We start from the raw sequence: 60,948 nt of genomic DNA, 5'->3' as shown, positions 1-60,948 counted from the left end.
TTTTTGTAGTATTTGCCCTAAACAATATTGTATGAGTGGGTCAAATTAAATTGAATAATCGGGTTCATCCTTATCAAGACCTTCAAAGTCTAATGTGGACATATCGGATGTCTGCTTGATTAGGCGGCAATACTTTATTCGATTATGCTCAACTGATTCATCTCCCAGCGACCAATGGTTTTCTCATGCCACTCATGGTTTGGAGGCCAACTGTTTGTTTATGTGCCCGTTAGCGTAGGGGTCCCTTGAGAATCTTGCGTTTTGGTCGAGCAAGGTTATGATACAAAAGTAAAGAGGAAGCCTTTGACAAGTGTAAAGGGGAGGCAATGGATGAAGACTCAATAGAGATCTGGCAACTAAGCTAATATATCATTATGTTTTGGAGAGCAAGAGGAGCAAAATTTGAGCTGTTACTATCGACTATTTTCCCACTTAGCACTTAATCATGGAATGCGCTAACAGGAGATAATTTGAAGAAAGGCTATATTTTCCTCCATCTCTGATTGGAGGGAATAATGGATTATAAGTTAAGAATGCCATCTGCATGCAAACCTAAGTTATAAAACTAAAAGTAGGTGTCGCAACCCATTAGTCAAAGGCGTGGTTGGAGAAAACTTACTCCAGCTAAAGATAGAGGCAATATTGCCTTGAGAAATTTAGGTAGTTTGTTCAAGTTAGTTAACAAGTTTCATGATAACATTGATCGTAAAGAGGAGTTATAGTACATATCAAGTACACAAATACAATGTAAAATTTACCAGGATTACTAATAACGGTTTTAAAAGTTTGAATTTGTCCAAACCAATGGTCAAGTGGTGATGGCGTGTCCTAAACCAGAGTGGTGCACCCTTAAAACTGTTCAATGAGGTGGACCCATTGAAATATGCGAAAATTTATATAGATATTACCGAGTGCTTAAAAAGAAATCTAGGGCAATTGCAAGCTAACAATATACCAAGGGCTAAAATGAAGTGACATATCAAAATCTAATGAATAGAACAGAACATGATGACATAATAGAAGAGATTGAATTCACATCCTAACTATACAATACTATGCACTAAAGGTGCACTACGAATTTTCTAATGAATTAACATAACCCAAGAAACTTTTGTTCAACTATTATAAAAGAGAATAGAACAATTGTCCAACAAGTTCTAAAACTATTATACGGTAGTCATTCAGTCATAAATATTTCAATTATGTCAAATTAGTCACAAATCTTTTGACAATTTACCAAATCAATCATTTTAGCCAATTTTGATTAGAAATTATTGACGAAGCGGTCCAGTCAGAACCGACCGTCTTTTGTGGTGTGAATGGTACTAACATGGACAATCTTCTAAAAAAATTTGAATTTCTTTTTTTTTTACCTTTAGGCCGGTGGCTAGTCTTAGATGATAGCTAGCAACTCTCCACAAGAAAGAGTCGCCTCGCCTAGCGAGTCGCCTCACCAGTAGCCGGGGTCCGTGACCCTCGCCGATCGCAATAAAGAAAAATAAAATAAAGAATCTAAAAATTCAGAAACTTTTTTAAAAATTCAAAATTTATCCACATTAGCATCAATGATTCCATATATAACGACCCGGTGTCCACATTAGCATTTCCAGCCAATATTGATAAAAAAAAAAAAAAAAAAAAAAAAAAAAAAAGACCACATTAACATATTGTTAAAAACTTATGATTAAATTGGTAAAATTGAAAAGGTTAGTACTGAATTGACATTTGCACAATAGGTTTATTACCCCTTTTTTTGTAATTTTACCAAAAGAGAATAAAAAATTGGATTATAAAAATCACATAAAAGTCACTTGCATCAAAGGAGAATTATTGAATAGTACGAAGAGCATGTAAAATTAATATATCAAGTGATGTGATAGACTATAGCTTAATATAAAGTGGATTATAATCCAGCATAATGTCAAAATTAATCCGATCATTTTATTATCCAATCTATAAATTCGATTTTTTTTTTTTTATATTCTTTTGTACTATTCGCACAATGATATGGTCAGTACAACTTCCACTGATTTTAAAGCCTTATATTCCTACCAAATATTCCCGACCGGCGACCACCACTTTCCTTCCCTTTTATGGGCTTCACACACCTTTTATTTTCTTTTAATCCTTCTGGGACCATAACATACGCGTAGAGAATCATCAGCAGGCAAGCCACGCTCTTTTTTCTCTCTTTTGCTTTTTTTCTCATTTTTTGGATTAACAAAATTCATGTCCCACTCCAGCCAGCCTTTGCAATGCACCTACCACCTCTCGAATTTACTCTCTCGAACTCAATCTCGCCCTATAAAACGACCAACCCTTTCTCTTGTTTCATCCACCAATACCATATTGTATATAATACACTGAATATATAATCATCTCCACCTCGAGCCACCTTCGTCCATGACTAGCTCCAAGCTTGTGATTGCTTCCTTGCTCATCGTTGCCTCCCTTCTTCTCCTCCAAGTCGCTGCAGCTGATGTTCAGGACTCGGTAACACTGTAAAACCCTACTCGTTATCAGTCCACTACAACTTGATTGTTTTCTTTGATGGAGTTTTCGTATCTTGCTTATTATAGACTGACCAAATGGAGATGATGTTTCTTTAATTTCCTCGTGGGAACAAAGCAGGCAAAAGGAGATGTAGCGGAGAAAACGCTTGGGTCTCGCCACCTCAAGCGGCCCTCATCTGGGTCTCTTGCGACCTAGATGGCTGCCTAGGTCGTACGACCCTTGCCGAGGGTCGCCTAAGGTCATGCAAACCTTGCTTGAGTCACACGACCCTCAGCGAAGGTCAAGCAACCTCAACTAACGGCTGCTGGAGCCAAATGTGGCTCACCGGCTTGCATGGCCTTCCGCCAACTCCGGCAAAGGGCTTGAATTCTTTTAAATAAATTTAAAAAAAAAAAAAAAAAAAATATAGTCCAAGTCCATTGTAATTTTATTTTTTTCGCCTAACACTACTCGAATCTAAAGTCCACTTGTAAAGAGTTTTTACCAAATACAATTTGCATTTCTCCAAGGATTTTGGGTTTCAGCATTTACATTACACTTAAAACTCATTTGTAAAATTGAATCTAATCACCCTCAATCCAAGACTGCCTCCATCTGTCGCAAACCATTCTCGGGAATGGCCTGATTTCAATTGGGATTCCACGAGCACGTTCTATCTAAGATCAAAGCTCTTTTCATTTCCCGAGCACCGACGCAAAAGAGGACTCTATGTATAAATGCTTAAACTCGGCCGGCAGAGGGGACCTACAATCATCTATCCCAGAGTATATAAACCGTCTTTGATTGGTTTAGGGACTTGAATCTGAATTGTTAATGCAAAAGATAACTCAGCTAAATGACAATGCAAGACTTTCATGCACCTTCTGCTTTATTGCGTACAAAGTATTGACATCGCACAGCTGCCGCATCTTTCGCACACCTTTCTTATTTGTTCACACGGAGTGCAGAATTGCGTTACAACTTAGCTTCTGATTAAAGAATTTGCACTGTCCAATCTCTTCTTCTCCTATGAAAGGGACTCATGTCAACGCGTACCCTCAAAACCACGAGCTGCTTGTGCTTTGAGACCATAGCTATCTTCCACTAGCAAAGCAAAAAAAAATCAAAGCAATGGTCGAACAGAGTTTTGGCACGTCGGATGACTCCAGAGCGCTTCTCTTTAGCTTTTTCTCTCCACCAAATGTACCTGCACGTCTGATGCATCACCAAGTGTACCAATTAGAATTTTCGTTCTCTTGCTTCGTTGCTTATGCGCCGAATATCCCCGTCCTCGCATGAAACTCACCTAGAATTACAATCCTCAACTCGATTCAGGACTCCCTATATAAGACTCCTTTGCTCTCGACGTATTGCACCATCCTACAAGAGACAAGAAAAACATACTTGACACCCTCCATTGATCACAATCATTCAAGCAGTCATGTCTCTGTCCAAGGTTTTGGCTTGTTTGCTCCTTTCCCTCCTCGTTTTCCATCTGCTGGTTGAAGCAGCTGATGCTACGGTAAATGAAATCTCCTTCCTCTCCCTCTCTCTCTCTCTCTCTCTCTCTCTCTCTCTCTCTCTCTCTCTCTCTCTCTCTCTCTCTCTCTCTCTCTCTCTCTCAACGCGTGTAATAGTTGACGAAGTTTTGTATAGTTCATACCTTGGCTAATCCCGACCTACATATGTTGTGTAGCAGGAGGTGAGCACAGATTCAGTAGAGAGTTCTGCCGCCAAAAGATAGGTGAAATCTCAATTTAAATGCTTTTAGTTATGATGGTTTTGCATAGCTACTATGTAGATTGAGAATACAATCAGCTCGGTTGATTCGAGAATCAAGAATAAACCGAGCTCTGATTCGATAATCGAGAATAAACCAGAGCTCTCATATTGTATTTGACAAATTATTTTCCCACAAATTGAAATGGTTAAATTATGGATGAATGACGTACACACAACATATGTTTTTATAGTCAGTATGACATTTTCTTTTGTATCATTAGTCCATGTTATTAGCCGCGAGCTTCTCCTTTCCAGATTGCAGAGCGGCATGCGCCGCTAGGTGCCGGTTGGCATCAAGGCAGAAGATGTGCAAGAGGGCATGCGGAACCTGTTGTGCCCGTTGCAATTGTGTGCCGCCCGGGACCTCCGGTAACGAGGACGTGTGCCCTTGCTACGCCACCATGACCACTCATGGAGGCAGACACAAGTGCCCTTGATTTAGTTAAGCATCCACTGTGGATCTTGTATCATCTTGATGGATATATGCTGCTGCAAATAAAGAATGTAATTGATTAGCGTGCGTCTCCAGTAAAATAATAAGAATGTTCCTGTGTAAACCTCAATATAATATCGAAGTCTCTGTGTGTAGAGAAACAACAATAAAGAGTATTATGCTTTTCCGTGTACCCCTCTCTCTCTCTCTCTCTCTCTCTCTCTCTCTCTCTCTCGAGTTCAAATCATCGTTTCCATGTTCTTCACGAGGGCGAGTTTTTATATTTCTATGGTAATTCGGCACATATGAAATGGGTAAACTGTTAGATAACCGTTGCTAAAAAAAAAAAAAAAAAAAACTGTTAGATAAGCAGCTATTATATCTAGGGAGGACAAGGCGGATGCTTAAAGATTCTAAATACAAATTAATCGGATGAGAATCAATAACTCGGTCAAAATTCTTAAAAAAAGATGACAAACTGTTAGTCAATATTCTTAGTTAATCCGCCAGTCAATCCACCAATAGTTAGGCCTAGATCTCTTTTTGATCCTAGTTGGATCGCCACTTTCTAAATGATTTTGCATGAAGTCTGTTCCAGATTGTTCATACCCTGGTTGGCGATTCTTTTGATGACCGTGGTTGACCAGATAAATAGCTGATTCTGCAACTCTTATCCAGCTGTCTTAATCTTTGCTTGTGTGGAGGGTATGAATTCACTCGATCCTAGAGGGAACGCGGGCCGTGAAATTTTTCGAGAAAGTACAGAAATGTCAACCGAACTCGTAACCCGATTCCCAAGAATTATTTTATGATTTTCATGCGAACGACGAAATCCCGCATGCAATGCATGACGGCGGTGTCGTCAGCCAGTTGACTTGCGAGTTGGTAGTCTCACCAAATACATATCCGTAATATATATATTTTTAAAAATAAATTAAGTATATGTGAATCAGAAAATATAAAAGTTGCTTGGATAAACATTTATAATTTGCAAGTGTTGAAGGTTTGTTATCTTCATGATTATAAGATTGTGATATGATTTTGTATATATCTTCCGACCTACTCTATCCTAACATATATATAGTTAAACTTGAATTTGTCATACTTAATATTAAAAACTTGCTGCATGGCACTTTTATTTGCCTTTAGTGATTGCCCCGTGCCATAAGTTTGCCCCATGGCAAATGTTCGACCAATAACCATTAGCTTTTTTTTATTTGTGATACCTAAATTTTAATCTCTTATTTGATTAAAATTTTAAATAAAATGGATAAAGTGCATCTTCGTATACATTTTTTCAATTGAGTTTATTTTGAACATGGTTTCTTAAATATATATTTTAATCTTATGGTTTTTTTCCATCTTTCATTAAAACTTGTTTTTTTTAAAAGTTAATCACTTTGTGATCGAGATTGAATTAGAGAACAATGTTGTATGTATCTTCCAAATCGCTTGTTTATCAGATTTACCTTAAATCGATTTAAACTTAACAACACTACTTTTGAATTTGCTTTCTAACGAGATATATTCAAACAAAAACTTGGAGCATACGCGCATGCTGCAAAGAAAAGGAGGGAATTGTTGGTGGTTAGAAGAGAAATGACATAATCGAAAAACTGTGGGTACTTGAAAATGCTAATTACAATAATCGTACGTATTCAGTTTTCATAATAGACTTCAGTTGAATTTCTTCAAGAATTGAATGTTCTTTAAAGGGAATTGCGTGAAATTTCACCAGCAAAGTTGATAAACAAGAATCCCTTTTCAATTCTCTTTTAAGCATAGTTGTATACAAGTAGCAGAGATAAGCCGGAAAAGATTGAGCAAAATTGGATTTTAAAATCTACATTTAATCTTTTTAGGAGATATAGCTTCTTTTCTGCGAAACCTCAAAACCCCAGAAATTTGATTAATACTTTAAGCTTGTACACTGCACATATTGATAAATTTGCCATGTGCTATGATTAACCAATAGGGTTAATATCACAAAAAAAAAAAAAATTCAAATTATATCCATCATGACACAAATATCCTGAATTTTTTTTTGTCACTAAAAATCTTAAACTTACCAATTGCGACATAAATACCCCGAACTTTTTTTTTTTGTCATAAAAATCCCTGAACTTATACCAATGTAACAAATATATCTTGGATGGAACTGATAGAAGTTGTACATGTCACACATGTATACATTTGGGTTTCTTTCATGACACCCAAAAAAAAAAAAAAAAAAAAAAAAATGAGGGGTATTTGTGTCACAATGGGCAAACTTAGAGTTTTCTATGACACAAAAATAAGTTTGGAGTATTTATGCCACGATTCGAGATTTTTTTTTTTTTGTAGTAAACAATATTGTATGAGTGGGTCAAATTAAATCGAATAATCAGGTTCATCCTTATCAAGACCTTCAAAGTCTAATGTGGACATATCGGATGTCTGCTTGATTAGGCGGCAATACTTTATTCGATTATGCTCAAATGATTCATCTCCCAGCGACCAATGGTTTTCTCATGCTACTCATGGTTTGGGGGCCAACTGTTTGTTTATGTGCCCGTTAGCGTAGGGGTCCCTTGAGAATCTTGCGTTTTGGTCGAGCAAGGTTATGATACAAAAAGTAAAGAGGAAGCCTCTGACAAGTGTAAAGGGGAGGCAATGGATGAAGACTCAATAGAGATCTGGCAACTAACCTAATAAATCATTATGTTTTGGAGAGCGAGAGGAGCAAAATTTGAGCTGTTACCATCGACTATTTTTCCACTTAGCACTTAATCGTGGAATGCGCTAACAGGAGATAATTTGAAGAAAGGCTATATTTTCCTCCATCTCTGATTGGAGGGAATAATGGATTATAAGTTAAGAATGCCATCCACATGCAAACCTAAGTTATAAAACTAAAAGTAGGTGTTGCAATCCATTAGTAAAAGGCAAGGTTGGAGAAAACTTACTCCAGCTAAAGATAGAGGAAATATGGCCTTGAGATATTTAGGTAGTTTGTTCAAGTTAGTTAACAAGTTTCATGATAACATTGATCGTAAAGAGGAGTTATAGTACGATTACATTGTAAAATTTAGCAGGATTACTAATAACAGTTTTAAATTTTAAATTTGTCCAAACTAATGGTCATGTGGTGATGGCGTGTCCTTAACCAAAGTGGTGCACCCTTAAAATTGTTCAATGAGGTGACCCATTGAAATATGCGAAAATTTATATAGATATTACCGAGTGCTTAAAATAAACCTAGGGCAATTGCAAGCTAATAATATACTGAGGGCTAAAATGAAGTGACATATCAAAATTCAATGAATGGAACAGAGGACGATGACATAATAGAAGAGATTGAATTCACATCCTAGCTATACAATACTATGCACTAAAGGTGCGCTAAGAATTTTCTAATGAACTAACATAACCCAAGAAACTTTGGTTCAACTCTGATAAAAGAGAATGGAAAAATTGTCCAACAAGTTCTAAAACTATTATACAGTGGTCATTCAGTCATAAATCTTTTAATTGTACCAAGTTAGTCATAAGCCTTTTTCACAATTTGCCAAATCATTCATTCCAACCAATTTTGATCTGAAATTATTGATGAGGTGGTTCAGTCAGAACTAGATGTCTTATGTGGTGTTAATGGTACTAACATTGACAATCTTTTAAAAAAAAATTAATTTCATTTTTAGTTTTTGGCCAATGACTAGTCTTAGATGATAGCTAGCAACTCTACACAAGAAAGGGTCAGTCTCACCTAGTGAGAGTTGCCTCACCCGCAGTCGGTGTGGTCGCAATAAAGAAAAAAAAATCTACAAAATTTAGAATTTTTTTTTTAAAAAATCAAATTATCCACATTAGCATCAACGGTTCCACGTAGGACAACTAGCGTCCATGTCAGCATTTCCGACCAATATTGATAAAAAAAAAAAAAGACTACATTAACATATTATTAAAAATTTATGACTAAAGTGGTAAAATTGAAAATGTTAGTACTTGTTTATTACCCCTTTTTTTTGTAATTTTAACAAAGAGATTAAAAATTGGAAATTTATGAAAGTCACATAAAAGTTACTTGCGCCAGCGAGAATTATTGGATAGTACGAAGAGCGTGTAAAATTAATATATCAAATGATGTGATAGACAGTAGCTTACTATAAAGTGGATTATAATCAAGCATAATGTCAAAATTAATGCGATCATTTTATTATCCAATCAATAAATAAGATTTCTTTTTTATATTCTTTTGTATTATTCGCACAATGATATGGTCAGTACAACTTCCAGATGATTTTAAAGCCTTTTATTCCTACCAAATATTCCCGAGCGGCGACCACCGCTTTCCTTCCCTTTTCTGGGCTTCACACACCTTTTATTTTCTTTTAATCCTTCTGGGACCATAACATACGCGTAGAGAATCATCAGCAGGCAAGCCACGCTCTTTTTCTCTCTTTTGCTTTTTTTCTCATTTTTGGATTAACAAAATTCATGTCCCACTCCAGCCAGCCTTTGCAATGCACCTACCACCTCTCGAATTTACTCTCGAACTCAATCTCGCCCTATAAATACGACCAACCCTTTCTCTTGTTTCATGCACCAATACCATATTGTATATAATACACTGAAAATATCATCATCTCCACCTCAAGCCACCTTCGTCCATGGCTAGCTCCAAGCTTGCGATCGCTTCCTTGCTCATCGTTGCCTCCTTCTTCTCCTCCAAGTCGCTGCAGCTGATGTTCAGGACTCGGTAATACTGTAAACCCTACTCGTTATCAGTCCACTACAACTTGATTGTTTCCTTTGATGGAGTTTTTTGTATCTTGCTTATTATATACTGACCAAATGGAAATGATGTTTCTTTAATTTCCTCGTGGGAACAAAGCAGGCAAAAGGAGATGTAGCGGAGAAAACGCTTCCCAAAAAGATGGGTACGTAAGAAACCCTCACGAGTCTCGCCTGCTGATCTTGTAGCGTTATTTAATTTTACTCCACTCTCATTTCATGATCCTGAAGTATAATGTGATAGATTTGAAAAACCTTCAGATTGCGGCGGAGCGTGCGCTGCACGGTGCAGATTATCATCGAGGCCGAGGCTGTGCCAGAGGGCGTGCGGCACGTGCTGCGCCCGGTGCGACTGCGTACCACCAGGCACCTCGGGCAACCTCGACGCCTGCCCTTGCTACGCCAGCCTCACCACCCACCACAACAAGCGCAAGTGCCCTTAGAAGCTGCAAATCGTTTTGGTCCGAGGGTGGCGGGCGTGTGTGTACGTGTATTTTCCCAGTCAAGGTTGTGTCGTCGCTAATAAAACACCAACATTGTACCTTAGTCATTACCTATGAGCATGTTATGCGATCAGAAGAGTAAAATTTTCCCTTCTCTATTTCACTTTCCAAAGGAGTCCATGAGAACTGTTGTGAACGATATGCATGATGCCCCCTTATCGTCAATTCTTTCTCGTGCGTTGCTGTTCTCTTTTGGTCTCGAATGTACACAAATACTCAAAACTTTCTTATCATTTCTTCCACGCGATAAATATGTCATGACTGTAGACTTCAGTTAACACGTGCAACAAGTCCACTTCACCTACATCCCGACAGAAGTTTTAGTGTAAATTTTTATTTGATTCAGGCTCCATTTGTTTCATGAACAATAAATAATTTGGAAAAAAAAATATCTAGAAATGATAGTTTGTATCACTTGAAATAAATAGTCAATGGAAAATATTTTCATTACTAATAGCAATTTATATCTTAACATTGTCATGACAATGAAAATATTTTTACTTCATTTATTTTTGCAATCAACATAATCAATCATTTATAGGAAAAAAATTTCAAATCATTCATTTTCCACAAAATAAGTAATTTATTCCCATCTGTTGATGGTGCTTTTAGGATTTCCTTCTAGTTAATATGTTGTGGCAATATCTAAAAGTGCTAATGATGGGAAAAGTGTCAAAAAAGTCCTAAATTGCATTAATGCCAATTTAATATACTTGGTACCAATTTGATTATAAAACTTTTCAAGTAGTGTTAATTTAGTCATAATCTTTTAATTTGGTGCCAATTTAGTCCTTTAAGCTCATTTTGGTTGGATTTTATTGACGTGGATGTCGACCGGCTTACATGGCACTGTTGATAGTGATGTGGACAAATTTTAATAATATTTTAATAATTTATCAATTTTTATCATTTTTTATTATTTTTTCTTTTCTTTTGTTTCTTTTTTTTCCATCTCCTTCTCCTTCCTTCCTTCTTCATCTAGATGATGCCCGGCCAGCAGACGATGGCCATAATCATTTACTTCACTACTATAATCATTTTGAGAGACCCACCTCCAATTTTCAAAATAGCAAACAGTACCTCTTTTCTTCTTGAAAAATAAATGATTTTCCATATACAAGTGGTACTGAAATCGCTCTAAATCAAGTATACTCTTACAACATTACAAAATTGGATGCATCCTGATTTGTCTGTTGATCGATATGTGTGTGTGTGTGTGTGTTTGAGCGTGTCAAGTTGAATTCCGATACAAAATCCTTCAAACTCCTGTGATTTCCAAAACAAAGCAGTCAGGGTGTGAGCGCCGAAGCATCTTTATCATAAAGGTTTCGAGCTATGAAGATCTTCCGCTCCTGCATAATGATCCTACTATTTTCTGCGATTGTTATAACATACTCAGGCCAACCTTTCCGTAAGAGTCATGTTCTTTTGCTCCAAAATGAAAACTTAAGCCAGGGTTTCTTTTTCGGTTGGTTGAATCTTGGAGGGTCTACGGTTCTCACTTGAGTACCACATCCTTCTCTAATTCAGACTCGGGTTTTAAAATTTTCTCAGGTGACTGAATCGGATACGAGAGATTCATCAACTCCAATATCACATCACAAACTTACAGGTAACATTTTCCTATCCATCCATCGGTATGACCGGTTTTATTCTCTACAGGTGAAGTAATTACTCTATGTGGAATGAATCGATGGGAATTGCAGATTGTGATTCAGCGTGCGCTTATCGTTGTTCCCTATCATCACGACCGAATTTATGCAAAAGAGCTTGCAGGACATGCTGTACCCATTGCCGGCGCGTGCCTCCCGGAACAGACGGCTATGCCAACCAGACTACCTGCGGCGGCGCTCTCAAATGTCCTTAAGCTTTTCGAAACAGACAGCCAACCGTGTTTAAAAAAATAAAAATAAAAAAACTTATAATTGGAACAATGAGAATTAAGACTTTTGAGTGTATCGAGTTTTCCCACAGGAAGAGATGATATCTACAAGTCTTATACTCTCAAACTTATTTAATCGCGTTTGGACATTTCAAGGGATGCATGATCAATCTCATTCGAGAATTCGAGAAGAGCACCTATCCTCATCGGGCCTATCAGATCACATCGTACCTAAAGCGGTAGGCACTTTGGCAACCTGCTCTACCGCATTGCATGCCACGGCACTTTATAGCGATTTCAAGTTTATGGAACAAAGAAAGAAGCAAAGGTTAAACATGATCACAGTCTTGCACCTGTGAGGATAAAAGATGAATTACGTAACGTGTGGGCCTCTCTCCCATGAAGTTTGGAATTGAGCACGGATGACTCGTCAAATGATCCTCAAATGACAAGGATACACTTCCACAAAGTGCAATAACCGGAAGCAATCACGAATAGTATGCAAAGTAAATTTTGAATAGCATGTCTCGACAAACAATGTGGACAAAACCAATCACAGCACAATAGCACGTCTCTAGAAAAAAATAGCTACACCGAACTGCAGTGCACTGCAGTGCAACCAGGAGGAGGGAAGGGAGGCAGAATATCCAATTTCCCACTTCAAGATTTCTTTTAGATGGTAAGAGGACCATCACTCTAGCTTCTCAAGTTCCCCCAATCTCTCTATAATTGCCTGCAACTCACAAGAAGAATTGCTTCAGTGACCGTTGCTTATAATTGCAGGCACTAAATGGAAAAGCATATGCTTTGTATGAAAAGCTAAATGGACCCTGTTCATGGTCCATAGTTCTATTTCCCTGCATGATCTCCAGGTCCGTAGTGTATGCATGTGCATGTGTTAGCTTTTCATGGCTGCATGGACCTGGGAGAGATTCTTTTTTGTTTTTTCCTGCCTTTTTTTGTTTTGGGTTGACAGTAGCCTTCGTTTTCATATTATGTCTCTTAAAGGTAGTGCTGGAGTTAACCAATGTATGACCCCTAGAACTCTCACCACAACCGTTTCCTCCCCCGAAAACCAAGAAGAAAAGAGAAAAACAATGGAAACACGGAGCTGATCGGAGCAATCACAAAAAAGGAACATATCTTGCCACACGCTGAAGCAGGAATTTAATCTGACAACTAGCTGTTTAAAAAAAAATCTACATAAGATGTTTACCCTCTTGCTTGTTTCTTGGATTTCACCGGCAAGGATGAATTCATCAAGTATCAGATATACCTTCACAAGGGGGAAAAAGATGAGTTGATTTCTGAAAGAAAAGAAGTTCTACAACCATGATAAACATACTGTTTAAATAGGCATCATAATTTAGTCAAGAATGACGACGAAGAACATTGTTTGGATACTTCAACTTTTTATACAAACACAATGATGCAGAACCTCATGAACCACAAGTTGACACTACACACATGATAGAGAAAATAAGCAGCATCATGATTCCTTAGTTTGCTCAGTCTATTGCAATATCCAGGAAGTTTGGCAGACTACTGACGATTTCACCCTATAATTTGGATTAAGAGAGTTCTCAACTATCCATGGAACTTCCATTTCTAATCAACTTGTGCTTTTGAGACCTTATGTGTGCTTCTTTCAAGCTAAAACCTAAAACTATTATGCACAAATCCACCATCTTTTCATAGTTACCCATTTTCAAAGCAATAACTAGAACTTCGCTGAAAACAGAAATTGACAACAGCTGGACTTGCTCAACCTTAATAGTCCTAAATGAGTCGAAGTTTCTGGTAAAAGTAAAGCATAAATCCTCAGTAGAGACAGAGAAACAGAGAAAATTTGGTTGAGTACAACAAAATGGGATAAGTTCTACCCTCGATGGAATGAAGCATCTTGAGCTTCAAGATAAATTTTAGAGTCTAGAACCCATTCAAAGTAACAAGAAAGCAACAAGCACTGATTCTGTCAGCCCGTTCCCTAAAGTAGCTGAAAAAACATATTAAATGCCATTTCATAGCTTACATCCAAATGAACCGAGAAAAATTAGTCAATTTGAGCAGCCAAATACAGCCTTAAGACAGGGTGGATTCAACAACAGATGAGACTTTTGGTGTGAAGTCAAACATGAGATGATTATTTGAAACTAAAGAAAACTAAGAAAAATAGCTCATCCACTGGAGGTTTTCCAGAAAATCCAGAAACCGAGTTTATTAACAATCGGAGAAGAAAGATGTACGTAAACCCTATATGAGAGAGCATATTTCTAGTATCCAGCTCCACTCATATTAAGACAGCAGCACCAATGTAGTATGCACAAGAAAATAGACAGCCAGACAAGATCTGACAACTATTTGATATAATCATGTTGCATACAATTGTAAGATGTGATAAAAAGCAGGTTCAGATATAAGTAGAGCCGATGTTATGGACAAACCTTATGAAAGTTGAATACCAAGTCTAGTTCACAGACATTGCTGAAGAAGTGATCCAAAATCTCTACAAATAAGTGAATGCACTCCAAGTATGCAAGCTCATTATCCGTTATGTCAACACAGAGCGAGAAAAATAGTCCAGCATATCGCCTGTAAATAACCTTGTGTGTCCGAAACTGCAATTGAAAAATCTCAATTAGACCTTCTTGTGCAACTAGGAAACACGGAACCTTTGAGTACCCAAAAAGACACTTAAAGTGATACTATAAAATCACACAATGGAATCAGAAATGTAGTTCACTGAACAATCAGATATAAAGAAAATGGTCGGATATTTGGCTATCAAATGGTGAACGGATTCCTCCTCATGCATCCTAAAAGGGAACAGAGGTATATTCCTAAAGCTTACTGCATGTCCCATCTGGATTTGCTATTGATTCAACAATGTCATCAAGAAACTCTCACATTGAAGAGATGCAGCCAGGAAAAAAAAACATTTCTGATGACTTAAAAAGCAGGGATGACTAGAACTAGAGTGGCTGAACAAAGAAGCACTCTTTTTTTGCAAGCAAACCCTCTTTCAAGTGAGGGATCGCTTCAATTGCATTTTCATAAACCAATCAGTGATCGGGCATGCTCAATCTATAAGGACACCTTAATGACTATGATGGTTTCAGGAAAACCAAGTCGCTAGAAGTTCAGCGCTCAACTTTCTCTTGGCTCCTTTCATTTCTCGTCTTCCTCTTGTTTCTTTTCCTACTTCCCCATGATCCTCCTTTGGAGCTCTCAACCTCCTAAATTCTCTTCACCAATCACCGCGACCACAACAATCAAGGAAAACGATCTATACAACACGCGCGCTCCCGGCACATTTGCACAAAAGAGCCGAACAAATTCGAGGATAAAAAAGATCGAAGACTCCTAACCTCGACGAAATTGGTGAACTTGGGATCTCTGTTGACCACCAACCGATGAACCTACAAATCCATCAAATCACGCACACAAGGAGAAGACAAAGATTAGAGCCAAGAAAAACGCCAATTTCGGCCCCTGAAGAAACGAGGAGCGAGCGAAAAATCGAGCGAAAGGGCGGGGGGATACCTCGTACTCGACCTTGTGCTTCTCGGAGTCCTCGAGGGGGACGTAGTACTTGGCGAGGCGGGTCTTGCCCTGCCGGTTCTGCAACAGTATGAATCGGATCTGGCGGAATCGAAAAAGGCAAAAGCATCAGGGAACGCACGCGATCGGAGGGACGGAAATCCAACCCAAAGCCATTAAAATTCCCGAAAGATCGGGCGACGGATCATCACCATTTTTTGCACGACGGTCGCCGGAGGAGATTCGCGGAGCGGAGAGCAGCTCGCGACGAGGAAAGGCGAGGAGGAGCGAGCGGCAGCAGCTTCAGCTTCAGCTTCAGCTTCAGATAGGGATTTCGATGGGATTTGGATGGAGCAGAGCTCGATTTGAACGTTGAAATTTTCTTGCAAATACGGTCGTCGGGCTGCTTTGATTATCGCCGGTGGCAGATTGATAGCTTAATTTTGTTTTTCCATTCTTTTTTTTCTTTTTTTTTGGCTTTTTTCTTCCCCTTTATTGCGTTGTATAACTTATAACTTTTATATTTTGGTCGTCTCTCTGTCGTTTAATGGAAAATTTAGTGATTTCGAATTTGGTAGGCGCCGGTCTTTGAGCCAAATTTTACAGTGCTCTCTACGATCAAATTGTAAAAATTGCCATAGTTGCTTTTACAAATTTTCAATAAATTAAGAATTAAAATGTTTAAATTAGTCCTAGGTACATTTTCTTCCAAATGTGTTCTTCCCATAAAGGTGTTCTCATAAAGTTGTTTTCAATATGCTTTTCGATTACAGTTTACCAACTAATTTTTTATTTTATTTTATGAATCTCTTTAGACTAGTCTTTTATATTTACTGACTTTTCTCAAATGTTGAACCATATGTAATCAAATGAAATTATTTGTTTTGAGAACAAAGCAGTATCAAATTTGATGGTGTCGGTATCACTTATGAAAGGGGTAATAAGCATTTGTTTCACCAAACAAGAAAAATAGCCAAGATGGGTGTTCATTACACAGTTTATTAATACCCATCTTTACTCATATTTAGGGTGCATTTATTTCGTTAAAAATGAATAAGTTTTGAAATATTTTTTAAAAATAATTATTTTTATTACTGACAAAAATGAATGGATTAAAATTTTTATTATTATTTTAAAATGCTAAATATCACTTATTATTAATAATGAAAATATTTTTAATTGACTAAATTTTTCGAGTTACAAGTGACTTTTATTAGTAAAATATTTTTCAAATCATTTATTTTTATTTTTATTTTTTTTTAAATGAGCCTTAATAAATTGGCAAACTCAAGTCTTACTCAATCTCCAAAGCAGTGCTTTCTTGCCTCTGCATTATACTACACAATTCTCTACTGAAGCAGAGTCTCATTCTAAGTTCAGTTCCACTTATTCACTCCACCATATTATTATTCTTCATCCAGGCATTCGACCTACCAAAAATTCCCCGTTCCAAATTTCAGTCAACTACGAATGAACAAATGCTACAATGACAAGCCAAAGCGATCAGGCCGTCCAACTCTAGAAGTCGTGCTCATAATTTGAGTTTGCAGCAGCCAAGAGAGCAGCTCCGATGCCCGACCCGTCCTTTGAATGTTCTATCACCACGTTTCTTGATAGCTCGGTCCCTAGAAGTTCTGTGACAGCACCGTGCATGTATCCTCTGTATTTGGAATAGTTCTCATACAACCCTCCATCCATGGCCACGACCGTCCTCTTTCCAAATATGAGACCCTTCGAGTCTTCTTCCATCTTCTGCAGGATTCCCACGATTCCTGCACCAGCTAACCGGCCTCCTCGCTTGGCAATGGTGTCGCAGACTTCCACAACGACTTTCCTCGCACTGAGGTTGGACTCCACCTGGTTTCCAGATTGTGAGCAAGCAATTTTAAGATTATATTAAGCATCGACTTCCTGAAGTACATATATCATAGCAAAGATAAATCACAGTTTCACAGAGGAAAAAATTTATTGTAATCACGACATATGGACAGAAGTCATCAAAAGCCCACTCAGTAACACATCTCCCAAGCCTACAGTTCATGGTACAACAGAACAAGCGCCGGTAACCAAACTCAGTCAATCAGCCTCCCAATACCATGGTTTCCACAAATGAAATCCATACATCTGCCAAGTAAATTAAAGCGAGGAAGGATAAGAGGGACCTACTCCGGCTACATCATATAGGACTGACCCCACTTTCTGCAGATCATCAGACTCGTCTTTCTGCATTGCGGATAGATCTGGTGTCCTAAGAAGTTTGAAACACACTTCAGTAATGGTGCATCAATTAATTCATTGCAGCAAAGAGTCTCGCAAAGTTCACTTCATGCAACAGAGTTTGAGTGAACAATTCTCCAAGGACATTAGATTCTCAGCTATATACTATTGTAAGTTGCAAGTTTTCTCAATATGGTGCGGTGGGATATTGGTATAAATTTCTAGATACTAATGATATACAAATTATCTGTTTGTAGTAATGATTTTGTAGTTATGACCAGTTAAGAATGATCAGTGATTACAGTCAGTGGAATGTAAAACCGTTCATCATTAAGCAAAGTACCAACAGGGCATTGGGACCTTATTTTCTCGTTATGACTCAAGGAGGGTCACTAATGCTTATAACACCAGTCAGTTCATCACTTTTACACAATGAACATCTGAACTTACCTGAGAAGAAAAGGAGTCAATAGTTTATCCGGTATAGATTTTCCAAACAGAGCACCTTCTTCAGCCATCCTCACTAGAGCTCGCCTCACAATTTCACCAAGATACATCCCAGATATCATCTTCTCATATATCTGTCATGAGATTGAAATCAAGGTGCTTACATTCCACACATCAACAAATTGCTAAATGTGAAAATACAATTGACTATTAAATCTCTTACCTGCTCACCAGGGTTAATACTCACTGCATCCATTTCTCTATCAAACTCAGTCAAAGGAAGGCCATTTGAGAATGCTCCCCATTCAGTATTGATTATCTAAATCCCACACATAATTATCAAAGGCGACACTAAGCTTCATTAACCCATTACTTATGTACAGAGAAAAGAAGTGTTATTCATACTGTTTGCCCAGGAGTAGAAACATGGCCGTCTAGCTTGGGAATAGCATCCGTCCTTTCCACATAGCAAGCATTGGTACCGGTACCCAAGATAACAGCAACCATAACATCATTGTCCCAATATCTGGCTCCAGCTAATGTTGCAACCGTATCATTCACCTGGGATTCTTCAGTTATTGGCAATCGTTCTCTAATCAAACACAATTTAAGAGATGACATGAGAAGGAGAGAGAGAAATCACATACCAGGGCAGAGACCCGCATATTTAATCCTTGTCTCTCCATCGCTTCATTCAAGCATGCAACCACATCTTTCCCAGCCTAGAAAAGGTCAGATTGTCTAAATCAAAATGGCAACAAATAAGCAAAAAGTGGCATGTGAGTATCAGCAGAAATGGCTGAAAATCTGTAGAACAAATGCACTCAACAATATATGCTGCACCGCATGGACAACTGTAGGTGCTTTTTTCAGCTTTGCAATTTTTGACTTATTGATATAATAGGAAACGCCCGATTGGGAGAGCCATTGTAACTATAGGTCCCACTAAAGTGTGGCTGCTTGACTTAAGCCAATCAATGAATCTCCAGTCGACAAAGCTTGTTTCTTGTGTATACTAAGTACAAATCGTTTCCTCCCTCCTCTAAAGTTTGTGGTGATATTGAAGATTTTAATGAAACAGACCTCACATATATCCTCAGTTTTTCCCTATTCATGAGCACTTACTCCAAACTTCCTCCTTGCACACTGTGATTTGGAGGGCGAAATCAACATGTTTCTATCACTCTCGTATAGCAGCATTTGCTGACATGCACATTTTCAGTTAAGTTACCAGCTGTACTTCTGCATCAGACATTGCTGAGAAATTGCCATACTGGCAAATTACTCTCAAGACAGGAGAATGCCATGGGAGAGGCTTATATTCAAAATGACTTCCACGATAGGATCATAAAATTCACATCTTTTCTTTTATATATAATGTTAATAAAAGCCCCTGAAACTGCAAATGTAATGCCTAATAATTGAAAATTTGTGAGCACTGGACAAACCGTGCCCGAGACTGCAAACCCCTTTGTCCATTTGATTAGTATGCCGGAGTCAATTGAAATCTGCTTCACAGGGAACGAAAACGTGAACCCTATCTCCCTCTTTCTCCCAGGCAGCAAGTGAAATTTTCCACCTTCCTTGTCTGCGAACTTCGCGAGACCAGAAGCAATGAAGTCAAAGAGTTCCTGCGAAGCGGTGACTGCTGAGGATTAGAAAGGGGGGAGCATATCCACAGACAAAATTAACTTCTCTGGCACAGATTTGTTTAGCAAACCTCCGAGGTGCCAAACATGAGCTCTTGAGGGATGGTCACTTGGTCGAATTCAGTGGCAAGTACACGATCTTCCTTCCCACCTAACTGAACTCTCAACACTCGGAAGTTCGTCCCTCCGAGATCCAGAGCATAAAACAACCCCTTCTCATTCCTTCAAAGTGCATTTTTTCATCAGGGCATATATGGAGTATACAACAGACAAATTGCTTATTATATCCAAGGGTGCATGATTGAAGCCATCTAAAAACCACCTTAAACCCAGAAAAGAATGATTAGCCAAATTAAAACCTCATTATTTTAAACTGCCACCCTGTTCATGATACTCTCAGCAGGAGAAAAAACAAGTGAAAGAACATTTACACACTAAGACATCCTCAAACACGAGAAAAGAAGGAACCCCCGTGATTTCCCTACTCAAAAACTCCAGACAGGCTCTACATTGAAGACCAGTCACGGACCCAGAAACGACACCTCAACAACCGCAGAGAAACAGCCACAGCACACAAGAAGACACCCACAAGTCAAACTCTTCAAACATACACCCATACATACTTAAAAAAACCCTCACACACATACATACATACCCGCTGGGCAAGCTGTCAACGTAACTGAGTATCATCTTGAGATCGCTCCCGCCGTCGGCGGCGAGCCCCGCGCGCATGTCGGCGGCCATGGCGTCCGCCACGCGGCGGAGGACCGGCAGAGGGGTAGCGCACTCCTTCTGCAGCTTCTTCAAGATGGGAGCCACAGAGACCAGGGGGGCGGCGGATCGGGCGGCGGTCATCCCGAACCGGGCCCCGCCGCGGCGGCCGCCCCCCGGGGATCGGCGGAGGCACGGCGATCCGACGGCCGGCGAAGCTGATGCCACCAACATTGCCCACGGCAAGATCTACGCAAGGAAGGAGAGGGAAAGAGAGAGAGAGAGACAGTTGGGACGAGAACACGACGAAGCGACCCTGAAACTATCCGACGTTACGTTGGAGAGAAAGAGACAGGAGGACATGCTGGTGCGTGCAGGCATGAGCTCTGCCTCCTTTATTTCTTATTGGTAGGAATTAGGTTGCGTAATTAATTGCCAAAAATAAGATTTTGACAACAGGGTTACTGAATTATTTACATGATCTTCTTGTTTTTCGAAGGGGGCAAAGGTTGAATTTTTAAGACGGCCCGTTGGGAGTAGCCAACAACCAAACCGGTCGTTCGTTACCTGACAGTTCCTGATGAGCTCGCAGCCGAAATAAATAAATATTGAATCGAGGTGGGAGAGCGAAGTCCTGGGTCTTTTCTTATTTTACTTGGAAAATTAAGGAAAGGAAGGGTGGAGTCCAGAGGATCAGGACAAGGATTGGGGGAGGGAGGGAGGGAGCGGGGGCGGAGGAGACGATGATGATGTCCGGATGTGGACTCGGCGATCTCCGCTTTGTTTCTTGTTCGGTGGAAGCCGCCGGGGATATGCTAATGTGCGGTCCCGTGCACGGTTGGGTTCGCTGTGGTTCTATTGACCTCGATGCCTGAGGTTCTTTTCTACCATTTTCCTCTTTCCTTTTCGCCTTTCTTTCCTTTCGGTTGACAAGGAGTTTGGGATCGATCTCACATCGAGTGAGACACCGATCCATTTTGGGCTTGGATGCAATTCATGTGAAACCTCGGTAACCTAGGCCCAAGATTGAGATCGAAGTACATGTAGTCAATGTCAAGACGACATGATCAAAATCGGGCCAATGCCAAGTGACACGATGCCAAGGCATGTCGAACTTTAAATAACCCTTTACTGAAGTCATGTGACCCTAGTGATATTGAAAAACTTAAATGAGATCTGTTCCTTTTAAGACGATTGCAAAATTCAAAATAGTTGCTTAACTAGGATAGCTTCACTAGTGGTGAGAATGGAATAAAATCCAAAACTTAAGAATCGGACAAGTAATCATCGATATTATTCCGAGTTGAGTAGGTTTCAAGTTTCAAAAATTAGAGAACTTGTTCTAATTGATAAGTTTTTAGTTTCAATTGGAACCGAATACCTAAAACAAGTCTTTATGTTTTTTTGTTCTATATCTTCATATAATCTATGGCATTCAATAGCATGTAATATAAAACCGCTAGTCTAGTCTTTCATTTCCGACAATATCTATGATTAAAATTTTTACTTTATTAATATTTCATAATTTTCATGGGTCTAAATATAAATTATGATTGATAGATTATAACAAATGGTGATCATTAAAAATATTGATTCATTGCAATCGTTTTTTAATTAAGAGTTCACATGAAACTTAGGTAGACTATGAGGTTTCAAGTTCTTAGGTATGCAAGATAAGTTTCAGGTTCCAAAAATTATGGAACTTATTATGGCTGATGAATTCTAAATTCCAAAAGTTAAGAAACACATTCTAACAGGTAGGTTTCAAATATAAACCTGAACGAAATCTAGGACCACTCATCCCTAAGCTTCGCGAACCCTTCTCTCTATCTCTCTCTCATCATCATCTTTTCAAAATTAAAAAATGATAACCATAGGAAATTCAATAGCAACAAGCGAAAATCGTAGAATCTTGAGTTGGGTATAGATGAAGACTGAAGGATCCCCTCTCTTTTCCCAAATAAATATATTTTAGTCGGAGTGAGATCTATTCTTCGAGCTTCCACTGCAAACTCCCCCTGAAGTGGACGTGAAGAAAGGAAGCTGAAACCATGTTATACCTTGATATCTTTCCTTCCCTCCTCTTCACAGGCTTCCCACTTGTAACCATCACCGCCCCCCTAAAGCAAAAACATACAGGTCCTTCCAATTTCCTTCCAGCATCCTTTCTTCTTCTTTCCAAATCCAAGTCCCTCTTGATAGTTCTCTCGATCAGGAGATCATGGACGGATTGAATGTGATGACGAGGAGGGTCGAGATCGATCGGAGAGCACCATTCAAGTCTGTCAAAGAGGCCGTTTCGCTGTTCGGAGAGAAAGTCCTCGCCGGAGAGCTGGTTTGTACCAGCAAGCTCAAAGAGGTAAGAGTATGGCGGCGTTCTCTAGTTCTAATCCTTGATTTTTTGTCTGCTTTTATCAGCTCACTCATTGTCCATATTCATAAAGCTCCTCCAAATCCTTTTTGATTACTCTGTTGTGATCATTTGGGGACATGTGGTTCAATTTTATCGAAGTACATGCAAGAGTTTACACACACATTGTCACATAAGACTTCACAGGAGATCACACATACATTTGTGGGTACTTCAAAACGATGCATCCTCTCAGAACATCAGCCAAGTACCATCACATGTGCTCTGTGTAATATATGTAAAGATTTCAACTTGAAAACCGTGCAACGATTCGCATAATAGAAATAGCAAACACACCAAGATTAGTATATATAGTTGACAGATTAAGTGATGTCGCAAGCTATTATAAACCGTAGAATGAGATCCAGTTGTTTAAATCTTCATTTGGCGGTGCGACACATCACTTAGCTAACCAAGGTTGGGCATTCATCCAAAGTCTGTCACTTCTTCAGATCAGCCAAAAGGTCCTCTCAAGGGATTACTTGCTAAAGGAATGCTTGCTGGCAATAACAAGAACCGACACTATGTAATTAATCGGGTATTTCCATATGGAGACTCATTCATCTCTTAGGCTATAGCCAGATCTAATTCCTCGCTCGATCTCTCCCCCGGATGAACCATATAGCCAAGAGAAACCATGAACCAGAATAGAAGAGCTTGCCCCACCCATGAGTAAATATTTCATAGTAGCATTTCTTGGTGGATCAGCGAATTCTTGGGCCGAGCTGGATTTGAACCAACGTAGACATATTGCCAACGAATTTACAATCCGTCCCCATTAACCGCTCGGGCATCGACCTAGGAAGAATCAGTTCTAGGGTTATTGATAATCCATGATCAACTTCCTTTCGTAGTACCCTACCCACAGGGAAAGTCGAATCGGCAATTGGCATATGATTCATATCACCTTGAATAGTACCCTCGACAGTGTTGCCGTCGGCTAATTTCACGGGTTCAAGACCTTGCTTTACTAGAATATTTTGGTTTAGTCTTAAGCTTGTGAAAGTACAGATCCTAGAAGTAGAGTAGGATTATAGGGAAGAAAATCAAGCATTCTAAAACTATAGCTTAGGAACTACTAGCACTTCTACAAGCTCTATGCTAAAGTCTTGCCTCTATGCATTGCGAATAGAAAATGTCATTTTTTGAGATCTATAATATGTTCAATGACAATTAATGAGTAAATTATTAAGAAAGAAATTAAAAGGAGAAAATAAGAAAGACTTTGTAAGTTTATTTAATTAATAATTATTTTGTATCTCTCTAGTGTCATTGTTTTAAATTCTTTTCCTCCAACGAAAAGCATTCTTGTAGAAGCTAAGCTTGCGGGGAGATCAAGTCTTCTCTTAACGATGATTCTCGATCGTCACGTGTGAAGGAATAAAGGTGTTTCAGTTGCATTTGCTTTATACAATAAACCATTTGTTAATATATATATTGCTAAAATTCCCTAATATATTTTATAAAGATCAAAAGATATTAATTATATACCGAAGAAATTGCTTTTTGTCTCTCAGTTTAGCTTGTATAGGAAAAAGAAAAAGTTCTACTTTCCATTTTCGTATTAACACGCTTCTTCTAGTCTAACTCTTTATATTTGCGCAGATTTTCTATGCAAATTTTTCTTGCACCAAATCTAACCAAATTCAATTTATGGAACCGTTAAGCAACATCGAAATAAGATAATTTGCCTATGTGAACTTCCATGAATAATGAGATGGGTAAAAAAGTAAAAGAAGATCATAATAAATGAAATTGACGTGAAAGTGTAGGCATAGTTCATTGATTATCTTGAGTGGAATGCACATTAGTAGAATTTTATCTTTAACACTTCAAGGTCCTTCGACATTCATATCGACTAGAGTTAGCCGTATTTAGCATTGAAGGAACTTGATTATAAATTTTGTGTTAGTAAAAGAATTTGATCAGGCAGATTTAAAGTGTAGGGCTTATAATTAAGACTAAAAATAGAATTTTCCCATTTAGTAAAAGAGGGGTGGATTCCTATGTATATATACTGAGACACCAGAGTTTTGCTAGATGCATCAAAATGGAGTCAAACTGAAAAGGCATACGAATGGCGGCAACGGTGACGAAAGCCTCACGGAAGAGCTGAGAGAGACGAAGCAGAGCCTCCTAATGGCGAGAGAGGAAGGCCTGTCCATGGCCAAGTCCCTCTCTTCCCTCCAGGAAGAGCTCGCTCGGACCAAGCGCGAGCTCCACCATCTTAGGAGGCTGGAGCGCCACCGGGATCCCGACTTGGACACGAAACAGAAGCACCCCACTGAGGCCGTCGTTGGCGGCAGCAGCAGAGGTGGCCGTGGTGGTGGCGACGATGACAAAGAAGATGTAAAGTTCGTGGAGAAGACGACAACGGAGTTCCAGAAGAAGCGGTACGTGACGTTCTCCAACCCCGTGTCGGTGGCTCATCATGTGGCGGCGCCACTGGCCACGGCGGCGGTCGATGAGGCGGTGCTGCGGAGGCATCCCTCGTTGAGGAAGAAGAAGAAGAAGGCGCTGATTCCGCTTGGCCATCTCATCGGGGGGATCTTCTTGAGGAAGAGAGGGAACAGAGCTGAAGCTACGACGTCGGCGCAACATGCATGAGAATGCAACACAAGAAGCGCTCGAACACGATGTTTGGTCGAACAATGGTGAATCGATCTGTGTCTTCGTTTTCGTTACATGTTCGTTTTCCTCAGTATACTTGTCTGCCAAATCGGAGAAGACAGATGATAAGAATCGTCTGCACATTGAAGTTTCAACGGGCCAACTCTAGTGCTTGGTTCCGAGAAACGCGTATGTTTTTTTTTTTCCCGAATTAGTGGATTTTATAAACGATTGGATTAAAAAGAATATCAAAATTTTTAATCTTCTTTTTTAACAGCAAAGAAGGGTTGAAAGTGACGTTCAATTCAAGTCAAAACTATTGCTCATTTTGAACAAGTCTACCACCACCATCCTATCATAATACTAGTGAAAGTAAAATCAGGGTTATTTTATGCCACGATATAGTTGGATCTATACCATTGAGGAATCAAGGCTTCTTGAAGTCAAGGACAACTTCGAAATTTCAAACCTAATGCTCCAAACCACTTGGAGGTAAGCTCTACACCACTATGGATATCTTCCTACTTAATATGTGACTTCTCATGCATGAAATTTCATGATTAATTATGTGGTTTGATTCTCTCCTAACTCAATTCATCATATTAGTAGGGTATTTCACGACCTAGATTGTTAGCCGTTTGAGATGGTTCCTTGTTTCGAAAGAAAAAAATAGAAAAAGGAACTTGATATGGGCGGCCTAAGGAATATCGTGGCCTAAAGTTGTGATGGATTTTTTTAAGTGAAAAGCATTATGGAGAATAAAAAACCACTAGTAATCCTACGGCAAAAGGAAAAGGCACAAGTGGAAACCAATTAGGAGTAGGAGTTTCCCATCTTTACATTCCATTCACACTTCCCACTTCTCTTTCCTAAGAGAGGAGACATCATTAAGGCATAAAGGCCTCCCGGAAAGCTGGTGTGTTTTTCCCTTGGAATAGCTGTGTAGTTAGAGTATATTATTAATTGACAAGGCCAATGGGGACCTATCGACTGTGATCGTGAATCCAGACTTTCATTGACAAGTAAGAATATGAAACTTATAACCTCATGAGATTAAAATTTTATGGATGATGTAATTGACAGAACTAATCACTGTATAGCAATTCTATCAACAATTCAATGTAATCTCGCTATTTTTAGAATTTAGGATTGACTAATTTGATGGAGCAAATGCGGACAACTCCTTTACAATTCACAACGTTTTACATATATTTTCATCGTTCCACACCCAAAATAATGGCAAGTTCTTACTTCTAAAATCTTGACAATATGGACAACAATAGAAGTCTTAACATGGATGAATTCTTTGATGAATCAATTCGACATTGAATTGCTTATTAATTTCACGCAATTTAGAGTCTAGAAGCCACAGTCGAGGGCAAATGCCCCACCGCAGAGTCGTAATTAAGGCTTACTCGGGTCTCTGGACCCTCACATCGAGCCTAACTTGTTGCCCCGACCTGCATATTAATTAAAAAAAAGAACGACTTTTCGGGTCGGGAGGGGCCTGGCGGAGCAAAACATGGCCAGGCCGGCCGCACTTTTAGCTGAACGCCCTTTTCTAGGCCCGCCCACATTTATCTCCCCGTCCGTTTCGCCCTAGCTGGCCGAGGCACAGGCTTTTGAACTGTGTTACGTCCATTAATAATACCTTATGGTAACTCAAATCAAATGTGCAGTACATAGCGTCACACGCATTTACCGACCAAGTCCTTGGTCGGAGCTGATAAACCAAGTGTGTATATTCAACGTTGTAGCTCGCGATAAAAGCAACCCAACGAAAGGAAAAATTCAACCACATGAAAGGCAATGGAAGCTCAGCATGTATATCTAGAGAGGCATCACATTTTAACAGCTCTCATCAAACCATGACGTCAGATCTTCTCCTCCCGTCGGGAAACCCGTCCTGAGACGACGATTTGTTGAAGAACTCGATGCAGTCGGCGATCGCTTCGTTGTAGTGGGATTGGGATGAGTAGTACGAGCTGAACGAGCTCTTCGGAGGCTCGGGCTTGTCGCAGCTATTCCGGTGCCGCGAGCCCGCGGCCGCCGGTGAGGCGGACGAGCCGCTGCGGGGAGCGAAGCTCGGGAAGACGAGGCGCATGATGATCTTCCGGAACCGGTTGAAGAGCTTCATGGAGGAGAGATTCAGCTTCGAAGCGGTGATGGACGACGCCTGAGATTTATTAGGAGGGAGTCTTCCAAGCGATGATTCTTCTCCTCTAACTTGTATCACGAAGCTCTCCTCGACCTGAGGCTTGTTATGCATAGTATTACTTCAGTTCAGCAGTTTTTTTCCTCTCTAGTTTACTTGTTCTTGAGAAATAAGCTACTATGGAAAGTGTAAAATGCTATCGTATAGGTCGCCTTGGCACTTATATACAGAAATGGACGGTGCTCAGATTAATGATTTTGTAATTTGGTCGTTCTTTATTAGGGGAGACTGAACTAGAGAGAATATTTGGAAGAAAAGAACTGCAGCCCATGTGCCCAAATCATTTGCACGGGCTTTGCTTGTCCTAACAAAGCATAGTTTGCTAACTGGGTCTGTTGGGTATTCTCGAATTAATTAGTGCATACTCAAAGATTTTCTTTCTTGATCATGTCCAACGGAATGATTGCACCCTATTGTCAGAGTCCAGCGGTTCCCAATGTTCGATCATCTGCCAAGCAAACTAATCATTATTGCTGGTGAACATTGATAAACTTGAGGAGTTATATAGGACTTATATAAACGTTTCTCCAGAAATCCAAGCGACATTGCATTGTCTACTTAGGTTGAAATAATGCTGACTTTGTCCTATGAAAAGGTCCCTTGCATAGAATTTAATTGGTTGGACCACTTCGTAAAAAGTTAACAGGGACTGTCATGCACTTTCACCCTTTTGGATCCTTGTGTTACAAAGCTTGTAATTATTGACTACCCAAATTTATGTAAGTGGCCATCCCATGATGGGTTACAGCGGTTGTTGGGGTATACGTGTGAGGATGTTAGGCAAAATAATTCTCACATCAGGAATGTGATGTAAACATATCAATGTTCAGCTATATCGATCTAACCAGTAATATTAGAGACAATAATTTGAATAGGCAAGACCACATATGTGTGGATCAAAGTCCAATGAATATTTCAATAAAAGAAAATCGCGGCCGTGACTCCCTAATTGAGGAAGAATGGCCTCTGCCGGTTTCCACTGAACTTGGTTGGGCCGAGGTAATGAGGTAGAGGCTGAAGAGCAGATGTTGTGTTTTAGCTCCAACATTTGCTATACTTGACTTGGCCAAGGTGGAGATTTGAGCTAGGATAAAATTGGAGAGGAAGAGTACTTAAATTAAGGGAAAGCAGTCTTTATGCCGGAAACTTAAATGTAAAGGGAAGATTTGTTAAAATACACATGTGAGGATATTAAATGAAAAAAAAAAATCCTACATCAAGGATGTGATGTAATGTGGAGCAATTACTATCATAATTAACTTATAACTCATTAATTTAAATAAATATGGACCCACTTGAATAAGTTGACGGACTCAAACTCAGCCTCCTTTTTGGAGATTATACGGATGAAGATATGGGATCAACCTACCACAAGCGATGCCAAAGTCGGCCTTCTCATAAAAAATAAAAATAAAAAAACGTTGATGAGATAATTTCTCTCCAATCACTAGTAGAGAAACATATATGTCATATATATAATATGTGTGTGTAATATATGATGAGCTAGCAATCCATCAAGGTTGAGTGACCCCCCCGGGGGTTCCCATCAATGGTTCCTGATAAAGAGCTAATCTGACCAACGGGCGCACTTGAAAGAATGTGGGCTCTATTAGCTGTTTCAACGGCAACATAAAACTCAAGACCGCATCATAGCTCGTCGTGTCCTTGCTCACTTTCGAGGTTTGGAGGATATGCTAAGACAAACTTTACAAAGTTCCCAACCAGTTCAATGTGTCAGAAATACCTTTCTTTATTTCTCATTTCATTAAAAGGTGACGTTAGGACACAAAGGCCGCACTAGGATAAACCAGAAATGCAAGGGTTCAATGCATCGGCATCGATGCCCTAGTACGTGCCATCATGATTTTGTTGATCCGCCATCGGATATGTACACAGTCATCCAATAAAGTCTTCTCTTTAATTATATTAAGAGAGGGCTTGATGATCTTTATGTGCCTTTCTCCTACATACGCAACATAGTTATGTAATTCAACAGGCGATGGAGAATAACTCTTCCGTGATGTCTCCAAAGTTTAGTTTGTGTGCCCCTCGAGGTAGAGGTGACTTCTGTAAGATGGATAAAATAATCACCCTCGAGGCTCGAATATTTAAGGATATGACAGGTCGTAATGGTCCAAAAAAAAAAAAAAATTACCGATGTTGAGAATTCCTGGTAATACGAAACTTTAAGGGCCTTAAGTAAAAGTAAAGTGATTGAGATGGGTTCATGACCGATGAAAGCTTGTCCTATCCTCAAGATAAGATCTTTACTGAAAATTCAGCTTGTCCTATCCCTTTAGATTGGATCTTCATGGAAAGTCCATGATTCAACTTGATTGATAAAGCGACAGTAAGTACAATGAAAGACCAGGTTGATGGTCATATTTGTTTCGTCTGAATATTAATGATGTGCTGAGATCAAGAAGGGCTTTAGTAGATAAGGATTGATAGTCACATCTGTTTGAGAAAAACGGTTCAAAAAGTTATAGATTTATTCTATAAAGGTTAATACAATCTAAATTTTTTAATTTTATCAATTTAGTTTTAAATCTTTTAGAATTTATCAATTTAATACTAAATTTTTCAAATTGTGTCAATTTAATTATAAACATTTTAATGATTTGCTAATATAGTTCTAAACCTTTGAGGATTTATCAATTTAGTTTTTTCAATCAATTTTGACTAAAAATCTCCACGATGGCAAGTTAGTCAATGCAATCTATCTCACACAACATAAATGATGTTGACGTGGATAATTATTTAATTTAATTTCTTTTCTTTTCTTTTCTTCTTTCCTATCATAGGACTTTGGCAATGGCTAATGAGATTGACCTTACCCAACGAAGGCAAGGCTTGAGTAACTTGAGAGCTTTGACACTTTTAAAGAGCACTTAGACATTTTTGCTTATATCTTCCAAATGCGTACGTTCTCTCTTCTCGAATGAGCGCCCCTACTTATAGGTACCTTGGAGAGTGTTGAAGGAAATCGAATTGGAAAGATGCTGAACTCAAATCCCAAAATATTTGTAAGTATATATTTCGACAATGTCTCAAACAAAGTATTTACAGTGAAAAAAAAAGAACCAAAACATTTTCAAGATTGCCCATATATATCTACATAAATTTCATTACATCAATATCTTCTCGGATTGTATTTTCCTAATCAAGCGATTAATATTACTTGATTTGAGATCTTGAAAAATTTTAATGTCTACAAATGCCCAAATGCCCCGAACTTTCTGTCATGTCTCATGCATCATGTGTATGCCATCCAGGGTTTCAGATCCCTCGCACAGGGACCCATGAGTTTGGCAGCTTCGCCCAGGTTCCTCGAGGCCGGGACAAGGACCCCAGCACCTATGCCTGATTCCCCGATAGTAGAGGTGGCGATATGTACTGTAAACCTACTTTTTTATCTCATTTTCAATGGATCGGTGATATATTGGATTTCCTAATTTTTTTTTTTTATTGCAGGTCTGAATGGGTTAAAAATAAAGCCCACTTGAATTTAGGCTAAAGTGGGTTTGAAAAGTGATGAATCCTTTAACACATTTCAGTAGAAAGAGTTAAAACAAAGAACCAAAAAGTCCAAAAAGAAAGGAGTAAGGCCACAAGACGATTTTGACTGAGAACGACAGAAGAAGACCGCCATGCCTTATCTTGTCTTTTTCAATTTCAACTTCGTACTTGACATGATTTTCATCAACTTTTTTAGTTTATCGATTCTATTTGTATATCCATCTCAAGCGACATATAGGACAAAATCTTCTAGAATTTTTTTTAAAAATAATTATGTTAAGTTTTAACACAAGCCAATTCATTTCGGAAGACGAATTGAGATGGTTTAATTAAGTGAGTATGGGTTTTAATGAGTCAAGTTAGATATAAATAATTACAAATACAAACAAGTCTATACAAGCGTTTTTTTTTATTATTATTATCAAATCCATATGAGTTTGATAGGGTAAAACGGGTGGATTTGTTTTCAGCTTGACTCAAACTTGATTCAACCAGCCCATTTGACACCTCTACTTATAAAGAATAGGCGTGAAGCTACTTGGTCGCATAAGTTACATATTATCTAGAGAATTACTAATTATGAAATAGTGATCAAAGTCAATAGTATAATGTATATGACAAGTGACTTGCTGCACTACAAAAATTACTTCTTTTAGTTGAAGACGTGGTGCTAGTTATCATTCTACAAAAGAAGGTACCTTTTACATAAAATACTAAATTTACTGATGCACTGATGCTTGATTTTCAGTAAGGATACTAAAAACATATTTTTCAAAAATTTAATTATAAGTTTTTCAATTTTTTAAGTTATTTTTACTTTTATTAAATTTTAAATATAAACATCTTCTATTCTGTTGTTTACTTTTTAAATTTGACGTGTAATTTTGTTGAACTAACGTATTTACCTAAAGCTTACAACAAAAAGAGTTTAAAGTGGATTAAATGGACGGGTATGAATTTTAATAATATGAGTTCAATATGGATGGAGAGAGAAGAGGGGGAGGGGGTTACAATTTAATACCTTATAGCTATACTTTGGCCACCATAGTGGTCAATGCTCAAAGAGGATCCACAATCCTTGGCATTAATGCTATTTTCACACTATAACCTAACCTGCGAACTCTTTCATATAGGTGCCCTTGTTTCTAGGGGCGGTGCTTACACACGTCTTCATGCTACGCAGGTGCCATGTGAAGTCTTAATCTACAACTCAACCTAACTTTCTTCACTGACTTGATGAGTCAATTTATGGAGTTGCCGCCTTTTCAAATGCAACAATTTAAGAAGAAAAATTGCTAAGAATTAGGATTTGGATTAGGTCGGGCATGAGATGGATTTGGATTGAATGGGTTATTGGTTGCTAAATTATATTGCATAAAGTGGATCGATATAAATTAAATAAGTTAATTTGTGTTTAATCATAATTTTATTCACTCCAATTCATCCACTTAAAGGGTCTACTTGGTGAGGAGGCTTCGTACACCAAAATGTCTATGCTCAAGTCCTTGGCTGCTATGCCCAAGGCCCTAGTACCCATGCCGTGGAGCTTGGGCCACTCAGGGGCCTCAACTTGTCTCAAATGCTTGTTTCATAATTTTTCTGTACCAAATATAGGAAAACGACTTATATATAATTTAAAAAATACAATAAAATCTAGAAACGTAAGATCTATTGAAAAGACCGCCATGCCTTTTCTTCTCTTTTTTAAATTTCAACTTCGTACTTGACATGATTTACATGAATTTTTTTAGTTTATTGATTTTATTTGTAGATCTATCTCAAATTGTAGTGACATACAGGACAAAATCTTCTAGAACTTTTTTTAGAAATAATTATGTTAATTTTTGTAAAAATTAACATAAACACAAGCCAACTTATTGCAAAAAAAGAATTAAGACGGTTTAATTGAGTATGGATTTTAATGGGTCGGGTTGGATATAAATAAATATAAATATAAATAGATCCGTTTATTTTTTTTATTTTTTTTTTGTGGTCGAATCCATATGAGTTCAAGTGGGTAAAATGGATCGATTTGTTTTCAACTTGAGCCAAATTTGACTCAATCCATTTGACACCTCTACTTATCATGTATAGGTGTGAAGCTACTTGGTCGTATAAGTTACATATTATCTAGAGAATAACTAGTTACGAAATAGTGATAAAAGTCAATTATATATGACAAGTGACTTGCTGCACTACAAAAATTACTTATTTTAGTTGAAGACATAGTACTTGTTGTCATTCTACAAAAGAAGGTACCTTTAACATGAATAAAATACTAAATTTACTGATGCATTGATACTTCATTTTCAGTAGGGATACTAAGAAAATATTTTTCAAAAGTTCTTTAAGTTATTTATACGTTTTTTGTTTTATTTATAAACATATTCTTTTTTGTTGTTTACTTTTCAAATTTGAGGTGTAATTTTATTGAAGTAATGTATTCACATAAAGCTTATAGCATAAAGAGTTTAAAATGGATTAAATGGGTGGGATCAATATGAGTTCACTATGGACATAGAGAGAGAGAGAGAAGGGGGGAGGTGCAATCTAAAATTTTATAGTTGTACTTCAGCCACCATGGCCGGCCGATGCTTAGAAACAAAATCGTTCAAGAGAGTGAAGGCATTGCTCATCATTTGGGTAGGATCCACCACCCTTCACATTAATGTTATCTTTACTCTAATGTCCATAACCTAACCCTCGAGCTCTTCAACTTAGGTGCTCTTGTTTGTGAGTGCGGTGCTTACACACATCTACACGTTGCACATATGCCATGTGAAGTCGTAACCCACCACTCAACCTAACTTCCTTCGTTGACTTGATGAACCAATTTATGGAGTCGCCTACTTTTCAAATGCAATAATTTAAAGAGAAATGGTGCTTAGAATTAGGGCCTAGGCTAGTTGGTGCATGAGATGGATCTGGACCGAATGGGTTATTGATTGTTAAATTGTACTATATAAAATGGATCAATATAAGTTAAACGACTTAATTTGAGTTTAATCATTTTTTATCTAATTCAATCCATTCATTTGAATAGTCTACCTCATAAAGAGGCCTGGTATTTCGAAGTGCCTGTGCTCAAGTCCTTGGCTCCCTTGTCCAGGATCTTGGTAGCCGTGCCTCGATCCAAGGCGGTCGAGCTTGGGTCCCCCGAGGACGGGCCCAACTTTTGGCTGGCTGGGGCCTCCAACGCCTTCGAACCTAAGGTCATTCTCGAGTTTTTTTTTCTCAAACGCTCGTTTCATGATTTTTCTATAACAAATATGGAAAAATGACTTGTACATAATTTATAAAACGCAATATTATCCCGAAGGTTAAGATCTTTTGAAAATATATTCTCAGCAAAATTCAATTTTCAAAGAACTAAAACGGAGGGCCAACTTCGAGATGATAACAGCCTTCGTCATGCACCTCTTCTCCTCTCTCCACGTCGACACCACGCGACTCCCCCACGACGGCCATATGTCCCCTGCCACCGCCACGCGTAGCGGCGCACGATCCCCACGCACGACGGAAGCAATAAAACGAGCACGTCCCTCCTCCTCCTTTGCGACTCTGCGGGAAGGAGAATTCAAAAGTAGTTCGCGAGAAGAGAGAGAGGCCGAGAAAGGTGAAGAAGAAGTAATGGCAACGACTCACCCGGACATCCCCGGCGAGCCCACCCACACCGGCACCGCGCTGCTCGAAACTGCCAACGCCGCCATCCAGACCTTCGGCCCTCTCAACAAGATCCACCAACACCTCTGCGCGTAATAATCACTGCTTCAATGTCACTCTGCGCTTCTCTTTTGAAATGGGAACCGAGAGCCTTGTCGTCCTCACCTTCTGATTCTTCTGCGTTGAGCCTTCGTCGAATTTGCAGGTTTCATTTCTACGCGCACGACATGACGCGGCAGGTGGAGGCCCACCACTACTGCGGCCACCAGAACGAGGAGATGCGGCAGTGCCTCATCTACGACGGCCCCGGCGCCGACGCCCGGCTCATCGGCCTTGAGTACATCGTCTCCGAGAGCCTCTTCCTGGCCCTGCCCGACGAGGAGAAGCCGCTGTGGCACAGCCACGAGTACGAGGTGAAGGGCGGGTACCTCTTCATGCCGGGCACCCCGGGCCCGATAGAGAGGCAGGACCTCGGCAAGGTGTGCAAGACCTACGGCAAGACCATCCACTTCTGGCAGGTCGACCGCGGGGACAGCCTCCCGCTGGGCCTGCCCCAGATCATGATGGCCCTCACCAGGGACGGCCAGCTCAAGGAGGACCTCGCGCAAGGTAAGCCGGTTTCTCTCGTGCATCCCGTGAAGAGTCGGCGTGCATGAGTTGAGTTCCTGATGTGGATACTTTTGGGTGTGCGCGTGCAGACGTCGAGAAGCGATTCGGGGTATCGTTCAGGAAGGAGAGGGAGAACCGGGCGTACATGAAGGGGCTCGAGCACGGGATACACCCGCTCGCAAACGCTGCCGGGAAGGGCCTGGAGACGCAGCTGAGGGAGGTGGAGTGCAAGCCCGCGGAGTCCGTGCCCAGAGTCTTTGTTTGAAAAGAGGGCGTCTGTATTGATCGTAGCTGAATGTGTTGTGTCGTAAATAGTGTAAATTTCGTGCTTTCTTACGGTCCTGTTGCGTCTTGAGATTGTATAAGAGCATGTGAAAAGAAAATTTCTAGTGTACTGCGCTGGTAAACCCTAGGAAGGCGGCAACGTACACGGGTATGAACCGTTTGTTGTAGTCTTCCAAGTGGAAGTAGTCACTTCAACCTAGAGCAAGTCTGGCTCTTGCTTCTTCCTTCAGCTGGTCTTTTATGTGTTAAAAAGCTTTGTGGGTGGTTCTGAATATCCCACAACATAATCCTCAGTTGAGCAAGCATGAGACCGCGCTAGTGATAGAACTGGAACTTTGCTTTGTCGGCACAAGAATGATACTTGGGCGTCGACAGTTTTAGAGTGGGTTGAGCTTATTTTATCTTCTAATTAATTAACCATATCTGAGGTAAGGTTCGAGAGTATTCTCATTGAACTATTTTATCTTGTGGGCTCTAGTTACTCTATCAAAGGCAGCCTTCAAGAATGCGAATTTAATGAGTTTCTTCTAAATATTTAAGCTATTAAAGTTTAAGGTGAAATGAAAGGGGGTGGCAAAGAGAAGGGGTTTTATTGAACACTAGGGTCCTTTAGGCAAATGACGTTGTCCATTAATTTATTAGGCCATATTTTGATGGCAAATAGAAGATTTTGTCCAATTTGTTAAAGAATCGACAAACGTAAGACTTGTCAAGCATGATTATTGCCACATTTTTCCCTTTATTTCAAAGTTTTCATTTGTGTGACTTATCAAGCATCATTTTTGTCACATTTATTTCAATGTTTCCGTTGATTGAGATTGGCACTCTGACTCATAATTTTTCATTGAAATCACGTTTGCACTCATAAATTTCATTAAAATCACGTTTTGTGCAAAGTTTTGACGCGGCTCTTTATTTGTAGTTGCATTTGTGGAGAATCTTATTGCCAATTGAAATGAATCGGCAAAGTTTTGGCTTGGAGTTTTTCTGTTACGTTGAATTTCAATTCATCTGAAGCCAAACTCGTGTCCTTTTTTTTAAAGGTGAAGAAAGGTATTTTTTATTGCTAGATCGAGCAACAAACTAATCAACCGACTCATTGTGTTAATTGAGAATGAATTGTATTGAGTATGTCTTGAATTATGTTTTGGATATTCAACTAAAAAAGAGTTTTGATACCCAAATTGAAATTTGTGACTAACCCGACATGGAGGTAAAGTGTTGATATAGGACGGCCTTGGTGGGTTGTGTCCTCGCAGGATCAATACTTTTTTTTTCCCTCGAGCTATTAGGTTTTAGGAGAAACATGAAGAGTCTTAAGGTTTTCTCTGACCTCCTTTTGTAATTCTTGAATTTTCATCGTGAATTTTAATTTCGTTGTAATTTCCACATTGGTCATAACAAATTGTCTTTTCATATTTGCCCAATTACACAACTAATTAGATGGTAAACTAGTATACTAATTAAAAGCAGTTTTCGACAAAGACAAATGAAATAATCTAAGTCTTTAAAACCCATATATCCGTGCTTCCTCACAATTGGCTATAAATCGAACAATATATTCGATGGTCGATTGTTCATTTTTGCTAGTAAAAATGACAAAATTAGACATTTTGAAACCTATTGGAAAAGGTTGATCACTGACCTATTCGGAATGTGGTTTCCTCTAAACAGGTACGATAACATCCTATCTAATCCTAATTGTTGTCAAACTTTTTTGACAAAATGTGTTGGGCTCAATTGCAAATTGGTTGGCTATCATGCCCCCTAGGTGGTGGCGGTGGTATTGCCAAATTATTTATGTTAACTAGAATGTTAGGCTAATTGGAATATTCACATTGGGTGGTAGCAATGGAGCCATTGGTCTTAAATTTCCAACATCTAGCAATTGATCGGCATGGCAGTTGGTTTGATATGCCAAATTATTATTACCAATATGGTATTTTGACCAACTTTAGCCCAAAAAATTGAATAGCGAGTAATAAAGTACTCTGTTACCACTTAATTTGTTTGTAATGGTTGGTCAAATGATCCAAGCCTCAACAGGGCATCATTCACTGCATTGATGATGATTAGCGTAATCATATTGGATATATGGCTCGTAATATAGTTGACCAAATCTATTTGTTCCCTCTTCAAACATTCTTCTCACGGTTGACACCGTGTTGGAATTTGGAACGACATCGCTCTTCAGTGTGATGCATCGGAAGATTAATTTCCTCACGGCAATTATCTTATGCCGCTCTCCCAACAACTTAAGTATCAAAATACTCTGTAGTCTCATTACCAATTTGTGGTAATGAGTTTTTGACCCCAAAAAAAAAAAAGAAATTGGGGTAATGAGTTGTGGTTGCCAACGACATTGCCAAGCTCTTGTTGATTTCTGATTTTTGTCATCATAGTCTCCTTAAATCAACAAAATGTGTCCCACTATTCATCCCAAAAAGATCTTTCATCAAAAGTATCACTGAAATATCTTTGAAGACTATGGATATTTAATATGAATCAACAAAGTTTGCGAAAGGTGCATCATTGATTTTAAGCTAGAAAATAAATGACAATAAATTTAAAGATACAAAGATTGAAGGCAATTGTGGTTAGCTATTTAAATTGCATAAAAGTAAGGATAAAGATAAATTTGCATGATAAGTGAAGGGAGATCACATGAATATGAAGTGCATTTAGGACCCGTTGTCAAGTGACATGAGGTAATATTTCAACATTCCTTCTCACGGTGCACATTCACGAAAGAGATAGCACTTGCTCTAATACCATATTAGTAAAATCAAATCCAAAAGCTTAAACTGATAAGTTGAGGGAGACCACATAAACATAAAGAGCATTTAGGACTCTTTATCAAGTGATGTAGAACAATATTTCAACAATAAGTGGTCATTGAATTTGAAAAGATTAACTTCATAATACTATATTTAGAACAAATAATCTTAATCATATTTTTGGTTACAAGAAGTTATAACAAGGATCGATAGGCCACGCTTTCACGGTTCGTATTCATATTGGAAATCAGAATCAAACGAGCTTACCCTTTTGTTCTACACGAGATTTCTGTTCTCATTGAGCTCATCTTAGGATACCTACGTTATCTTTTAACATATGTGCCGCCCCAGCCAAACTCCTCACCTGACAATGTCTTCCGCCCGGATCGGCCCGCATTCGCGGACCTTAGTTCTAAAAAAAGGGGCATTGTCCCGCCTCCGTTTACGGAATAAGTAAAATAACGTTATACACAAAAAGTTGCAAATTCCAAAATGGAGGCAATAAACATAACGACTTAGCAGTTGTGTTATTGTGTCAATTACTTAATGTTGATGACTATGTGACAAGTTGTTGACTGTTTTTTCATCTAACTTCTATTGTTAACCAAAGTCTACTTTTATTAACTTACTCTGTCATTTGTCAATTATAATAAAAGATTGATTTTTTTTTGTGCCAATGGATAAAAAAAAAATAAGGGTTAGATTGCAATAAAATAGGCAGCTTCAAAATCTGGCTTAAACTAAATTAATAAATGAAAAAATAAAACGAGTCAAAGGATAATCAAAAATTTCTTCAGCGCATCTTAGGATCATAGTCGTCTCCGCTTTAGTCGCCACCGAACATTAGACTGCAGCACACCATACAATCCGGACCTCTTCTAGATCTGTTCTGCATCATAACATTTTTTAACTCGGTCCCTAGATTTTCCCCTCAACATGACAAGGGTTCGGATGGTTTCGCATTAATTCACGATTAACTTATTCCAAGGTAACTAAGCAAATCAAAACTTACACCCGCGGGCCCTCTCCTGTCCAAATTCGCAAGAACTTGCATCGTCTCTTGCGCCATTAAATAAAGACAAAGACCGCATCCTCCGCTTCAACTCCTAATATAGAAATGGCCACCCTGCCGCGAGAAAGTACCTTAATTTTTCGTGCACTAAGATTTGCGACGATCTCGATAGATTCCACAGCCAACAATCAAAAGAACCCACCCGACCCGCCGTTGCATCCGAACGCCGTCCCTCCATCTTAATCGGTGACGTCACCAATGACATACGTGTCGAAAATATAAATATCCGTCTCGAAGGTCCAAACGAATGGAGAAATGAGAAGCTCTCCCCACATCGGCAATTTGTTCTTTATGCTCGGTCAAAAGTCTTCGATGCGTGCGGGCCAACCGATCCCGCTCCCTCCTCTTGCGTCCTTTGCTTTCGAGGCGGTTTTTATAAGACGGAGCTCGCGTCACGTGGCCATTCATTGCTCTGGTCTGCCGAAACGTGGAATCGAACCGAAGGCCGCTCGGGTTACGACGCGTGCGGACGGGACGCTCGAAGGGTGAGTGCGAAATCGCAACCTCCTCGCTGAAAGCGGCAGTTGCCGTGCCCGCATTACATGCTGTCTTCTTCCGTCGTTCGTCCCACGAAATGGTTGATGATCTTTAACCCCATCTGATCATTGTTAAATCCCTCGCTAATCTCTTCACAAAATGGGGGCATAATCCTTAAATTAATTTTCTAATTAGAGTAGTTGAGCTGCGGTCACTAAACAAACCAACGCCAAGGCGTGACTCCATGGGAAACCATCAAGGAAAACTCGGTTAATCATAATCACTCTGTTTCACATTGTCACAAAAAGTTTTGATACGACAATCGAAATGACAACATTGAGACCTCGTACACAAGATCCTAAGTAAACAATTGAAAAGGTGGAGTTCCTAATGACTCGACATTACATATGCCAAACGCAAGGACGACGTTGATTTAATATATACAAGTTAGTGAATGGACGACCGAAACCCAACCGTGTCCATTAGCTACGCCTACGTGATTAGGTGCTGACGCTTGATTGATTGAAATCGCCTGTAACAAATGCCAAAATGAAGTTGATGATCAATTGAGTCGTCCGCTGATCTTTTCTCAAGACTCGAGCGCCTTGTAAATCACTACGAAACAAGGGAGGATGGCCTTGGGATTGGACACGAACAGCTCCTCCATGTTCGAGTAGACCCCGGCGTGGCCCGCCACGGAGTCGTACGACCCGGCAGCCGCCGCCGCCGCCGCCGCCGGCGCGGCCTCGTCTTCCTCCCCCGTTTGCGGCGCCGCCCCGTCCTCGGCCACACGGCGTACCCGGCCCGCGATGACGCGGCACACCAGCATGGCCCGCCGGCCGTCGGCGCACCGGAGCGAGTCGTGGGCCCGGCCGCTGCTGGCCGTGGTGCACACTCCGCCCCCGCCCCCGCCCCCGCCCCCGCCCTGCGACTTGGCGTGGAAGCCGTGGCGGATGACGGTGCAGACGCCGCAGCCGGGCACGGAGCCGCACAGGCTGGTGGAGCCGCCGGAGCCGAGGGCGCACGCGAGGGTGGTGCAGTGGAACCGGAGGAGCTCGTTGCCGTCGGCGGCGCAGCGCGGGTTCCGCCGGGCGCTGGCGAGGGCGCGGGTCTTGACGGCGTCCCGGCAGTCCTCGAAGCGCTGGATGGTGCGCTGGGTGTTGTGGACCTTCAGGATCCGCTCGATCTTGCAGATGGGGTTGTCCTTCTTGAGCCAGCTCGACTTGAAGATGATCTCCACGATGTGCCGGCCCGAGTCCTCCGGCCCCAGCTCGGACACTGCCCCGAGAAAATATTAAATATATATTAAATGCGCAATTAATGTGGGGGGTAAAAATCGCGCACCAAAATAAAAAGTAACTGCGGCGTCAAAAAAATAACAATTTTTACCCCAACTCGTCGGTGGGGTCACGATTCGTGCCAGTAATATTAAAGTCAGATGGGCACGAAATGAATAAAGCGGGTATCGACCAACGGTGCTTCGCCACGTAAGAGAACGAGAGGGCAATCCCTCCGGTCCTCATCGTGACAGCTGTGGCACTGGGGGTTGGACTGAGGCGTAGTAAAAGCTAGTAAATGGTCCCTCCCCAACTTAGGAGAAAAATAGAAAAAATTCCGGTCCACCATCGACCGCTTATGTCAAAAAGTGATTATAATTAAAGATATCCCAATTTCGCGATTTGATGCCTTCCACCATATTGGCAAAATGCAAGATTCACGGAGGGAATGATCTATAAAGCGGTGGTTAATTGGGAGGCAAAGCTTTTCATCAAAAGGCGGTCCGCCCTAATCAGTACCAATCTTCCTTGACCGGGCGAAAAGACTATGATTTGTAGCAAAATGGTGCTCTCTGATGTGATATCGTGGCATGGAACAAGGTGACAAAAAAGCGATTCCGGTAACGCGCATATGGAAGCAAAGCGGAAGGAAAATATCCTTTGGTAACGGGCGAGTTTGTTAGTCTATTCCTTTTGTTCTCTTTCTGCTTTCGTTGCGAAAGAGAATTTAGGCATGGAAACGGAACGAAACTCGACAAGAACGAGAGATGTTATCGAAAGGGTTATGGAGAAATACCTGCATGACGAACTGCCTGATGGAGCTCCAGGCTCTCGAGCTTGGGGAAGACTTCGCCACACTGAGAGCATGCGCATATGGTTGACCTGGGCGTGAGTGGATACCTGATGATGATGATCGAATCGAAACCATCTTTGTCATTCGCCATATGAGAGCCTAAACTTAATCTAAGATAGGTGAAATCGTATGGTGGTTGGTCGCCGCGTTGGCGTGCGCACGGCAATTACCTGCTGGGGTCAACGATCATGTGGCACTCGTAACACCCGGAGAGCTTCCTGAATTGCATGCCCCTAGACGACCCGCCTCCGCCGCCATGGGATCTCGTCGACCCGCCCAGCGACCGGGAGGAGGAGGACCCGGCCCCGCCTTTCCGGCTCAGGAGGCCGGCCTCCTGGCCAACGGAGCTGCTCTCGGGGGAGTTGTCGGCCCGGTGGACCACGCGGGTGTTGCCGTGGACGACGTCCCGGAAGCTGCATATGGAGCTGCATGAGGAGCCGACGGGCTTGTTGTTGTTCTTGGAGGGGTCGTGGACGGCGGAGCCCTCGACCTGCTTGCACGTGAGGAGGTTCTTGAATTGGTCCCACGACGACTGCGACGGCGGCGGTGCGGGCTGCTTTTGCTTTTGCTTTTGCTTTTGCTTTAGCTTTGGATCTTGCTCGCGTTGGTGCTGGTGCTGGTGCTGGTGCTGGTGCTGCTTCCCGTCGTCGTGGGGGTGGTGCTGCTTGGTTCGCTTGCGTTTGGAAGGAGGGGGCGTTTTTTGCTTGTGGCTGGCGGAGTTGTCCGGTAGGAAAGTGAGGAGAGCCATGAAGAGAAAACCGTGGAAGATGAAGATGAACAAAAAGGAAGAAGGAAGAAGAAGAGGAGGAGGAGGAGGAAGTTGCTGGGCGTTCCAAAGGCTCTCTTTGATCGAATGAGAGAGGGGAGAGATCCAAGAGAGGTCTTAAGGGGAGGGAAAAGTGGGTGGTGTGGTGGGCTCCCTTTGTTTATTGTTCTTTTCCTCTAATTTTTAACTCCTCCTTCTCTCTCCTTCTCTCTCCGTCTCTCTAACTTTAGGTTTTGGATTAACCTGGTCCTGGTCTTGTAGATGGCGAGTGCGCTCTTTGCAACCCGAGTTGATGATTTGACATCTGCTTGACTCGGTCCAGAGATCGGCTCGAATGCCTGATTCCCTCGCTCGTTTGAGGTTGCAGCTCGCCAGTTATACTTTCTGGCGCGACGGGAGTGACGTCGCAGCTGTTTAACCCCCGCGGCGGATTGGTCCGTCAACGCAAAGGACTTCCAATCAGAACCGTACAATCTCTATCTCTCAGTCTCAGTCAGACATTAAAGGTCTTGACGAGGTGTGTTCTCTCCTAGTGAAAATGTTTCTGGTGGAAGTAGAGTTTTAGATGAGCCTGCCATTCCTGTAGCTAAGTGCGAGGTTACATCTGCAGGCTAGGGCTGGACTTGGACCCCACTTCTCTAATTATGAAGATGTGAGAGAGAGAGAGAGATCATGTGGTGTGCTTTGGACATATGAACTTAGGTCGGTAGAACATGTTGGGTCAATGTTGTCCTGGTTGGAGCTATTCCCCTTGTACTTCTCACCCCACTCTCAGCCAGTCTTTCACCACCCCCACCCCCCCACTTATAAAACAAAGCTACGGGTTGATGTGTTCTTATGACTCGGTGAGTCAACTCTCCTTTTGCCAGATTTGGTGTTAGTTTATAATGAGGGGGGAATATGCAATAATTTTCAATTAATCTCCAGTCCCTCGGGCCTCTCCGGCACGAGTGCTGTCGAGTGGGGTCCGCGTTGGCTCGGGGGCTGGGAAAGAGGAGGGGCGTTCCGGTCATTTCGGAAATCAACTGTAGAGAAGGCGTGGGCCCAGATTCGGGGAGGGAGCAAGACGAGAAGCGGATGCGCCGAGGAGAGTCGTATACGACGCGCGGAAAGGACCGGAAACTCGGACCGCCTGCTGCGAACGTGCGCCTCCCCACTTCGATCTCATATATATATGTATTCTCCAAATGGTCCATGAAACATCTCCAAATTACAAATTCAAGACGGGCCCCCTTGATTACATGTTTTACGGTATTAATCTCTCTTGTTTTATTGAACATATCTCAAATCATGTTTATCTCGCTCTCGATCACAACTAACATGCGCGACCACTGCCGATGAACCGTGAAAGAAGAAGAAGAAGGGGATGAGAGATATAAAAATAGGAAGGAAAAAGAAAGAAATGGAGAGGGAAAATGGTATGGACATGCTCGGCCTTTCGAATTACATGCATTTATGTGTCGTTCTTTGAACTGGTCTATATGCAGTGCTCAATGTTTATGGAAAGTAAATGTCGAAGACAGCAAATACAATTATAGAAAAACTATGAATTAGGAGAGATATTATTGCATTAACAATGTCGTCGTAGGTGAGGCTAACGCCCTGCTTGAGGACATGAGGTTAGCAATAAGACTCCCAAAAGCCGACTTGGCAAAGCATGATCATGCTGAGATGGCTTAGAATTGCTGTAACAACTCAAAACGTTTCTGCTTTCATTTATATTCCGGGATCATCAGCGCAAATCAAACGAATAAGCTCGACCATCAGGCAAGATGCTTCTCATTCCGTTGAGAGTCAATCGACTATAGTTTGCGACGAACATGCGAAATCTTTCTATGAATGTATATAAATGTGGGTCCAAGTAAAAATGAACACGTCGCATTGACGCCAACAACGGCTACACGTGCCGGTCGATGTCAGCCATTCGTTCAGGCCGAAAATCAGTGTGGCGCTTCGTCCAGTGCATTGTACCAAATGTCAATCTGCACACCCACGTTGTTCATCTTATCATATGAATGCGATTTGCATAGTGCGGAAGCAGACCAGCTCCGTGTAGATCACCAAATGAAAAGACAACGAGAACGGAACAAAACATCATCGGTGGCTGGCTGGCTTCGCAAATGATCGGCTGAGAATCTCGCAACACCCCTACTGACCTGCAGTTCAACAACTCCCCTTATCTTTCTGTTTTCTTTCCTTTTCGTTGGATTAGCGGCATTCATTATTCAGTTTGCAATCTTCTGATGGCATCTTCCTTTTGAGAGAGAGAGAGAGAGAGAGAGAGTGGTTGAAGATTTGGCTAGCAATTTGTTTCAATAAAATACCGAAAAGCGATGGCTCCTTGTCCTCCACAACCATCGCTCTCTGTCCGATCCATGATCGGCAAACGCTCATTAAACAAGTCACGTAGCTAACAAACTATGCTGCTACAAAAACCTTTAAATAAAGAGATGGGGTTTGTACCAAAGTACGATCTTTATTAGAGTAATTGCCAGAAAATGTTCTGGACACCGAGTGCTGTCTTCTGCCCCCCGCTCCGAACTTTTCTCACGTTGTTGCATCATGCAATGTATACTGGACGACAAAGACAAATGTTTGATCACCTTTCTGCTCCTAACGACACTGCCAATCTCTAACGACAATATCCTCTATGACCCTCTTTTTCTGATTTTTTTCTTCTGTAAAGAGGTGGCTAAGTCGCGCGAGCTTGAGCGTTTGAAACCCAAGAAATTTAACCTTTTTGCTCACGTTAAGCAAGCAATTGAAAAGGCACATCTTTCATTGCTCTAATTTGCTCGAGTTACTCATTGTGAATGCCATACTGAAATAAATATAGAGTGACCAATTTATGGAGACATAGTACAAAATGAACCAAATTATAATATACGGGTCCTTCTCTTTTTGTTTTTGCCCTAAGTAATCCAAGGTTGCATGCATAATAAGCAAATAGAAAATGATAATGCGTGATACTAATGATCACATTTAAATTATCTAACTAGCCTAACAGAATTTTACTGAGAACCAAATATTCTAACAAGACTAACTAATAGTTAATCTTCACTTAAATAAAGGGGAAAGTACCAAAAAATCCTAAACATGTTACATTGGTGTCAATTCAATCTTAAATATTTAATTGGACCAATTTAATTATAAATTTTTTTGCATTTGTACCAATTAAATCTAATTGGCTAATTATGGCTAGAAATTGCTAATATGGATGCAAGTTGTCCTACATGACACAATAAACGTTGACGTGGAAATTTTACATTTTCTTAATTATTTTTTATTTTCTTGCATTTCATTGTGGCCTTAGGCCATTGCCGTTTAGAAGCCACAAGGTCAAATCCTAGGCCACAATGAAAAAAAGAAAATAAAAATCAAATATCAAATATCAAATATCAAAAATCAAAAAACAATAAATATTCTTATAATTTGTTCATGTCATTGCCAATTGGGCCAAATAAGGTGGCCAATATCCATGATAGTGATTTCCAGTTAAAATTGATGCAATAGAATCAATCGATATAAATGTAAATGTAAAAATTGATTCAATAAAAATATTCATAACTAAATTGATTCAATAAAAATATTCATAACTAAATCGATTCAATAAAAATATTCATAACTAAATCGATATCAATGCAATAGATTTAAGACATCTTTTTTGTGCTATCTCCCTTAAATTAACCAAAGAAAGAAGAAAGAATCGGCTACGTTGGAGGGGAGGCCATGTGAGCTAGGGTTTTCATGTGTCCTCCTCATTAATCATGAGAACGGAAAGATAGGCTTTCATGTGTCCTCGCCCCTCGAATCCCTCACGACAGGTCCAAACCCCACGTGCGCTTCGTTTCTTTGGTGGGATTTCCAAGCCACTTGACCTGGCAACATTAATTTTCTTATATATGAGCCCATGACATAAGCCTCGAGTAGACCAAACGAAGGTATTACACTACATAATTGCATGGAATCGAGCGAAGGCAAAAACGAGTTTCGATCAAATTGAGTTTTGACACGACACGAACGATGAGGAAAGAGGGGGGGGAAGAGACTTAGGTTTGTTCAAAATTTGAACATCTTGGTGTCTTGGTGTATGGAAAAGGGGTGATGTCTCCGCATTAAATAAACGTTGCAGGGTCATATTCAAGTCGAGGAGATATAAATTAGGGTGGACCATATTTTAAATTTTTAGAAGTAAAGGTACTTTCACGATGTTAGGAGCTGGGGATACGTGTACCCCTTTGATTTTCAAAATAATATGGGGGAACCGGTTCTGGGTCGAGGATATAACGAGGAGATGCGCTTGCCCTAACTTTGATGAACGACATTTAAAAAATCGAATCCTTTTTTGGGGGATGAAAAGGGTGTCTGATTCCCCCCCTTTTGAAGAATTCGAAACGCTCTTCCTCTTAGATATGTTCGCTCTTTTTTCCTTTTTATGGGCCATCCTGGGACAATGTTTGTAAGCTATTTCAAAAACAAGAATCGACTGAAGATTTTGTCGTTGATGTCATGAAACTCGAACTTAGGTGGATTGATGCCAAATACATTAACTTGTGTAACTAAATTTATGTATTCGATAAGATGCAAGCCCAAACTCGAACTTAGGTGGATTGATGCCAAATACATTAAGTTGTGTAGCTAAATTTATGTATTCTATAAGACGCAAGTCCCGATTCAAACAAATTGCCTTGCCAGAAAATGAAGGTTTCCATATGTTTTCTAGCCTAATAAGGGAATGGTGGTTACTTTTTCTATTATTTCATCCTCGCTGTCTGTGACTTGAGCACAAAACAAAATTGGGTCAATACTCTTTGCCTTAACCGATCCAATGTGTTGATTCCATCATGGTGCCATATATGTATATATAATAAAGTTATCTTTGAAAGGAAGGAATTTGATACAAATAATTTTTGAATTTGTTCCAATGTGTAATATTATCCCTAAACTTATAAGTTGTACAATGTAGACATTGAGCTTTGGTTCAATGTGCATTTTCATCCCTAAACTTTCAATTTATTCAATATGATCTTTGAACTTTGATTCAATGCAATATTGTGCTGGAGTCTTAAATATTTTCATATAATTTAGGGATTAAACTGAACATTTATCAATAATTCATAGATCATATTAAACAAATTAAAAGTTTAGTAAACAACATTAACTCATTTGGTCAAAGCTAAAGAATGTCATTCTCAAATTTTTAATATGTTCAATGTGATCTTGAATTTTAGTTCAATATGCAATGTCGTCCTTGAATTTTTAATTTATTCAAATACGATTCCTAAACTTTAGTCCTATGTTCAATGTGATTGTTAAATTTTTAAACATGTTCATATAATCTAAGGACAATATTCAACAATCACCAATATTATAAGGACCACATAAAAAAAATTAAAATTAAAAGTCTAGAAATGTCATTAACTTGCTAGGCCAAAATTTATGGATCACGTTATACAAATTAAAACTATATTGCACATAAAATCAAAGTTTATTGACAATTGTTCCTATTATCCCTGAGTGAATATAAACAATGATAAAGGCACAAAAGATCGACCCTCTTCAACATATAGAACACCCTACACACACAGAACAATTAATTTACATAACATATTGTAGGTGAGACTATTTGCACATCTTTCTTGTTAAAACAAACCCTTCTTAAGTTAACCGACCAAATTAGCTTTCGATATTGATTAAGCATGTATTGATACAATTTTTTTAGGCTATAATATATGGGATTGCTACTTACTTATCTCAATTTGTTTCAAAAATTTTCCTTTTGAAGAGAGTAACTTCTAGGGGTGAGCAACCGAGCCAATTCAATTAGTGAACCAGTCTTAATAGGTTTGACTCTGGGTTCTATACACCAAAATCGGCTAGTTCTACATGGTAACCTAATACCAAATCGGTTTTGAATTGTTTTACCCCTAACCCCAAATACATACTTTTACTCTCTTTTTTCTTTTTTTTTTTAAGATTGAAAATATTTGTTGAAATTGAATATGTTTGAGATATTATCCTCAAGCATAAATAATTATATATATGTTTGACATCTACATATTGTATTTATGGAAAAATGTCAAAAAAAGTCCTAAATCTTTTGTATTTGTGTCGATTTAATCCCAAACATTTTCGCTTGGTTCCAATTCAATCATTTTTTGCTAATTTTGGCCGGATTTTGCTAACTGAACACTGGTTGACTATCGTAGCACGATTTGCACCAACATGAACAAATTTTAGTAATATTTAGATATTATTTTTTATTTTGATTTCATTTTATTTTCCATTTCCTTTTTCTTTTCCTTTTCCTTTTCCTTTTCTTTTTTTTTTTTAAATCATTTCCTTCCTCAAGAGGGTTGCCGAGAAAGGCAACACTCATTAAGGTCAACCTCCACCTCACCAGCCACCAGGGAGGCTCAAGCCCTCGCTAGAGGTCAGGAGAGGGTTGCTTGCGCTAGGCGGTGAGGCTTGCCCTCACCAGATTTGGTGAGGGTCAAGCCTTGCCAGCCATGGGTGAGGCCCGACCTCGCCAAATCCGACAAGGTGGAGCCTCGCTTAGCCTCTAATGAGGTTAGCTCGAGGCCACCCAAGTTGTGAGGGCGACCTTACACTAGGCAGGCAAGGCTCGCCCTCGCCAGTGGCTAAGGAAGCTCACTAGAGGCTGATGAGGTCAACCTCGACGTCATTAGCCATCGCCTTTGGCTAGTTGCCAACGTCCAATGATCGGCGAGAGGAAGGAGGAGGAGAAGGAAAAAAGAAAATAAAGAAAATAAAATTATTATAATATTATTAAAAGTTGTATATGTTAGCATTGGCCGTGCTATGTCAGTCGACCAGTACCTAGTCAACAAAATTTGGTCAAAATTAGCTGAAAAACCGAATTGGCACAAAATCAAAAGGTTTGGGACTAAATTGACACCAATAAAATATTTAAGACTAAATTAGCACAAATACAAAATATTTAAGACTTTTTTTACACTTTTCCCTCATAAAGTGAAACGAAATAAAAGAGCTGGCCAATTCAATTTAAAGCCAATTCAAAGGTCAATATGGTAAGTTTTAAATCTATAACCTACCTATCATGAAATTGATTACTTTTAGTAATTTACTTCTTCCTTCAAAATGGCAAAAAACCTACCAATAGAAAGTACATTGAGTTAGAAACTCAATTTAGGATTTATTTTATTTGTTTTTTCCAATGTTTAAACAATAAAGACTAAACAAAGAAAAAAAGTAAAGCAAAGTGTAGAGACTGTTCTGCCACGAAGAAAATTACTAATATCGTTCACAATCCCATAATTCCAAATGATTACATATATGTAGAGAGTAGCATTTTTTTTTAATGAAAAAAAAAATGAAGAGCGTAACTAGGTTTGGCCATCCATCAAAATCATGCGAAGCTTAGATAAAAGCATAAATGAATTATGTCTTAACCACTCAAATTCTCAACATCATATGTTAAAAAAACCAACGTATTCATGATCTAATGGAGAAAATTTATTTTTCAACTTTGAAACATTGTTCTGTCATTAAAAAAACATTTTCTTATCAATTCTAATTAACATGTTGTGTTCTGGAACAACTATTAAATCGGATATAAGGTAATTATATTTTTAGGAAGTTACTTAAATGTGGTATGAGAGATAATGAAATGCATGGAGGGAAGAGAAAGAGAGATATGTTCACTTAAAGTAGCTAGGTCAATTCACTTAAAAATATATATTTTAGTCAAAATAATGTGAAAATAGCCCTACCACACCCTCAAACCCAATTCAACAAGTACTGGGTTTCCCAACAAATAATGGTTTTAAGACCAATGTATTCTTTTTTTGTCATTGCTCACATTAGCATAAAAAAATGATTAATATACTGAAAAACCCCACCCCAAACTAATTTTTTAACCATGAAAAATATCAAATTAGTACATTTGTAATAAATTTACTCTAACTGACCATAAAAAACTCTAAATTGGTACACTTGTAATAAATATATTCCAAACTAATTTATTTGACAGTAAAAAAACCTAAATTGGTATATTTGTGATAAATATACTCTCCATTAAATTAGATTATTATTACAAAAAATCACAAAAATTGTATTATCGTGATAAACGGAGAGAAAAATCCCAAATTGATATACTAATCAACTGTCATGTGTTATTTAACTTAGTAATTTGACAATAAAGGGTAAATTTTTTACGAGTGTACCAATTTTAAGTAAATTATCAAATGTGTATCAATTTGAGGTTTTTTAGGATATTAACACTAGGAAAAAAAAAGGTCACCAAGTAGCTTTGGATAATAATAACAGATCCGCTTGGAGCCCCGAATCTTATCCAATTACTTGACAGCTCACTGCCGAGAAGCCGAGAAATACTGGTCCGATCTAATACGACCAAAAAGGGGGTGTCGGCGGTTCAGCTTGCTCAGTTCCCGGTCCAACCGGTCGAACCGGCAGGGTCGTCCGCCGAGTTCGGTCCAGATTCGAGGATACGTTTCACCATGGGCCTAAGAAACGGAAAAACCCGGTTTATTTTCCCGACGGTCGTACGGCCCCGACAACTCCCGAACTCGAACTGGCGTTTCTCCCCGAACGTCACACGAACTGAGGAGGCCCATTCGGATTCCCCTTAAACCCCTCCCTCGAGAGCCAGTTCGTGGGGGTTTAATGCCGTCAGACCCTCTCTCTCTCTCTCTCTCTCCTCGTCCGGACACCGCAGAACCGCAAGAGAAAGCTTTCCCCTTTCGAGCTCCCGACCCCCAGAATTTCCTCCCAACCGCGCAAGAACATGTCCGGGAACCAGTCCCGCGCCGACTCGGTCCAGAGCCGCAGGGTCACCTGGGAAGGGTGCAGCGTCTTGCTGGACATCAACGACGGCGACCGCCTGGTCTTCTCTCGGCTCACCGAGAACTCGTCCGTGGTTTCGGAAATTTAACGGCTTTGTTTGTTTTTTCTCTTCCGATGCGAATGCCTGGAGTTGGGTCGGTGGTTAATCGGCGTTTGGTGGTGGTGTTCGGTGTTTTGGGATTGTGCAGGACTTTGAAGATCGGGAAAAAGAACTACTCTTTGCGGCCGCTCATCGGCTGTCCGTTCGGTTCTTTATTCCAAGTCGAATATGGAGCCGAAGGGTCGAAGCTGTCTCGCCTTCTTGAATCGGCTGAAGGTTTTTTTCGCTTCCACCTTCCTTTCGACTATTTGATGTGCTAATGCCCAAAAAAAGATCGTCCTTTATAATTAAAAGATGTACATTGGCGAACGCGTTCAATTTGAGTCATGTTGCACGTGCGATGAAGTCCTTATATTGGAAACCGCGTAAGGATTGAGCCATGTTAGAAGAAACTAAATGCACGTTGTGAAGTAGTAATGGAGACTGGAAGTGTTAATGTTTGGGAGTTATTGAGAATTATTTTCTGAGTTGTGATATGAGTTTCCAATCCAGCTCGGTGATGCATGTGATGTTTTCCTGTATTCTGGCAGTGTAAGGGGGTCTCTGGCATTATAGCATTGAATCATCAGTATGTCACACTAAAATTCAGGCTACAAGCCAAAACAAAAGAAAAATGCACCAACTGTGGAGGGAGGACGAGCAGAACAAGATTCTTCATTCAAGGTGTTATAATGTTTTCAATTTAGAGTGCAATTATGAGGCCAATAACAGTAGCAGCATCAATTTAGATTGAGCAGCACACAACAAAATACTTGTCATCTGCTTGTTGCATGCTTTGACTTTAAGTATCTATGAATACTGGGTTTCGTTTCATTGCTGACGTATTCATCACTGAGCTTTCACTTTGGTCCACCTTGTTAAGACGTCTTTGTTACTTGTCTAGTCAGTAACATCCAAGAAAATGGTGATTATCAGCCGGTAGAGGAGCACCGGGATAATAGAGAACTTGTTGACAACAACAAAGCTCAGAGTCTTTCCGGTGAGGATATAGAGGAATTACGGAGGTGAGACATCAAACTGCTTTTTTAACTGGAGGTAATATTGGACAGCCTTTGCCGAATAGGTACACAATTACCATGTCTGAAAAAAACTCAGTGTATCATCAATCTGCTTGCCTCTGTTAATGACTGATATGAGTCTAATAACATATACATGCAATAAAGCTGGAAACTTTTTGGTACATGAGAAGTTGCAGAGGATGGGCACTAAGTCTTGTATATTGTATACATGCAGCCAGTGTGCCTGCTACCAGTTAATGTTCGTCATTTATCTCTGTAATGTGTTTCTGCTTAAAAAACCCATCATTCCTGTGGGGCATGCCACTGCGAGGTGAAAGACTAATATATGGTGGTCTTTCATTAAGTAGTAAGACGATTTGAGAGATGAGAATTTTCCACAAAAAGATATAGCAGTCGCTCTGATATGATAGTCGTGTAAATGTTGCCAAAGCTTACCAGTCTGATGCAGACAGGGTGCGACTGGTGATAAAATTATTGAAGCTCTAATAGCAAATAGTGCTACATTTGAGAAGAAGACAGCATTTTCACAGGTTACTGCTTACTCTTGAAGTGGTTTTTTTTCCTCATGATATGCAAAATATCAGATGTCAAACTTGAATGGTAAGCTGATTCACATTCTGTCTTCAGGAAAAATACAGATTGAAGAAGCAAAAGAAATATGCTCCTAGAGTATTGTTAAGGCGACCTGTGGCACGGAGGTTACTTCTTGAACTCGTTGTTTGGTGGTCTTGTTTATCTTCTTTTGCACTTTATTCATCTGAGTTGGCAGCAGTTGCTGCATTCTCTTTCTTCTCTTCTTACAGATCTGTCAAAAATTAGGAAGTTGTTTTAAGGCATCTGTGTGTAGCTAACGTGTTGGTTTATTCCATTCTTGGTTGTAAGGGGAAGCTTTATGAAGTTCCCTTCACTAAATGGTGGCTTTGTGAAAGTTGATGGCCTATCAGATTAAAAAGTTCAAAACTTGAGAAGTAGAAGTCCTGCATGATAAATTTAGAATTTTTTTTGTTCATAAAAGATTTGAATTTCGATCTTCAAACAAATTAGATGCATGATGCTACTTTTAGAACATTCTAGATGAACTGGCTGTAATGCTATGAAGTATTCAACTATTCTGCTTGATATGATAGAGAGTGCAATGATAACAAAAAAGGAACCATGGGCTGCATACACAAGTTCATGGTTCTTCATATAGTAAAAGTATGTATATATAAGACTTTTCCAGAATTAGTGCTCTCTGGGAATTCATTCATCATATCATGATCAAATCACTTTCTGTGTCTTAGATGTATTTCAAAAGACAGTTAGCAGGCATCTCTGTGTTTGTATATTGGAAAGAGTTTATCCACCTTTTTTTCCCTTGCATATTGATTACTTGCTTCCTTCATTTGACTCCGCACTGACTTGTTTTTCTCTTTTCAGTATATGCGAGACATACTTCACAAAGTATCCAGCCAGAATAGGGTAATAGCAGCAATCTTTCATCATTGCAGGCTTATGTGATTGTCATTTCATTGAGTAGTATGAGTGTTCATCTAGGCATGCAGGGCAAATCTGTGCATTTGTGCGCAGTAAGTTATGAATTGGTGAATACAAGTACCCTAGTTTAGGGAGTATAAATGGGAAGCTTCCCGCTCATATGAAGGCATTTCCAATTCCAATTCGAGAAGAAGGGTCCAAACCAGAATAGCTTTAGGATGTTAAAAAAAAGCTATTAAAAAAAGCTACAAGTGTGAATAATTAAATGGGGGTTTTTCTGTAAAAATAAATATCTTATGCTTCATATATCAACACATAGCTGGATTTAGCTATCGAAGTCATGGACAATTAACCACTAAGAATAAAGCTGAACGATGCCCATGTAATCAATGCTGAGAATGACAATTAGAGAGTCGTTTGATGATTTCTTCCTGCCTTTAGGTTCATGCGAGTGGATACATTGTCTCTGCTGCTTTCCATGGCTAATGTTGCTGCAAATTCTGACATTCTTGTGGTGGATATGGTTGGTGGTCTCCTCACTGGTGCTGTAGCAGAGCGCATGGGTGGTTAGTCCATTCAATCTAAACCATTGATCATTGCATGTAGTTGTTAAAGTAACTAGGGACAATGCTTTGTTCATCTATTATTCAAAAGCAAAAGAATAGTTTATTTGTTTGGACAAATGAAAAGCAAAAATCACTTCTTCTTCTTTTTTTTTTAATTTCCTGCTAAAATTTTAAAATTATTATTTAAATTTTTAAAGTTATTAGAAAACTTATGTGAATCTACACTTCAATATTTATATATTCTTAAGAATAACAATGCATGCCTCGTTCAAATTAAAAATATTTTGAATTAGTCCAATTTTATCTCACGTAGTTATTAATATTTGAATTAGTCCATTCTTATCTAAATTTGAGTGTGAGTTCCGCTTATCCTTTACCTCTAGGATAGCGTTTTGAATTTTAGAATAGTAATAACTACATGAGATAAGAAAAGACTAATTCAAATATTTTTAATTAGTCCTTTATAGTAATAACTAGAGTAATAACTACATGAAATAAGAATGGACTAATTCAAAATATTTTTAATTTGAATGAGTCATGCATTGTTATCCTTATCATATATAGTGAAAGTTTCATGTGCTTAAGATGAAAAAAAGTCAATTCGAGTGAGCTGCAAGATTTGAATAGTCAAAAGTCACTCTAGACAAACACTTAGTATGTGATTTGTCATTAGTTACTTTTCATTTTTGATGAAAAAAGTTCAACATTGATTATTTGTTTGAACACTCACCAAGATGGATCATCTATTGCCTAAATGAAGAGTAGGCACTATGTCATTTACTTTAGTGAATTTATGACTGTTTTAGTCACTTAAGCATGATCTTGATTTTTTTTTTACCATATTCGTGTTTTCAACAGGTTCAGGTTATGTATGCAATATGTATCTTGAAAGTAGCCCATATCCTATGGACATAGTGAGGATGTTCAATTTCAGTGATGAAATTTGTAAAAGGTATGCATTTGAAGCTTGTGCACTACGGGAGTTGTGGCTGCAACTTTTATTAATTGAAGTGAGTTTGGAAAATTTGTAGAATTATATCATTGCTGTTGCCAAACCTAAATTTTATTTTTGTAAATTCCATGTCGATGTGTTATGTCTTTCAATCAGTCAAGTAGTGTGAGGAAGGAAAGGTGATATCATTCGCAATGAATAATAAGACAATCTCTTCAAAATTTTCTAATTATATTAGGAGTGATTGAACAGACAATTTCTAAAAATTCAGTGTGAATGAAAGGAAGGTCCCATTTGTATGATAACCTGGTTTGATGTGTGGTACCAGATTCCGCTATGTTCATCTATGGAGAAGGATTCTCATGATTGCATTTAATAGTAGACCCTTTATCTGTTTGCACTCTGTGGAGCAGACTATACTTGGAGGCTGAAGAACTTCTTTTGGGGCTGTGATAGGTTGCTTAAGTTGTCTATTTTATCTCTTTTCTCCCGGAGGCATTGTTAGCAAAAACTGCTCAATTGTAGAGGCTGTGTTATTGTTCTCTAGTGTGAAACTAACCTACAGTTTTTCTTTAATATGTCAAGGACCTCTTATAACTAAAGTCATCTAATTTAAACAAGTGTATATGGGCCCTATTCACTACATCTTGACTTGGACCATTTTTTAGTGACAACGGTTTTGTACTTGTTAAAACAAGCTGTATTACTTTTCTTAATTGGGACATGTTTTGCAGAATCTTCTCATTTAGCCTAATCAATGAAACTAAACAGCTCTCTTCTTCACTCCTGGAATATATGAATGCCAGTCATTAGATAATTGCTATTGTATATTCTAACCTTATACTGTTTCTGTGCACTCACTGCTTACGTTTTTTTCTTTTCTTTAATCAGAATTGTGAGGACGTCTCTCAGTGATTTATGTTCAGTTCAAAATGATCCATCTGAGCAAATGGGTCATGATGTCTCCGTCACTGCAAATGCATCAGATGTAGGTGTCTGTCTTCCTCATGAAATTTCGCTCTGTTGTCAGTCACCTATTGATCAGGATTCCATCTGTTCAGGAGCAAATGTGTTCTCATGAGACACTTACAGAACCAGCTGTCATGGAAGAAATTGCTCCACCATCTCAAAATGAAATAAGCAAATGCAAAATCCCTAAAGCAGGAGATAAAGCATCCCAAGAAACCATTGACTTGTGGAAAGCAAATGGTTTTTCTAGGTAGCATGACTCTTGCCACGTGCTCTTTTATCACAGACAAATGATGAAGGGAATTTAGTAATCTAAATCCAATCTGCAGTCTGATTGTTGCAGCTCCTGAACTGGATACTTGGAACACAGTGAAAGATCTCATGCCCCATCTATCACATTCAGCTCCCTTTGCAATTTATCACCAATATGTCCAGGTTTGTGTTTCCAATTTTTTCTCTCTAATCATTGTGATGAGGTATTGGACAGAATTAGTCGTTAATTTTTTCTTGACTTTTTTCTGCTGAATTTTTTTTGTTCTTTGTTGGTGTCATTCCAATGGCGAGCGGGGTAGCATTTCATCATATTATTTAGTTTGCTCTCTTAAGTTAAGCATATTCAAGTAGAAGGTGTTATGCAAGCTACGTACAGGGAATAAGATTCCCTAGATGATCAAGTTGAGCTGGAATGATTTTGTGATTTAATGCAGTTTCTTAATGGAGATGCGTATCTACAGCATCCATTTTCAATAAGCTCTATTGTTTTCGCACATCAAACTTCTTTCCACCTCTTTTTGTTGAATCGATACATTTGGGGTGTGATAATTTTAGTAACTTCTTGCTTCATTTGTCCAAGTGCAGCCTCTGGCAACCTGCATGCACAATCTGCAGATTGAAAAGATGGCAGTTGGTTTGCAAATATCAGAACCTTGGCTGCGCGAATATCAGGTTTCTCCAAATCTTTAACGAACAATTTTTGTCTTCACTAGATGTGGCGACTCATTTGCACAGATTCAGCTCCTTAAAATTACATTCTTTCGTAGGTGTACAGGATGCTTCTTTAAATGCTCAATCTGACTTCTGATATGATTTTGACTTCCCTTTTCATTTCCCTTTGTTTCTTCGTGATATGCAGGTTCTTCCTTCAAGAACTCATCCATGCATGCAGATGAGTGCATTTGGTGGGTACATCTTAAGTGGGGTTAAGATTTGTAATCCAGAAAGCACATAGAAAGGATGGAACTTGGTCGCGTTACATCTTTGTGTGCTTCCATATTCTTTGGTCAACCAAAGTTCATAAGAGGTGCCAGCCTGTGACCGCAAAATTTCATTCCATCCATTTGTGTTTCATATTCTTATTTAACTCCTAAGTTCATAAGATGTTTCAGCCAACGATTGACATAAGTTTTGTCACCCACTTGTGTGGAGCATTCTTGTTAACTCAAAGCTCATAAGATGTATCAGCTAGTGACCGTGAAGTTTCTCAACAGGAGTCATGCCATCAATCGTGCTTTCTTATTTAACTCGAGTTCATAACACGTTTCCGCCCATGACCCTAAAATTGTATGACATAGTTTTGCCTTTCTTTTGTGTTGTGTATGGATGGTGAATGTGGTAATATATGATGTTATTTCCTGGGAAGCAAGTTCCGCGATTGCATTGGGTCTGATTCTATATTTTTCGTTTTTATGAATGGAAGTGCGTCCATGTAAAAAGTGCATCAATTTACTTTCATGAAATCTTGTATTATTTCTCTCACAAACATACACGACTAACGCGGGCTCAATGGAACAATCTGATTCATTTTTCTAATGCGACCTGATATGGGATTATGGATGATTTTTTTTTTTTTTTTCACAAAAACATGTTCTAGACTTTCGAAGTACGCTTACTGAGCTTCGATTTGATATATTATAAGCTTAGATCGGACTTCATTAACAAGGTTAAGCTTGTTTCGTAATATCATCCTTAAATATGGAAATCAAGTGGGCTCTGTTTTGAATGTTCTATTCTTATCGACGTCTACTGCTTTATGATTTTTTAGAAATTTCTGTGTTTGGATTTTTAAATCGGCGCCTCATGAAGTCTACTTAAAACATCTAGATTTACAACATATAAAATTTTCATGAAATTTGAAAGTGATTTAATTAGTCCAACCATCCGTAAATTATCCGTGTCTAGTTTTGTAAAACTGTTTTTTCGATTGAACTTCATTTGTTCTGCAAATTTTACAAAATCGTGCAATTGGAATCTGATATCAGTGTCTTCATGGAAAAATATCGATTACATTTGCAATCTAGCTTGACAAAAAATTTCAGAAATTTCAACTGTCATTTGCTATTTTTAGCAATCTACACAAAGTCCAGTAATGTTCTAACAATTATCTGTTTTGATCCGACCTCTCTCTATTCCTCAATTTTTATAAAATCATAGGCTTAGAATATGATGATGATGTCCATTTGAAATGTTCCTTAAATCTCAATCTTTGTTATCAAAATTTCTAGAAAATAAAAATGTCGTTTGTTATTTTTAGTGGACTTCTCAATATTGCAGTGCTGTGCTAACTTATGTTTTCCGGAATAGATATTTTTCATTTATCAATTTTCATAATTTTTTATGATTGAAATTTCATAACACTTTCTTCATGAAAATTGTTTTAAACTTCATTTTAACATTAACTTCATTGAATTCAAAGTTCACTAAGATGTCCAAATGACCTGATTAGTGCGCTGTTTATTCGGGGGCCAAGTTTTTCTTGGATAGTTGAGAGTGCCTTCGTAATTTCAATGAAGTTAATGTCCTAATCTGAAAATCTTCAAAACATTAGAGTTGAAGATAATGATCTTAACTTTCTTTTGACACCAATTTTGTTGCAATTAATGCACGTTTGGTTATTTATAAATCCAATTAATGTGCTTGACAATTTCATGCCAAGATTCTGGAATTTATTTCCCAAGAGCATCAAACTTGTTTCATAATTTCAACAAAGTTGAGATCCTTATTCATAATTACACAAAGTTTCATCCTTAATCGCAAATTGTCTTAAATGAATAAGTGACCCTTTTAAGTTAACTTCCCATTGGTTGATTGCTTGAGAATCAAGAGGTCTAATGCATTTTTCTTTTTTCTTTTTTTATGCATGTGATTTTTAGAGGTATACTTGGGCCAATGTATGTTCGTTGGGAAAACCAAAGAGACAAAACTTGGACTCTCTTGACCACCGTTTACAAACGTATAGGATGGCCAAGCATCATTGATCACAAATTAATCAATTAATGGTCTTATGATGGCTTAGCATGAATCTCAAAAGCCGACCCCAAGACCTGTCTTGATCATGAATTGCTTTGGATGTGATTGCATTTGGTTGAATCCTCGTGATTGTTCTTACTTGCATTGAGTGAAATGAATGCCTAGTCTACAACTAGTTCGTTAAGGCGATGCTTGGAGAAAATGACCAAGAAAACTCAAAATTATATTTTTTTGAAGAAAACATCCATTCAAAATTTCACCTCAACTAGATTTGTTTCTAGATTTGTTTAACCTATTGCATTCGTATGAAAGTTTCATATGTTCACTGTTGATATATGCAAAATATTTATAAATATGTGTGTGTATATATGTCTTGGTTTTGAAAAGTTAGAAAAAGAATATTTGCATCAAAATCCTGAATCAGGCTGACTCAGAATCAGACTCGGAGAGAGGGTTGCAATCCTAATCCTACACGAATTCTTCAAATGTTCTTGCAGTTTACTCCAGAGGAGTAAAAGGGTTCGTAACCCAAGTCCCCAAACCTGCTAATCTTTAGTTCCATGAAAATCAATGGAGGTCTCCCGACCTTTGATTGGCCAAACCCTCAACAAAGATGCTAGTGGCGACCCTTTGATAATATTTTTAGATTGTCTAAAAACTCAAAATGAATCATTGTCACACGAAGCATGGATTTGGAAGGACTCACGTTTATAATTGACGATCTGTTTGTGGTGTTAGCAAATGGAATCTCATTTGAAATGGTAATTTATATGTACCATTCAAATTATACATCGGTTTGCAAGATTAAAT

General features: G+C 39.2%; 8 protein-coding genes and 1 non-coding gene across 10 annotated transcripts; 5 read left to right on the top strand and 4 right to left on the bottom strand.

Moving 5' to 3' along the window:
* The first annotated feature begins 3,821 nt into the window (after positions 1 to 3,821).
* Positions 3,822 to 4,791, top strand: LOC104448840. The gene is made up of 3 exons (XR_005552288.1): positions 3,822 to 4,015; positions 4,193 to 4,237; positions 4,531 to 4,791. It is a non-coding gene; the product is annotated as an uncharacterized LOC104448840 (transcript).
* Positions 4,792 to 9,391: 4,600 nt separating this feature from the next.
* On the top strand, positions 9,392 to 10,108 carry LOC104448839 (snakin-2). The gene is made up of 3 exons (XM_010062753.3): positions 9,392 to 9,446; positions 9,585 to 9,627; positions 9,743 to 10,108. The coding sequence occupies exons 2-3, from the start codon at positions 9,624 to 9,626 to the stop codon at positions 9,922 to 9,924; spliced, it is 186 nt and encodes a 61-aa protein (XP_010061055.2). The 5' UTR covers positions 9,392 to 9,446; positions 9,585 to 9,623; the 3' UTR covers positions 9,925 to 10,108.
* Positions 10,109 to 12,222: 2,114 nt separating this feature from the next.
* LOC104448838 (AP-2 complex subunit sigma) lies at positions 12,223 to 15,882 on the bottom strand. The gene is made up of 6 exons (XM_010062751.3): positions 15,619 to 15,882; positions 15,410 to 15,508; positions 15,235 to 15,285; positions 14,311 to 14,484; positions 13,083 to 13,142; positions 12,223 to 12,599 (listed from the first exon to the last, which is right to left on the bottom strand). Exons 1-6 carry the CDS (start codon positions 15,619 to 15,621, stop codon positions 12,558 to 12,560), a joined length of 429 nt encoding a protein of 142 aa, XP_010061053.2. The 5' UTR covers positions 15,622 to 15,882; the 3' UTR covers positions 12,223 to 12,557.
* Positions 15,883 to 16,684: 802 nt separating this feature from the next.
* On the bottom strand, positions 16,685 to 21,130 carry LOC104448837 (hexokinase-2, chloroplastic). The gene is made up of 9 exons (XM_010062749.3): positions 20,375 to 21,130; positions 19,791 to 19,941; positions 19,519 to 19,701; positions 18,718 to 18,792; positions 18,476 to 18,631; positions 18,294 to 18,389; positions 18,074 to 18,204; positions 17,573 to 17,654; positions 16,685 to 17,263 (listed from the first exon to the last, which is right to left on the bottom strand). The coding sequence occupies exons 1-9, from the start codon at positions 20,662 to 20,664 to the stop codon at positions 16,925 to 16,927; spliced, it is 1,503 nt and encodes a 500-aa protein (XP_010061051.2). The 5' UTR covers positions 20,665 to 21,130; the 3' UTR covers positions 16,685 to 16,924.
* A 1,074-nt stretch (positions 21,131 to 22,204) lies between these two features.
* Positions 22,205 to 25,712, top strand: LOC104448836 (WEB family protein At1g75720). The gene is made up of 2 exons (XM_010062748.3): positions 22,205 to 22,789; positions 24,881 to 25,712. Exons 1-2 carry the CDS (start codon positions 22,652 to 22,654, stop codon positions 25,445 to 25,447), a joined length of 705 nt encoding a protein of 234 aa, XP_010061050.1. The 5' UTR covers positions 22,205 to 22,651; the 3' UTR covers positions 25,448 to 25,712.
* Positions 25,713 to 27,117: 1,405 nt separating this feature from the next.
* Positions 27,118 to 27,774, bottom strand: LOC104448835. The gene has a single exon (XM_010062747.3). It carries the CDS (start codon positions 27,717 to 27,719, stop codon positions 27,312 to 27,314), a length of 408 nt encoding a protein of 135 aa, XP_010061049.1. The 5' UTR covers positions 27,720 to 27,774; the 3' UTR covers positions 27,118 to 27,311.
* Positions 27,775 to 34,609: 6,835 nt separating this feature from the next.
* Positions 34,610 to 35,738, top strand: LOC104448833 (oil body-associated protein 1A). Its single transcript, XM_010062746.3, has 3 exons — positions 34,610 to 34,939; positions 35,053 to 35,456; positions 35,546 to 35,738. Exons 1-3 carry the CDS (start codon positions 34,653 to 34,655, stop codon positions 35,719 to 35,721), a joined length of 867 nt encoding a protein of 288 aa, XP_010061048.3. The 5' UTR covers positions 34,610 to 34,652; the 3' UTR covers positions 35,722 to 35,738.
* A 4,599-nt stretch (positions 35,739 to 40,337) lies between these two features.
* LOC104448832 lies at positions 40,338 to 43,077 on the bottom strand. The gene is made up of 3 exons (XM_010062745.3): positions 42,368 to 43,077; positions 42,141 to 42,244; positions 40,338 to 41,345 (listed from the first exon to the last, which is right to left on the bottom strand). Exons 1-3 carry the CDS (start codon positions 42,943 to 42,945, stop codon positions 40,657 to 40,659), a joined length of 1,371 nt encoding a protein of 456 aa, XP_010061047.2. The 5' UTR covers positions 42,946 to 43,077; the 3' UTR covers positions 40,338 to 40,656.
* An 8,522-nt stretch (positions 43,078 to 51,599) lies between these two features.
* LOC104448829 (tRNA (adenine(58)-N(1))-methyltransferase non-catalytic subunit trm6) lies at positions 51,600 to 58,530 on the top strand. 2 transcript variants are annotated; one of them, XM_010062741.3, is made up of 13 exons: positions 51,600 to 51,876; positions 51,999 to 52,126; positions 52,794 to 52,914; positions 53,378 to 53,459; positions 53,557 to 53,627; positions 54,349 to 54,390; positions 54,847 to 54,971; positions 55,830 to 55,923; positions 56,815 to 56,911; positions 56,985 to 57,142; positions 57,222 to 57,327; positions 57,751 to 57,837; positions 58,025 to 58,530. In XM_010062741.3, exons 1-13 carry the CDS (start codon positions 51,752 to 51,754, stop codon positions 58,118 to 58,120), a joined length of 1,332 nt encoding a protein of 443 aa, XP_010061043.2. In that variant the 5' UTR covers positions 51,600 to 51,751; the 3' UTR covers positions 58,121 to 58,530. The 2 variants fall into 2 exon arrangements, with proteins under 2 accessions (XP_010061043.2, XP_039170293.1); XM_039314359.1 differs by lacking the exon at positions 51,600 to 51,876 and adding an exon at positions 52,441 to 52,573 and having other exon boundaries at positions 52,798 to 52,914.
* Positions 58,531 to 60,948: the final 2,418 nt, after the last annotated feature.

This window comes from Eucalyptus grandis, chromosome 6, assembly GCF_016545825.1.
Source record: "Eucalyptus grandis isolate ANBG69807.140 chromosome 6, ASM1654582v1, whole genome shotgun sequence".
NCBI lineage: Eukaryota > Viridiplantae > Streptophyta > Magnoliopsida > Myrtales > Myrtaceae > Eucalyptus > Eucalyptus grandis.
Note: the sequence above shows the minus strand (reverse complement) of the source record. Positions and strands in the feature narration are given on the sequence as shown.

Coding starts and splice junctions, on each gene's coding strand:
- LOC104448833 (XM_010062746.3), top strand. CDS start 34,653: ATGTCCCCTGCCACCGCCACGCGTAGCGGCGCACGATCCCCACGCACG. Junction 34,940..35,052: donor ATCCACCAACACCTCTGCGC/GTAATAATCACT, acceptor TCGAATTTGCAG/GTTTCATTTCTACGCGCACG. Junction 35,457..35,545: donor CAAGGAGGACCTCGCGCAAG/GTAAGCCGGTTT, acceptor GTGCGCGTGCAG/ACGTCGAGAAGCGATTCGGG.
- LOC104448836 (XM_010062748.3), top strand. CDS start 22,652: ATGGACGGATTGAATGTGATGACGAGGAGGGTCGAGATCGATCGGAGA. Junction 22,790..24,880: donor GTACCAGCAAGCTCAAAGAG/GTAAGAGTATGG, acceptor GAGTTTTGCTAG/ATGCATCAAAATGGAGTCAA.
- LOC104448837 (XM_010062749.3), bottom strand. CDS start 20,664: ATGTTGGTGGCATCAGCTTCGCCGGCCGTCGGATCGCCGTGCCTCCGC. Junction 19,942..20,374: donor GTTGACAGCTTGCCCAGCGG/GTATGTATGTAT, acceptor TGCACTTTGAAG/GAATGAGAAGGGGTTGTTTT. Junction 18,793..19,518: donor GGTTTGCAGTCTCGGGCACG/GTTTGTCCAGTG, acceptor GACCTTTTCTAG/GCTGGGAAAGATGTGGTTGC.
- LOC104448838 (XM_010062751.3), bottom strand. Junction 15,286..15,409: donor AGCACAAGGTCGAGTACGAG/GTATCCCCCCGC, acceptor ATGGATTTGTAG/GTTCATCGGTTGGTGGTCAA. Junction 14,485..15,234: donor AGTTCACCAATTTCGTCGAG/GTTAGGAGTCTT, acceptor TTTCAATTGCAG/TTTCGGACACACAAGGTTAT.
- LOC104448832 (XM_010062745.3), bottom strand. CDS start 42,945: ATGGCTCTCCTCACTTTCCTACCGGACAACTCCGCCAGCCACAAGCAA. Junction 42,245..42,367: donor ATGATCGTTGACCCCAGCAG/GTAATTGCCGTG, acceptor CATCATCATCAG/GTATCCACTCACGCCCAGGT. Junction 41,346..42,140: donor TCAGGCAGTTCGTCATGCAG/GTATTTCTCCAT, acceptor TTCTCGGGGCAG/TGTCCGAGCTGGGGCCGGAG.
- LOC104448835 (XM_010062747.3), bottom strand. CDS start 27,719: ATGCATAACAAGCCTCAGGTCGAGGAGAGCTTCGTGATACAAGTTAGA.
- LOC104448829 (XM_010062741.3), top strand. CDS start 51,752: ATGTCCGGGAACCAGTCCCGCGCCGACTCGGTCCAGAGCCGCAGGGTC. Junction 53,628..54,348: donor AGGCGACCTGTGGCACGGAG/GTTACTTCTTGA, acceptor TTCTCTTTTCAG/TATATGCGAGACATACTTCA. Junction 54,972..55,829: donor TGTAGCAGAGCGCATGGGTG/GTTAGTCCATTC, acceptor TGTTTTCAACAG/GTTCAGGTTATGTATGCAAT.